At 46.1% G+C, this 53,754-nt stretch overlaps 4 protein-coding genes across 5 annotated transcripts in view; all 4 read left to right on the forward strand.

The window, feature by feature from the left end:
* Positions 1–11,842: 11,842 nt before the first annotated feature.
* SIKE1 (suppressor of IKBKE 1) lies at positions 11,843–16,551 on the forward strand. Of its 2 annotated transcripts, none has more exons than XM_084276045.1 (5): positions 11,843–12,146; positions 12,236–12,344; positions 12,793–12,935; positions 14,889–15,002; positions 15,367–16,551. In XM_084276045.1, exons 1-5 carry the CDS (start codon positions 11,988–11,990, stop codon positions 15,454–15,456), a joined length of 615 nt encoding a protein of 204 aa, XP_084132171.1. In that variant the 5' UTR covers positions 11,843–11,987; the 3' UTR covers positions 15,457–16,551. The 2 variants fall into 2 exon arrangements, with proteins under 2 accessions (XP_084132171.1, XP_084132172.1); XM_084276046.1 differs by having other exon boundaries at positions 12,239–12,344.
* Positions 16,552–17,103: 552 nt separating this feature from the next.
* CSDE1 (cold shock domain containing E1) lies at positions 17,104–35,823 on the forward strand. Its single transcript, XM_084276034.1, has 20 exons — positions 17,104–17,206; positions 20,646–21,082; positions 23,265–23,463; positions 24,154–24,263; positions 24,617–24,709; positions 25,187–25,284; positions 25,441–25,522; positions 25,803–25,931; positions 26,088–26,213; positions 27,014–27,226; positions 28,481–28,621; positions 28,711–28,869; positions 29,355–29,462; positions 30,283–30,458; positions 30,820–30,932; positions 31,404–31,523; positions 31,753–31,931; positions 32,224–32,387; positions 33,640–33,772; positions 34,361–35,823. The coding sequence occupies exons 3-20, from the start codon at positions 23,265–23,267 to the stop codon at positions 34,406–34,408; spliced, it is 2,391 nt and encodes a 796-aa protein (XP_084132160.1). The 5' UTR covers positions 17,104–17,206; positions 20,646–21,082; the 3' UTR covers positions 34,409–35,823.
* Positions 35,824–36,016: 193 nt separating this feature from the next.
* On the forward strand, positions 36,017–39,833 carry NRAS (NRAS proto-oncogene, GTPase). The gene is made up of 5 exons (XM_084276047.1): positions 36,017–36,143; positions 36,689–36,867; positions 37,347–37,506; positions 38,310–38,433; positions 39,077–39,833. The coding sequence occupies exons 1-4, from the start codon at positions 36,033–36,035 to the stop codon at positions 38,427–38,429; spliced, it is 570 nt and encodes a 189-aa protein (XP_084132173.1). The 5' UTR covers positions 36,017–36,032; the 3' UTR covers positions 38,430–38,433; positions 39,077–39,833.
* A 5,250-nt stretch (positions 39,834–45,083) lies between these two features.
* The window catches only part of AMPD1 (adenosine monophosphate deaminase 1), a 9,673-nt gene continuing 1,002 nt past the window's right edge, over positions 45,084–53,754 (forward strand). Inside the window, exons 1-12 of the mRNA XM_084276036.1 lie at positions 45,084–45,204; positions 48,399–48,573; positions 49,085–49,250; positions 50,129–50,291; positions 50,515–50,734; positions 50,994–51,123; positions 51,443–51,637; positions 51,842–51,973; positions 52,058–52,221; positions 52,354–52,480; positions 52,909–53,072; positions 53,441–53,561. Of these exons, the coding sequence (XP_084132162.1) occupies positions 45,183–45,204; positions 48,399–48,573; positions 49,085–49,250; positions 50,129–50,291; positions 50,515–50,734; positions 50,994–51,123; positions 51,443–51,637; positions 51,842–51,973; positions 52,058–52,221; positions 52,354–52,480; positions 52,909–53,072; positions 53,441–53,561 (1,779 nt within the window). The 5' untranslated portion in view covers positions 45,084–45,182. The remainder of the gene's footprint in view (positions 45,205–48,398; positions 48,574–49,084; positions 49,251–50,128; positions 50,292–50,514; positions 50,735–50,993; positions 51,124–51,442; positions 51,638–51,841; positions 51,974–52,057; positions 52,222–52,353; positions 52,481–52,908; positions 53,073–53,440; positions 53,562–53,754) is intronic.

Consider the following 53,754-nt stretch of genomic DNA (forward strand, 5'->3'; position numbering starts at 1 on the left):
CATGTGGGGGAATCAGATAACCACTGGTACATTTTCTAATTCAGGAAGAGATTAAAAGGGGCTTCACTGGATAGAAGAAAACTTTGTATCTGGGCTAATGTGGATATTCTGTTTCTGCACAGAGATGGGTTTTTAGTGAATATGCTTCATTGACGTTTTATGCAAATTTGAAGCAAATAATTACAGGAAAATAGCCTGGAAAGTCCAGCATAGAGTATCTTTGCTTCCCAATGTAAATATTCTTTCATGCAGTAAAATTCAACTTTGCCCCACTTAAGCACTGCCCAAGTTACACTAGGTTCCAAGAGCCTGTATTCCTTTAAGAGTACAAAGCATCATGTGAAGACCCAAAAAACCAGCCTCATACAGGATCTGTAGTGCTCCAAAGAGCTTTTCTGTGCCCTTTGATTACTGAAGGAGCATGGGCTCCTGGTTGCTTTGATGTTCACCATAATGAAGTATACTGCAAGCTCATAGTGACACCCTTGGTGCAGAATAGCTATTGTACTTTGAGATCAAAACTTACCTTGTTTTTCAGTAATTTTACTTCATAGAGAAGTTCTGAAGAAAGCGTGTCCCAAAAATTCTTAAAAGAGTTTGGGTGGGAGGGAAAGAATGTCTGTATGAACACTCACATCAGCTGGGTTTGAGTTTACATGTGTACATAGACAATCTATGGCATTAGCAATCAAGTGGCAATGGCAAGGTCGTTAGAGAAGTAGGAAATATTTTCCTCACAGCCTTGTCCCTCTGCCTGTCTGGAACATATGAGAGCATTCTTGGTTATAAGTTATGTTGTATCTGATGCCCATTGAGTAAGGACTCTACCAGACAGTTTGCCAGTCAATTATTCATAGGCTTTCCCTGAGCAGGCAGCAAAGATGGAAAAGATAAAAAAGGCAAGTAAATATTTGGAAAGGACAGCAAACCAAACTCCTACATGTGCACAGGATTCTCTGTATATGCCTCTTGCAGAATTTAGAGCAAATTGGGTTTAAAGATCTTCCTTCAAAGACTCACAAGTTGGATTTTATGGAATACCTATACCTAGCAACAGATGCAACAATAAGTATGTAATTTCACAGACTCTGAATTCAAGTCATGTCTTGAAAGGCACACACATCCCTTCCCCCAAAACAGGACATACCTTTGGAACTGAAAACTTTCTCTTCGTGTTGTCAGCAGAAGGTGAAAAGATGCAGTGGGGCTGGAATGCTGATTTTTTTGTTATCTCTGCTAGTAAATATTTGTTTGAAAGAGAAATGACTCACTGAATCATGAGGTCCTTATCAGTGAGATCAATTTGGCCTGGACAAAGTCTACATTTTTCAAAAAAAAAATGTGTATTTGCTGCACAAATGTGTTTCTTGATTCCAGTACTTTCTTTAAATAAAAGAATAGAAGCTAAAATACACCGAAGCAGTCAGATAAAAATACTACATTGGGAGTATGAAGTACATACTGCCCAATACAGGGTGGTCAGTTGATTGAACATTCTAAATCTCAGAAGCAGACTTTCATTAGCCAGTTTCCTCACCTTTCGTATTGCATGGGAGTGGATTTGAGGATTTAGCCCTTCTTACTGATTTTTTAATGCTAATCAAATCTATCAGTTGCAACCACAGAACTCCCCGTTTAAGAGCCTTTGTAAATTGAAACTCTCATATCAAGAGAATAACGGTATCCATAGTAAATCCAGTGGTTATCTGAGGAATGCTATCCTGTCTTGAAATGAGACTTAACTTCAGGCACAGACGTGACCATTAACTGTTTCCGACAGTTGAGAATTTAGCGTTAACAAGCTTGTTCTTCTGACATAAAATAGCAATGGGCTTTTAAAAAACCATATGAGGAACAGAATAAGAGATGTAAGGAAGAAACTTAATTCTGTAGGACAGGAAAATTCTATTATTTATGAGATTGACTGTCCTAGCATGTGATACAACCTCTGCGTCCCCCTTCGTAAGAGCCAGTCAGCAGTAAGGAAGCCTCCACCAAATTTTAGGAGTCACTGAAGTTTCATGCTGCATTATATGCTGGTCTCTCAGAAGCCATCCCTAATCTCTCACACACACCTCATGGGAGTGAACCATGAAATAAAGGATAATTCTTCAGCCCCCATATGCATTCATTAACCCTTTGCCACACAGACAAGCACAGAGCTTAGCTACAGGCTGTGAAGCTGAGGAGTCCTTCACAGAATGCAGCATACACGTCCAGCTGTAATTTTCTAAACATAACTTGGACAAATTTGAAGTAAGATTGGAGCAAGAGGTGTGGGTGTTTGAAGCAGTCACAGCCATGCCATTCCCAAACCAAAATATTTTGTGCCCCTTTTTTTCTGTGTACTCAAAATACTTCTGTGTATGTCTGCACATGCTCTTTCCTGCTTTGCCTTCTTCTCCTTTGCTTTTGGGGTGCTATTTCTGCTGGGTATTTTCACATGTGAAATCCTGGTAATTGCAGTGTGTGTGCTTGTTTATTTATCATTGTAAAAGCCTCTCCAAGCAGGAGAATTACTTCTTTTTTCTGTAAGATGATGTGACCCAGGTTCTGGGTTGTTTAAGGACAATTGAAAATGTTGCCTTTTTACAGCCTAGGTTTGACAGTTATCATTTGATTGAACTAATAACGCTCAATATAAAATGAAATGGATGTTCATTCAAGGGGCTGGTTACCCATCTAATACAGAGATTCAGCCACACTCAGTTATGAGTCCTAACGTAAAGGCTTTTCAGTTTAACAAAGATGGAAACTATTAAAGGAAAAACAAAAGCCCCGTTATTTGATAAAAGTAGAATCCCAAAGCAGATTAACAGAACACACACGTTCAGAGCAGAACACACACTGTACATCTATTTATTGTTACTTATGTTGAAAGGTCTTGGGTTTATAGCATTTTTATTGCTATAAAAGACCATATAATCCAATAACAAATAACCAACTTATCGAATTTATTAAGACGCAAAACGTTCTTGTAGAAGAAGCTCCAAGGAGCTCTTTAAGAGGTATGTATTGACAGTACTTTAACTGTAAATATTTTGATAGCTGAGTCATGGGGAAATTCCTTGTTTACAGGGAATTTTAGGAACTCAAGCTGAAGGTCTTCAACATTTATTTAACACACCTTGTGGCATGTTAATGGCCACGCAGTAGAACTAGATAGCACGTTGCATTTTCACTATTACTGGCTTTACTTTTTTTGCTCCTGAAAAGCTCGGGATAATTATTTTTTAATTTGTGAAATTTAAACCAAAAATTAAAACCAAACCAAACAAACCCCCAAAAAACAAAACCTGAGCAAGTTCAATGGCAACTTTGTGCGATACCAACTTTTGTCAGTTTCACTCAAGCAATTCTGTAATCACAGAAAACTAATTAAAGAATTATTTTGCAGGGGGAATTGTAGGATTGCTTGATTGACCCTATATGCAGCTTATATGCATTACTAATGTTTTAGCTGTTTCTTCACGGTTTAATTTGCCGAGAATTGCCCCCTAAAGCTGCAGTTTGAAGAAATTCCTCCTTCTTTTCTCCTCATTAAATGTGTTTTTTCCATGTCATATAACAACCTTAGCAGGAATTGGCTATTTCACTCATGGACAGCGGTGCAATTGTCTTGAAATCTTCCTTTGGAGTTGTTACCCCATGAATAATTATTTTAAAGGTATCAATTTTATACATTGCAAAATAGGTGGTTGTTTGAAACTTAAACTTTTCTAGGAACTTCAGGGGAAGGAAAAAAATTTGAATTTTACTTCATTCCATGTGTCAATTGGCAATAGGATACCAAATAAAAAAGTGCATGTTTTCTATTTTCATTTAGTCAGCTGTTTAAAAAGAAAGAAAGGGGGACGGGGGGTGATAGAAAATCCAATGCCTGACAGATTTTTCACATGGCAAACTGATTTATGGCTACAGCAGGAATTTACAATCCCAGAGCATTCAGAAAAGTAAATGAAATACTCACGGTAGTTCCAGAGAGTTTCTTGCTTCCAGAGCTGAGTCTGCTGGGCTGTAGCACTGATCCTAGCTCTGAGTCCAGCTGGAGCAAACTGGGCCTTTTCCCTATTTATCAGTTTCTGTGCACACACACCAGGCTCCAGACACTCTGCAGAGCAATGCTATGGCTCTGAGACACAAACTTCCCACACAGCCTTTTCTGAGGTCGAAGCAAGGGCAGCTGCAAGTCCACATAAATCAAATAATAACTGGGTCATCAGGGACAGAGGCCATGGGGACCCTCACGTCACTGCTTCCCAGAGTTCTCCCTGTCCGTTTACTAAATATTCTGCTTTTTGGGTAGAATTTGAAATTCTCCCATTCCGATTGCTTCACAGCGACATGTCTGAGCGTTACTAGATAATATTCATTTCCTGTGCAGAGAAAAAAAATGCAATAGTGTTGTTTGGAGATACCTACATGACATAAGAATTGAACTTACAACAGTCTTTAGGGACAATGGGTTTTCACAGGTGTGTGGCACAATGCAGAGCAAAGCGACGTTACCCTTCAAAGGAGAGTTGTGACTGTACTCCAGAGAACAGCCTGCTGCTCACTGCCACATAGTCTGGCTCAGTTATGGAATCTGTTAGTCTTTGGAGGTGGAATGGTTGAGCCTGCCTTTCAAGAACAAAAAAGACTGACTCACAGATGTTATTTGAGCATCTTACACGGTTGGGGCTTTTTGAGCTTTCAAATGCCCTGCATTGACTACGTGTGGTGACAGAGGGTTGGAATGCACAGACTGTGCAGGAGAGACAAAGATAATAAGCCTGTAACTTTAATTATGATCACCATTTGTCTTTCCAGTAAAAGTAGTCTTATAGAACAACTTACTAGGACATCAAAAAAATCTTCAGTGGTAAAAATGTCTGAATTTACAATTGTTAGAACTCAGATTTTTCTTTCATAGCAGCATCTCTCTCACATATACCATTGACTTTTTCAGCCAGCTTTTCAACCTTTCTTACAAAAGTTGGAAGAACAAGCAGAGGTTTGCAGAATACTTCTTGTTGCTTTTAAGTACTCCTTTTTTTTTTTCTATTTTAGTACTTTTTCTGATAGAAGATTCCTTACTGGTAAGCTGTTAGAATGTACCATGGGACATGGGTATTTAAAGCCTATTGACTTTGGGAAACTTAAGTCTGAAGCCCAGTTTTTTAGAAAGCATCTAATTCCCCTTCTGTTTAGTGTTAAAAAACCTCGTGGGTTCAGAGCAAATTCAATTTCTAAAATGAGTGTATAAGAACCTAAAATATAGCTGTAGTACAAATTAACTGCAATGCCACATAGTCATTTATTCCAACCCACATGCTATCTTCACAGCTGTGGTAATAAAGCAGTTTTGCATGGTCACACACTGATCAGAGCAGGTCCATGTTCAGAACACATATTTGCATTATTTTAACAGATAGCTTCTCCTAGTCAGTTAAACATGAAACATAAAAAGGGGAGACCTGAAAGGCCACCTGAGTCACATAAAGAACTGCTGAAAAGAAGAAGGAAATAAACAGTTTTCTTTCCTCTAATGAATCAAGAAGTAAAAAGCTTATTTAGGAGTAAGAAAGATTTTATCTCTAGATACTAGAGAAGACAATTGCAGTAGTAAAATAAGTTGCATGTACAATCTTCGTCACCTGGATGTTCTGAAGATCATATTGGGCTACCTGATAGAACTTCGGCATTTTTCTGAGTTATTTTGATCTGTAAAGGAGGAGGAAGGACTTTTAAGGTTTCTTCCAGCTCTATTTTCTGTTATTTTTCCTTGCAGATGTCAATTTTGTAAAACACTGATAAATTCTCTCTGATCAGTAACATGCTGAGTGCCATTTTAATAGGCAAAGGAAGTAGAAACTTCAAGCACGCTAGAGGGGAGTAAACCAAGTGTTACTCACAGATACAGACAAAAAATAATAGCTGAACAAGTTCATGTCATGATCCAAAATCTACAAGTGCCCCCAAAGTGGAGAAGAAGGGACACACGTGTTTTCTGTAGGAAATAATCAGCTCTGATGCCATCAGCCTGACCTGCACACCTTGCACCGCACCGGCTTTCCCAGCCACCCTGTCCGTAGTCAGTGTAACCTGTGAGCTGCCGTGCGGTCTAATGCCCATGGAATGTCTGCCTTTGGGCAGCTGGGTCTAAGGATTTCATCAGCACTGAAACTGCAGATCAAGAAGGAGCTTCCCTGGATAGATACCTGTTGAGAGGATTCATTCCCAAGCGAAGCAGAATGTTTTGTTCGCCTGAACTTGGTTCCAGATCTCCGTAACTTGGTTGGTGTCGGAACAGTTAAAGGAAATCATATCTACTCCAGCTGGATCTTCTCTGCATAACTGACCCGTTCGGCTTGATCTGGTATTGGATTGTTTATGTAACTTCAGTAATTAACCACTATCAGCCTCATTAATGAAACATAAACCACCTCTTCTGCTCATTTATAAGGGATTTGTCAAACAAAACTTGAACAAAGGGCAGAATCTCAGCAAAGTAACAGTCCTTCAGAAGCTACTGAGACTTTGACTAGGAGTCACTATGGTCACTTTGTTGTTGTTTTTCAGTAGAAATGAAGCAGAAGTGATGGCATTGTCTATTGCTTTTGGCTAACTTTTCATAAAAACATCTGAGATCTGTCACATGAGGCCAATGATGCCTGGACAACTATTTTGGCCATTTCAGTACAAAATACCGACGTTCCAGCTCATTACTGTAAATCATTAAATGATGAAAGCAAGAGTCAAATACTAAACAATTGGGAGCCTTTGGAAAACTATTTGCTAATTACAATAATCATCGTTATATGCAAGTTAAAGGTTATATTGAAATATATATTATTTCATTATAGGATTAATTAAGTCTCTGCCATTAGTAAACTGTTTTGAACAATACTGAAGAAAATTGAGTATTAACAATCCATCTTGGGTATTAAAATGGTCCAACTTAGTCTTTGCATACTTTTCTTTTAGAGAAATGAAATGTTTTAGAGGCATGAAATACATTGGCAGAGGAACACATGCCAAAATGTTGTGTTTCTGAGAGCTGTTTGGAGTTACAATTTGTTAAGGAACTTGGGGAAATAAACACAAGCTTTCTGCTCACCCTCTTTTCTGGATTATTTATCGATCTGCCAAAGGTGTGGTGGTTCTGGGCCTCCTAGAATTTTCTGTATGGCATGGATGAACCTAAGCCCTGGGTGAGAAAAAAGCCTCACAAAGCCTCTTGACCAGCATTTCTGCATGTTGGTGTTATCTTGCGCTCCTGGCTCTCAACAGAGAGAGTGATCTAATTTGAATAGGATGCATGTCCGTGGTATGTGGTGGTTTTGCTTGTTGGGTCACATATTCCAAGACAGTATCAGGTCTGGGAGCCTCAGTAGTGGGAAACTGTCCCTTGTATTCAGCATGTTCACCAACATTTTGGATGTGAAACTTGAGGACAGGCAAAGGAAGCGTGTGTGGGAATGGTACTAAACTGTATACGGGCACCAGGTAAGAGGAGTGTTGCAAAGCACAGAAGGGGAATGGGATTATCTGTCAAAGGTGACTTGGTTTGGTTTATGTTGTTATATGCCTAAAATGTAACTAACCAAGAATTTTGAGAAACATGCTTGTTTTGCTGACGTTATTTGCCTATTTTGCCTACAGCAGAGAGAGAACTTTGGCTGGTTCACTTGAAGCTGTGAGTGCACACATGTATGGCCTCTGTTGGATGGGGCTCCAGCCAGACTGAAGTGTTTCAAGATCCAATGTAATGCTTCTAATGATGAAACAAAACATTTCAGACGCTATTTGGGCTACAAGTTCACCCAGTACTTCCCCTGTTCTGTAGGCTTTAAACACTTTTGTAGCTCCACACAACAAGGTCTGTGTGTCACTTCCTTTCAGTGCTGGTTTGCAAAACTTTACCTTCCTTACATGTAGCTAAACACTTGACTTAGGTTGAGTTTTAATGCAAGAGCCAAACTGCTTTAAATTTACTTGAAAATCTCAAGACAGCCTATAAAATGTTCCTGTTTCTGCTGTGCATTTGCTTAGGCTGGGTGTACAGGGCAGTCCCGTGGTAGGAAGACCAAAGTTAGCCAATAAAATGCTCCAGTGCATCAGTATTCAGCAAGGTATTAAGTGTAAGGAAGTAAAGATACCAACTAGAGCTTGATCACAACCTCCTGCAATGATCTCAGAATTGATAGTTCACAGAGAATACTTGTAACTTTAAGCATTGAGGTTCTTAAATGACTGCACTTCTTTGTAGGTACAGCAAAGAGAAGCCAAGTCTGGACCTGATTTCCATAAAGCTGAACATCTTGACACTCTGGATTAAGCATTGCAAAGTAATTATTGTGGAATCTCTTGGTCAGCATTTTATCAGCAGTGGAGTCTTTCTGCTGAGAGACTGAAATAGCTGGATATATCCATTTATCAATGATAATGTTTTCCTTTTTTTCCAGCCTGGATTCCATCGTAAGGACATTTGTTTTAACAGTAAAAAGAATATGAGACTCATAAAAGTGAGTGCTGTAGTGCAGTGGGGCACTCTTCAAGATTTATCAAAGCAGGATAATTAGGATGAACAATAAGACTGAGTTTCTTGGTGATGACTTTTGTCACAGGATGTTTCTGTTCGATGCAACAGTAATCCACCTTGAAGTATAGTTTAGGAAGTGCAGGAAGAGGATTCACTTGGGCTCCCAGGCTGTGAGTCTCTGTGCCCCACATTTTGTTGAGGGCAGTACCAGTTAGTTTGTGACAGTAGCTGATGACTCTGTTAATACCATCACTTAAATTTAAAAGCAAGCAGTCAGAAAGGGTTGTGGTATGTGGTGTGAGAGGGGAGTCTGATTTGCTTTTTAAACAAGCAATAGCTGCTGAAATATTTGGCTGTTGGATACCAAGTTTTTTTCGAGGAAGGAATTGTAGTGGGAATGAGAAATACCACATTCAGCTTTTGGAAAGCTGGTGTCTGCTGCATTACTATGTGAGATTTGCTCTTTCAGAGACATAACCAACATTTTTCAAACTGTGCTCTCATCACACAATTTTACCTGAGCCCCAAGAATTGTCCTAGAAATTTCCCCTTTATTCTTTTATCTGCTTCCAGCATTGAGATGCCGCTCTGCCTGTCACAGATGTTGCCACTTCCTCTGTGCACTATTATCCACCATCTATTCTGCTTCCAGTTTGGGGGTAAGTTATGTGCACTACTCTGTGCACATTACTTTAACATCCTCAGTACTGGTGCCTGGACTCATCCCAGCTTTACAGCTACTACATTGTGTTCCAGACTCTGTACTGTGTCTGTTACCAATCTCTTCTATTACTTTCTCTGTGCTTTTGGTGTGTCTAGACTTCTTTCCTTTTATATTTTCCTAGTGCAAGCAAGAACCTCCCCAGCTGTACTCAGAAACACTATGTATTTATTCCATCACAGAAATACTATTCATGATTTTTCAAAGATGGCCTGGAAATGGTTTTGGTTCTGCAGCAGCTTTGCTGTTTTGGGGAGCCTCGGTATGCTTCTATCTGGCATATGCTTTTCCTGCTAGAACAAATCCATGTTCTGTTTGACAAAACACAGCCATGTGGTTAAGAGTTATTAAAAGCATTAAAGCATTAACCTCTTGTAACCTCATTTTTCACTTTGTACACACACATAAGTGTTTAATCGAATTAAAGTTAAACACTAAAAAGTTTGAGAGGCCAAATTTATACATTCTCTTCAGTTTACACAGAATTGATGTGATAAGCCAAAGGAATTAGAAGACACCACTACTCAGAAAATGCTCATCCGCTGATTTGTTTAAGCTCTGTTGCTACATACTAGAAGTTTTGGTGACAAGCATTCCCAGCATTTAAATCAAGGAGCTTTGTCCTACTGGGATCCAATCTGTGTCCTGGCGCCACACTAGCTTATTCTACTGTCCTTCAGAAGTTGAACAAATTATTCTGTGTCAAAAGATCTGCTGGGGAGGGAGGGAGACGCATCCCCAAGTGAGAACACAAGACCAAGTGCCGTGCGGTGGTGGGATTGTAGATTCCTGTCTCCTCATTCTGCAATTTCATTTCAAGGAGCCAGAATCCTGCAGAGGGACTGTGCTGATCGTGACATGGAAGCCTGATACAGCAGTGCAGGCCCCTGCTGTCCTTGTTTGCCTCTACCTGGCACGAAAGGCCAGGATGTCCCCTCCAAAGCCAGGGGAAAATGAGTATTAAATCAGAAATATAAACACAAGGAACAGAACAGGCCAGACACACAGACACGTTCAGACACACAACCCAGGCACAGTGTGATGATCCTTTGCGCTGCGTGCACAGGCTGGCTGACTTTCTGGGAGGTGTGAACAGGAACTCCCAGTGCTGGGTGTCTACGTGGCTCACTGAACACCTCCCCGCTGTGAAGTGGAATTCAGTGGAACCTTAGGGATGGTGTGTTTGGTTGCACAGAACTTCCTGGTGTTGAGGAAGGTGAAAAGGGGGAAGTTACTATGGCACGTATTGTTCCGTGTAGCTGTTACCAGGCCTGCCCCTGTGGGGCTGCTCAAGGGCTCCTCAAAAACCAGTGTACAGGCTGAGGCTCTAAAGGCAGCTGCAGAACTGGGACCATCATTGGAGAGAAGCAGCAGCAGGTACTGAAGAGCACAGGTAAGGTCATTTGAGGACATGGCAGTGGGGACAGTCAGCGGGATGGGGAAATGATCATTGAGTGCAGCTTAGGGCAGGGCAGTCTTTTCCCAAGCATAATCAGGCTGGTAAATGCACTAATATTTGTCAGTGGTCCAAATGTTCACAAATTGCCCATTATGGAAAAGGAATTCTGGTAACAAGTTGTCTTGACTTTATTAGCATTCCCTAGTAAGAAGAAAACTAAGGAAGGCCCAATAGGTAAAGCATGCTGTAAAGCATGATTCAGACCTCCAGTTCCACACCAGTTACTATAAGGCAGCTCTACATTCCTCAGATCTGCAAAATGTATCTCCCACTTCGCTGATTAATCTGATTCTGAGGAAACACTCCAGTGTGGCCACCCACTCTGGTCTCTTCCGACTGCAGGAACGTTCTGACGCGGTTGCGTGTGTACCGCTACCTTCCTCAGCACTCCTGCTGCGGGCTGGGCCGTCTCCAGGATCATGAACTTTTATCTGATAAAGCATCCTAGACTTTATTTTTCTGTCAGACCGAACGGGAAATGAAACTTGAAAGATGACTTGAAGCACAGGGACCCTGTGAAAACACTGCTGTGGGGAACACTGTCAGCACAGCTGGTACCAGGGAATCCAGCAAGCTGTGCAGCACCGGGTTAAGCAAAGCGTTGAGGACATGGGGACCACTAACAGTAGCTGTAGTTGGTCAATAAATATCGAAGCGGAGAGTCAGCATGACAGGGCTTGTTATTTTAACTGGAGGGGAGGATGTTTACTGCTGAGAGGGACAACGAGCACGGCAGATAAGATGACAGCTCAACAGACCGCAGCCCGGGATTTATCGCGCGCTATTTAGGGAGCATTTAACCAGATAACCGGGACCCCTCGGGTCAAGGCTGCCCGCCCTCCCGCAAACAGGCGGCGCAGGGCTCTGCGCGGGCTCCCCTGAGGAGCCGCGACGCGAAGCGCCCGCGTCCCGCGCGGCGGGAACGAGCGCCGAGGGCGTGGGGCGCGAGCCGCGGCTGCGGCGCCGCCGCTCGGCCTCCTCCGCGCGCAGGAGCGCGCCACACCGCGGCCCGGAAGCGCTAGAGCCGCGCGCGGGCCGCCTGGAGGCGCGGCTTTCCCGCGGCTCGCGGGTGGCGCGCTCTCTGGCGGCCGCGCAGGCGCCGCGCGTGCCGGGCCGGAAGCGGCGGGACCGCGCGCGGACGGGCGGGCGGGCGGCATCCCCGGCTCCCGCAGGCTCCCGTCTGCCCGCGCCCGGCGGCGGCCGCCGGCACCGGCACCGCACTGGGGCCGGGCATGGGGCCGCCGCGGCGGTGAGCAGCGCTGCTCGCCTCGGCGCCCGCCATGAGCTGCACCATCGAGAAGATCCTCACGGACGCCAGGACGCTGCTGGAGCGGCTGAAGGAGCACGACGCCGCCGCCGAGTCGCTCATCGACCAGTCCGCCGTCCTGCACCAGCGCGTGGCCGCCATGCGGGAGGCGGGCGCGGCCTGGGCCGAGAAGGTGAGCGCGGGCGGGCGGGCGGGCGGGGCGGCGGCGGCGGGGGCCGGGCGGCGGTGTGGGGGGCGGCCGGACCGACAGCCGTGTCTCAGCAGGGCCCGGGCCCCGCGGCGGAGCAGGCGGACCCGTCTCGGCTGCGGCCGCACGCGCTCCTGTCGCAGGAGAACACGCAGATCCGCGACCTGCGGCGGGAGAACCGGGGTGAGCCCGCCCGCCGGGCCGCGCCGCGGGACCGGGATGCGGGGGGCGGTGGGGGTGAGGGCTGGCGGGGCGGGGCGGGGCGTGCAGAGCCGGGGTGACGGGGGGTGAGGGGGGGGGGTGTTGGTGGCGGGCGCGGGGCGGCCCCGGAGGGAAGCCGGTTTGGGGGGCTTTGGGGCGGGAGGGGCGCTCGGCGGCCCGGGCGGGGAGTTGGGGGGGGGGGGGGGGTCGTCGGGGGTGCATCCCTTCGCCTTCCGCCAGCCTCACTGGATGCTTCGGTGTGGAAACGGCTGCAGGTACCGGGTACCGGCGGCTTCTCGGTTAGCCGAAGGGTCCGCACATCCGCCTGCCGCGGTCCCGGGGCTGGAGAGACGGTACCGGGCTGGTACCGAGTGTCGCTGCTGGGAAGAGGTGCTGGCGGTTCGCGGCGCTGACGCGCGGTGTTTTGCAGAGCTGTGGGTCTCGCTGGAGGAGCACCAGGACGCGTTAGAGCTTATCATGAGCAAATACAGGAAGCAGATGTTACAGCTGCTGCAGGGGAGGAAAGGTGAAGATGCAGAACCGGTCTTGAACGTTCACCAGGCCAATTCCTTGGTAAGGTGGGACGGGGACAGGAGGGGGTTCAGTACCCCTGTGCCCTGTCTCGTGCTCGCTGCTGTACAGCCTTTGTTTCCGTTCCTGGAACATCTCTGCTCTGAAATACACTCTCTGAATCTCGTCCCTGCTGGTATTTTTTTCTCTGTTCCTTTTCCAGTGCACAGGTTCTGACAGGGATCACAGAGGACAGTGAAAAGCAGAGCCCTTTCACAGGCATGTTCTTTATGCTCTAGGTGCTGAATTCCCTCCGTAAGCTTCATGCAGGTGATTCTCTCCAGTCACATCCAAGGCATCAGAGTTCTGTTCAGTAATTGTAATGAAAGGAGAAGAACCTCCTACATCTCTGTGAGCTGTGGTGTGTTTCATTCTTAAAGAAATCACTCCCAAATGTTTTTAAATCTGGGTACTCTGTGCAGTGGCCTAAAAGTGCCTCTGCATCCATGTTGTGTGTGGTGACTTCAGAAAGCTAAGGTGTGGATGCTGATAACTGCTGCCTGTTTTGCCTTTAGGTGTCTTAATAACACTACATCTCTCTTAAAGGGTTATGAATTCAGTTAGGCATTTGTTAAAATGCATTTTTATGTGATCAGGGAGCAGCAAGCTGATTCAGCTTAGTGACATATCTTCTGGGTTTTTTTTAGTTGGCATTGGAGCCAGCCTAACCCTTGCACAGAGTATGTGGCAATTTACTCTCTTATTTTGTACTGCATAGGTTCTCTGAAGTTAAGAGTAGTGTACCAATGTCTTGCTTCCAGTGCTTGCTTAGATGCATGAATTTCTCTGTTTATCCAGACTTAACACTTGGAGAAAACTTGTAAAATGATTCTCTGGAACAGCTTTTGTGCCATTTTAATGGCCTGGAAAAAGCTGAAAAGGCTCTGGAAGAACCTTTGATGCACTTGGACTGTCTTCACATCCAGGCTAAGTCTTCTGTGCTACAGACTTAAGCCCATGAGGTTTTTTCCTACCCACCTCTTGGAGAGTAGTAACAGCTTTTCAGTATCTTTTAAAGAGCTATATTGTAACTGTAGTAATTCTTCAGGAAAACAAAAAACCCACTTCATTCTTTGGTCCCAGGTTGTTACCTCAGTCTTTCTCTGTTTCAGATGCTCTGATTTGTTTTATCTATTTTTCTGAATAAGGGAATTCAAAACTGAGCTCTCTGCTCTGGTGATGCCTTTATCTTCCAGGACCAGCAGAATAACTACTGATGCTTGGAGAAAAGAAGCTGTGATAACCTTGTGTTTTTATATTAAATCCTTCCAAATTCCTTTATACTTCTTGCCAGTTACTGACATGTTTGTGTTTATGCCCTGGAATTTCTCTCAGCGCTGCATTTGGGAACAGAATGCTCTTCAAACAGGAGCTGCTGTGGCATTACACGCTGGAATTTCATTGTATGTGTGTTTCTGAGCTTCAGCAAAAGGTGTCTTCCAAAGGATTAGAGCTGTGTCTAGACAGATAACGTAAAATCTGCCTCAGGAGGCTCTGGTCTTACTTTACTTTCCTTACTTGGCTTCCTTCTGAGACGAGGCTCTTTACTTCACACTGTTCCTCAGTCTTGAAATCTCATTTGCTTTTAGATGTGGTGTTCTTGTAAATTCAGCCTTATCTAATAAAGCAACATAAAATTCACTGCATGCTGATTATATTCACGTGAACCTGGATGTGTTGAATGGGTCCTTGTCGCTCTTGAAATGGGTTTTGTCGTAGTGAGGGTGCCTCATCTTGCTGATTGATGTAATCCCACCCACCCTCTTCATGGGATGATAAGGTACATGTTTTCATCTTCCAAGTTTCATACACATTAGAGAGGATTGCAAGGGTTAAAATTCAAAACAGGGAAATAATCCAAACTCAAGAAAACACAAGTAATTTATGTAGAAGGGATTAATTATTACTGCTGCTTTTGCCTGAATGTACTGAATGTGTTACTTTTATGTCTTTCAGGAAATTGAAAGTCAAATAGACAGAATATGTGAGATGGGAGAGGTGATGAGAAAAGCTATTCAAGTCGATGATGATCAGTTCTTTAAAGTTCAGGAGAAACTAGCTCAGTTGGAGGTAAGAACAGACACAATTGCCAAGGATAGATGAAGCTTTGGGAGTCTCTAGACTTAACTCTACACTTTCTATGTCTGTATGTGTCAAAGATTTGTAACAATCAAAAATTTCAGGGTGGGGTCAGGAGGGGCAGAATATGATCTGTTTATTTTCAAGGTCTAGATGTTTGTGTTGTGCATATATGAAGCCAGAAGCAAAAGAGAAGCTTTAAATGATGTGTTTCCCCTTTTGCTAAGGCTGTGTTAATGCATGTCACAAAATCAGTGTTTCATTTAGCTGTGGAGGTATGGGGCTTTTTAAAGATTATCATCTTTTACTTGTGAAGAAGCTCACTTCTGTTTCAGCAAAAATATTGGTTTTGCAGCTTGAAAACAAAGAGCTGCGTGAACTGTTGTCAATCAGCAAAGAATCTTTTGAGGTGGGGAGAGAAGATCTGCCAGACTGTGAAGCTTAGGTCACAGAATAACCTTATCTCCAAATCTTGACTTCAGAGACTATTACAAAACTTACCCTACAAGGATTGGTTTTCGTTTGATCTTTCAGGTGCTTCCTTGTATGTTTGTTTTATCTTTCGAAACATGTGGGGCTGTTTTCTCTGTGTTTTTTCTGAAATTGCATACTGTTGATGGCAAAGGCTTGCAGTACTGTTCTGTAATTGCAGCATACAGATGCTTAACAGTGAAGTATGTGATGTGCACTCCCTTCTGATAGTTTATGTCCTCTCCAGTTTGTAAGTTTTTTATGAGCTTGAGTTAAGAATTCCAACTGTGCAGCTGGCACTCAAATCCACCTTGTCAGTAGAGAGAGAATATATTACAGGTTGTGATTATTTGATAGAAGGAACGAGAGATTCTTCCAAAAAATGCATTGTAAGGGGTAGGCACTCCTGTGGCTCTGCCTGCACAAAGCAGGCAGGCAAAGCTGTTTTGCTTTGGAGAGCTAACACTCATGGCCTTCAGGAAGAGTGAGTTGACATCTGCCTCAAAACTGAACCAAAACCAATGTTGTGGGCAGGTGTTTAACTGTTATGTCGCAGGTAAGTCCAGTATCAGGTGTTACAGAGCTGTTACGACACTGCAGAATCCTGTACTGAAGGAAAATAGAGTTGCAGTGCTGTAGGGAATGTATCATAGACTGGTTTGGGTTGTAAGTTGTTTAAAGACCATCAGGTTCCAACTGCCCTGCTGCAGGGACACTCCACTTGACCAGTATTGTGGTATTTTTAACGACACTTTTATATTAAAGATTTCTCTCTGACCCATTATCAAAGAATAATCCTCCAAGAATAACAATTTAATACTGGAAATTGGATGTTTATTGTTCATTTTGATGCCACTTCTTCCCAAGTGAGTTTTGATGAGACACAAAAGCTGATCTACATTCCTGTGCTTACGCAGAGACATTTTCTCGTGCCTGTTTGGAATATCCAGGGGGATTGTTCAGCTGATGTAAGGGATTTCTGTACAGGAGTATCCTTGTATACAGTCCTTTTCTATTAGGAATTGTGTCAGAGGGAATAAAGGTCCCCCAAGGGGCAGTATCTTCTCAAGCGTGTTGTGTGGTGTCAATACAGGGTCCTTCTGCCTGGTCTGCGCCTCCCCGGCCTGTCACACCCCCGAGGGGAACAGGCCTCGGGGGCGTTTTCTCCCTTGAGCGGCCTCACAGCCCCTGTGTACCGTCACTGCTGCCGTGCAGGCTGCCGTGCCGCTCCACCGGAGCCGAGCGGCAGCGGCGGGGACGGCGAGCCTGGCGTTAGGCGGCTGAGGCGACTCGGCCGGGGCCCGGGGCGGCCGCTGTGGCTGAAGGTGCCCGGCTGCACACGGGCGCCCGGGCCCTCACACCTCGCTCCGGCCACGAGGCGCCCGCCCAGGCGCGGGCCAAGGGCACTCTCCTTGCCGGGCAGGGCCCTGTCTCCCCGCGGCAGCCGCCGGGCCGGGCCGGGCCGCGCCCCGCAGCGAACCCCGAGGGCCGGGCCGGGCCGGGCGCGATCACTCCGCGTCCTCCCTGGCGGGAACGAGCACCGCGCGCGCACAAAGCGCCGTGCGCGGGGGAGCCGGCGCGCATGCGCGCCACATGGCGGCGTGGCCGGGCTGGGCGCAGGCGCGGCTCCGCCCCGCGGATCTCGCGAGAGGCCGGGATTTATTCCTACGTGCTGTGCCGTGCTGCTCATGGCGGCGCTGGAGCGGGGGCGCTGAGCTGTTGGGGTGAGTACGGTCCGCGGCGGCTCCCGGTGCCGCCCAGGCACCGCCCGCGCTAAGCGAGGGGACGTTGGGCCTCCCGAGAGGTGGTGGAGGAGGCAGGGGGCGCCTCTGGGGGCGCCTCCCACTCTTCTCCTGTCCCGGCCCGGTGAAGCTGCCCGGAGCCTCCCCTCGGCGGTGCGGAGCGCGGTGGCCGCGGGAGAGAGGGTAAGGCGGCCGCCTGGCGAGCAGGCCGCCGCTTCTGGGGATGGGGGTACCGGCGGCCGCGGGTTGCTGGGCCGTGGCGGCGTGCGCACTCCGCTTCCCGGCGTCCTGCGGGCAGCCGCCCTGTCGCCGGGGCTCCTGGGGGCTGGAGTCCCCCCCCCGCCCCCGGCCGTGTAGGCGGGGCTATGGCCGTGGCGGAACTCGCTGTCCCGGCGTGCTGCGCGGCCCGGCGGGCTGCGGGGCTCGTCGGGGCCCGCAGGCCGGCTGGCGGCGGGCCGGCCGGGGGCGGTGCCGAGAGGGACTACGGATCCCGGCAGGCTCCGGGCGGGGCCTGGGCGCCGGGCCTCCTGGGGCCGGGCTTGCGCTGCGCCGCGGAGGGGCGGCGGCGGACCGCGGCTCCCGGCGTGCCCCGCGCGCGCCTCAGCCCCACCCGGCGCCCATCCGAAGCCCCCGTCCCTTTGTGTGCGGGGGAGCGGCCGCCATCGCCCCCCTTTGTGTGTGGGGAGTGTGGTGGGCCCGGCCACTCCCTCCCGCCGTGCCCGCCCTTACCGCGGGGCTGGGGAGCGGCGGCCCCTTTGCGCTGTCATAGTGCAGGCCGCGGCCGGCGTGCCGGCCTCCTCCTCCTCCTCCCGCGCGCGGCGGCCCCCGCTCGGCGCGCTGCCGGCTGGGGCCTCTGGCACCGCCCCTCGGCGGGGCCCGCGACTCCGCTCCGCGGCCACCATCTTGCTGCAGCGCAGCGAACAGGGCCGCGCCGGGCGCCCCGAGCTTGCGGCGCCCTGCCGAAGGCTTGCGGGGAGCCTCTCTCGCTCAGGGGGGGCCCCGTTTCCCAGCGCCTGGATTCGTAACAAGCACGGGGCTCTTCCCCGCGCTCCAGACCCCTTAAAAGAGAGCGGATTGTTGGGTTTATGATCGTTCTGTAGGTATACGTGCCTGTACGGGTGTCCTTGGGAGTTCCTTAACTTCCCCCCTCCCCCCCCCACCCTCCCCCGTAGGTTTTGGGCCTTTTTTTGACGTAAAAGCGAGCTCGCTCTTCCAGCGGCCTTGGCAGCCGATCCTCGTAGGTGTCACCCGTTTCTCGGTGTGCCTCAGCTGGCGTCCAGCGCTGCTTTCTGGTGCTAATCCCAAAAGATACCAGAACAGCTTCATCATCCCAGGCGCTGTCTTGTGCATGCATACTGAAAAAACGTCAAGCTTTCCTCTTTATTGGGTTTAATCTTCATCGTGTTAAGAGATGGGTGTTTCTAGAAGTACATGTTCTGCTCCGGTACGATGCCATAATTGTGCTTTTTCTGGTGGAGAAGACAAAACGGTGTCTGTAATGTGGCAGGTTCTGCTCCTGGGCAGCGTGGAGAGTTTCTGGCTGTGAACAGGTTTACGTGTCGTACTGTCTTTTAGCTAAATCTGCACCTGGAAGACTCAAAAGAACAGGACTTGTGCAGTTCTTCCCTGCCTTGGGTTAATCCTTTCAATTCTAAAGATACAAATGCAGAACCCAGTGTGACTTGGGGGCTGGTCAGCTGTTTAAGGTGTTTACCATTTGGAGGAGTATTTATAGTAGCTGAATTAAAAAGTAAAGAATTCAAGGCAGACGTGCATAGTGAGGTTTATTTTTTTTTTTAACTTGAGTTGTGCTTGCTTGAGCACCCCCTTTTTCTTTCTTTTTGGTAGCAAGTGTAGTAAACTGATCGTGTTGTCAAATCAAAGTGGCTTCTTCACTTTATGGAGTGTATGCCAGCTTCCTTTCCCCTGAACCTGGTTGTGGGGATGCTCACTTGAGATTGGAAATGCTGTCCAAAAAATAATAGTATTGAGAGAGAGATTGTGTTAACGGTTGCCTGACTCTAATATGGAGGCATGTGAAAAGTCTACTCATTGTGTTATTCTTGTCTCTTCTGATTTATGGGTTTTTTTATAATTGAATCTTTTCATGCAAACCTTTCATACCCCAGTACTGGCTTGTGCTGCCCTCACCCAGTGTCTCACTCATGTTTGGGTCGTGGTCTCGCAACAAAAGTCGCTTCAGCCGAAAGTTTTTCAGAGTGGTGACTGAAGGCAGATCCTTCATCTGGAGGAGAGGTCATGGAAATGCAGGCTTCTGTGAAAGCTGGGTGATGAGTTGGCAAACAGCGCTGTGTGCTTCGGGGTTCGTTCTTGCAGTAGCTGGATGCAGTCAGCTTTTTCAGTGATGAGAGTGAACTATCTTGTGATCGTGTTTCGGTTGTTTAAGTGACTATTTCAACTTTGCTAAAGGGAATTCAAAAGTCAGTGTAAATTGTGAAATTCACTTTCCCACTGCAGTGCAAAAATAGGCTTTGTATTTTTGCTGGTTTGGTGTGGAATAACTTGGGAAAGACTTGTGCTCTGATGCTTTATACCTGTAGATTGCTATAAAATGTACAAGTTTATAGGTTCATAGCTGCATTGCTTCTTAGCAGCTTTTGTCCACGAAAAAACCTCCTTTTTTTTTTTAATTCTATCTATTGTGGAAGGAACAAACTAAAATTAAAACTTTGTTTTCAAAAAAAGCTTCTGTTTCTACAAGGTATCAGTTTTATCTGGTAGGTGGCAGTTTGCCTAAACTGCATTCTCATGAAAAAACAATGTGGTACTGCAAAACTTCAGGAGCAAATTAATAATTATCTAGTTACTGCTGTGGAGAGTTGTCTTTGCTGTTAGCTACGCAACTTTTATTTTTTTATATATATAGAAAATCAACATTTTCACAAATTCTGTTTTAAGAAGTCCAGAGAATGGCTCTGCAGTTACTTTACATGCTATGCTGAGTAGTCCTTGACTTGCCTTTTGGTAGAAAAATTACCAGGACGTTCTAATTCTTCCTCACATGTATATCCTACTGCTACTCTGTGCAAGCACTTACTAATTAATTTTGAGACAGCACCCATACGAAGTTATTGATAGGACTAAGGCTTGCTTTAAATAATGCTGCTGTTCATAAAAATGAAGTTATTGTTTTAATGTACAAGCTGGGACTTTTCCTGAAATACCTGTTTCTGGAGAGTACAGAATTGGAAATAACATACTGTTGGCTTGGAGGTAGAGTTTCTTGGAAAACAAAACTGAAAATCAGAATGCCAGAGAGGTCTGTGGGACAGTCTTTCCTATCATGTATGAAAGCTGTGGTATTAAGGTAGAGGAAATGCACCTGTTTGTAGGAACACCTAGGACTGATGTGTAATTACTTTTGAAGTGATACTCAGTGTATGTCTTTTTCTCTCTCCAGTATGAAGTGGAACAGAACAGAATTTACCACCTGAAACTGCTGCTTCAAGTTCAGATCAGGAAAAGAATATACCACATTGTAACAACAACTCAAGACCAAAGAAGAGGAAACTTACACTGAAGATACAAGGCTTGATCTGAAACAAGAAGTTTGTGCCTACTCAACAGCTTCAAGAGAGCACGTCCCAACGCTGCTAGTAGTCTTTGTTTTCTCCAGTGCTGTATTGAAACTGCCCAGGGCAGCAGCACTTGTATTCTCTATTAGCTTGATAGATCACATTCTCTTGCTATCTTTTTTTCTTCCTCCCTCTCTCTCTTCCCCCTGTTTTTTTTCTCTTTTTTTTTTCTTAATAATAATCTTCATCCTTAGAAACTTGTGCTGAAACAGAAGAATCGGCTAATACTACTGAAAGTGCAATATTTGAATATCACTGCGAGGTCAGTGCCTGTGTTATACAAGGTTACATCTCTTCCTAAATTTATTAGGAAACAAGCTCTCAACAGAGGAGTATGGGGTTTTTCTAGCAGTTCTTTGATGCTGTGTTGGTTTAGTAGTAGTGTGGTGAGTAAATAGTACTTAGATTATGGTTACTGTTGGCCAGTAAACACCAGTTATATCATAGATGCAGGCAAGGCTTGTTTGTACATGGGTGGGTCGTAGCCTGTCACTAGAAGTTTCTTAACAGTTTTATGCTAGTACTCTTGGTGACAGATGCAAATGGATGCTCTTTGGGTGGGTGGGTGGATGGGTTTTTTTGTGAGGCTCTGTTACAAGGTTTGAACAGGTGTAGGAATATGGCAAATACCTGGAAAGACTGCCAGTATCATCATGTATCTCTCTACTGCAAACTATAGTGGCACCCTGAGGAGTGTATCTCTGAACTCATCAGTCTTCAGATGATTGATGACGAGTTCTTTGTGCTGTACTAAGTCATTTACACCCAGACTGTTCAAATAGTGTAATGCAGTGCTAGTCTTTGAACAAGAGATTAGAGCACTGTGTTTTCTGATCCAAAAATAGGCAATTCTGAACTTGATTTGTAGGTGGGTCTTTGTTGTGTTCTGTGTCTGATGTACCTTTAGTAGTAGTTTGTCACTTAATGCCTGTGGCAGGGGTGCCTGTGTGTTTATGTGCTTTCCTTGTATGAGAGATGTGAAGGGGCCATTTTGTAAATGACTCAAAAAGCATTTGTCACTCTGGTTCAAGCTCTTGGAGTGGGTTAACGTTCTTGCCTGTTATTCTACTGGGAAAAGGTATAACAACATAATTTTCCCTTCTCCCACCCACTCTGCTTACAGGAAAAATGTATTTTTTTAAAAAAGTATTTCAAACTCTGTGATGGCTTAAAATCAAACACTTCAGCTGTTGTCTTCCCACAAGGGAATACAGAATATCCCAGGGGTTGCCTTCCTCCAAAGCTGAGGGCTCACGTATTGGAGTGATGCTCCTTGATCATTACACTGATTACCAAACAGGATGATAAGACATGCTGTAACTATACCTGTTAATATGTTGAATAATTTGATGTGGGTGTTAGAATAAGAAGCCAGGACCATTTTACAAGTTGCTCAGGTATCTTACCTCCACTGAAGATAATACTGACTAATTTTTAATCACTTGCTTGATGCAACAAGAAGGAGAACAGATACAGTCTCAGTCTGTTTCCAAAATACATATTGCATCAAATAAACCCCTCCAGTCCTGTGTTTTAATGTGCATACTGTTTGGAGAGGGTTGCTTCAGTAGTCTTTCTTTGAGTTAAAGTATTTGCTGAGGTGTAATACACTTCAAACCCCAGTGTAATACACTTGGTTTAAATGCTAACTGATAAATAGAAAATGGCTTGCTCTAATTATGGGGCTTGCAGGCTTACTCATCAGAAGGGAATGAGTTAGTGAAGGTACCTGTGTGTGTTTCAAGATTGAGCCTGTGCCTTGAGAGAAAAATAAAACATCCCTGCAACCAAAACAAGAAAAGAAAAAAAACATCTTGGATACAAGTGATTTTATCAGTTCATCAGAGCTTTAACTTTCCTAGTTTAATGCTGTTCTCATGTTTCCTCAGTGTATCTAGCACTTGAGCTCCTACAACACAGAAATGTTAGTGTAATTCTTTGTATTAATTCCATAGCTGTGCAATAATGTTTAGATATGTAAAAGGACTTCTTTGTATGAAAGAATGAATAGACAAAGTAGGGACAGATTTTGCAGGGTTGTGAACCTAATTCTGTTGGTTCATAACTGTTGCATTTTCCTAACTACTTGTTTAATTTGGAAGAGCTGATAATTTAGATATTTTTAGGCTCTGATGTGAAACACTGAATGTGGGAGTACTGAGGTTTGTTTTGGTCCAAGCAAGCCTTATTTTGAGGTTGTATTTCTGGCCTATTATATAAATACATTGCCTAAATTTTGAAGGTTATTGTTTTACAAAATTTTGACTGTTTTGATGTTCTTAAGACTGTTTTTAAAAGTGCTGGAATTTGCTGCTTAGAGTAACTTCCACGAGCGTTTTGTGTCTGTCGTTCTGTTATGTGGCATGGAGAAAGGAAGCTCATTTTAAGTAGAGTTGTGTTTTGTTGGGTTTTTTTCCCCCTCCCCTGTGCTTTATTTTAAACAGATGAGCTTTGATCCAAACCTGCTCCACAACAATGGACACAACGGGTACCCCAACGGTACTTCGGCAGCGCTGCGTGAGACTGGGGTTATAGAAAAACTGCTGACCTCTTATGGATTCATTCAGTGTTCAGAACGGCAAGCTAGACTGTTCTTCCACTGTTCACAGTACAATGGCAACTTACAGGAGCTCAAAGTAGGAGGTAACTAGGCAACTTTGGCAGCTTTTTGACTGAGTAAGATCAGTTTCATTGACTTGCCATAGAAAATCCTTTTATCCTGTGGCTTGAAACAGATGCATGCTGGTGCTTTTGGTGGGCTAAACAGACAATTGAATAATATAATCTAGCACTTCCCATGAGAGACCTTTGCAGCACCTAATCTTTGTGCAGCTTGTGTTAATGTGATTGCAGCCATTCTGGAAAAGGTGTGTTAGGTCCCACTTGCATAACTGAGATGGGAGCAAGTGCTTAGACTGAGGAAGAATATACCTCACACACTCAGTATTTATTTTTTTAGAATTAGTTTCAAGATGGCCAGTTGCTTTTCTGAATGGGGAGGCTGCTACTTCGTGTTTCCAGTTAATATTCCAGTGAAGTTTCTAAACTATTTAGTGTTTATGTTCACTTCAGTGTGAAGTCTGCTGTATAGTGGGCAGGAGAGGGGGTTGTTGAGGGGCAAGCCATTACAGTAGAATAGTTCATCAGCAATAGTTCAGTAAGCCAGATAACCAGAGAAACCCTTGCAAATGCAGTGCCCATCCTTGTTGACAGAAGCACCTGAGTGTTACATTGTGTTTGGCTACAAGCAGGGAATTACCTAATGTAGCCATTTAATGATTAAAACCAAACACAGAACTCTGTGATGCCATTGCCATGTTTGATGTCTTGTAGATGATGTTGAGTTTGAAGTGTCTTCTGATCGCCGAACTGGAAAACCCATTGCTATTAAATTGGTGAAGATAAAACCAGAAATACTACCTGAAGAACGAATAAATGGACAAGTTAGTGCCTGTTTTGTATATCTCTATAATTTCCAACTTCCAGTCCAGTATAGAAGGCTAGATTAATTTAGCATGCATCATAATAGCTACATACATTATTCAGCTACACTGAAATACACTTTTGTTGTTTTGATAAAATTCAAAGGTTCAGTTTCAGCTCTTAGTTCCCTCTGAACACTTCTTAGACTCCACAAGTGTTCTTTAAGATTGAAGCTTTGCAGCATGGCATTCCCTGTTGAGTTAGACCAAAACTGCATCCCTGACTGTATAGTAAAGGATCCTGAGATTCATTTTGTGTTCAGTGCTGCTCCTGAAAATGACTAGCAATGGATTATTTTTTTTTTGACTGGTAGGTTGTGTGTGCTGTTCCTCACAATTTAGAGAGTAAATCTCCAGCTGCCCCGGGTCAGAGTCCAACAGGGAGTGTATGCTACGAACGTAATGGGGTAAAGCTTACATATTTTACTTGAACTCTTTGCTGATCCATCACTGTGGTCTATAAGAGAAAAAAAAATAGACACAACTTAATGTAGACAATTGACACTGCTAAGAACTGTAGTTCTTGGCAAAGAAAAATAAAGCATGCTTTGGTAATTACTATAAAAAGAAATGCTAATTTTACAGCTTGCTTGCTTATATTTGTGGAGAACTTTTATACAGAGCCAAACAGGTGTTTTTCTCTTTTAAAACTAAAGCTTAGAAATTGACATTTAAAGATGGGCATGTACAAAACTTAAATTCAAAGTTGCTTGTTACAGACTCATCAAAACAGCATAATGGAAGAATGTTTTTGCATGCTGAGCTTGACCGTTTTCAATTTTTCTGCTACATTTCTTTAATAGCAGATATGGTTATTAAACAACTGTGTTAATCTTTCACACTCTTCTGCAAATAGACTAATATTAGTCATTGTTAATTTACAGGAAGTATTTTACCTGACTTATACCCCAGAAGATGTTGAAGGAAATGTACAGCTGGAAACAGGAGATAAAATAAACTTTATAATTGATACAAATAAACAGTAAGTCAGTATTTCTGTTCTGCCTTCATACTTTATTTTAGTAGGCAGGCAGCAATTCGTGCCTGTTCTGAGAAAGGGAATGGCATTATGAAATCAATCCTTTTCTGCTCTGGGTTTAAGTTGTTTCAGGTTTGCTCTGTTTCCTTTTTCCTCTAGTACTGGTGCTGTAAGTGCTCGTAACATTATGCTATTAAAAAAGAAACAAGCCCGCTGTCAAGGAGTAGTCTGTGCCATGAAAGTAAGTGATGCTTTAAAGTTTCATTTGAAAATTAAATGCTATTCTAAATAGTGGTGGAGTGTAAGCTGGGTGTTTAAACAGCTAGTCTTGGATAGTCTCAAAGTCATCTTTATTTTCATTGATGTGTTTCTTTTGGTAGCCTGTTGGCTGTGTACACTCATAAGTATGCTGTGCTGATGTGTTGTAGTCTTCCATTGTGTTTGATAGAACTTGGAAAATTTTTTTCTTAGCATTTGAAGATATTAGGAAATTTATAAAACACTGTTTTTTTTTTTCTTAGGAGGCCTTTGGATTTATTGAGAGGGGTGATGTCGTGAAGGAGATATTCTTTCACTATAGTGAATTTAAAGGTGACCTAGAAGCCTTACAGCCTGGTGATGATGTGGAGTTTTCAATCAAAGACAGAAATGTAAGACGAAATCCAGTAAAATCTGAAGACAAGATCCTGGGGCATAACTGGACAACTGGTTTCTCAAATTCACTTTAAAATGAAGGGGGGTGGAGGTTCATTGGTCTGCTACCTTACTGCTTCTCTGTGGGTGTCTGACTGGTTTTGTGCTTTTAGGGTAAAGAAGTTGCAACAGATGTTAGACTGCTGCCTCAAGGAACTGTCATTTTTGAAGATATCAGCATTGAACATTTTGAAGGAACTGTAACCAAAGTAATTCCAAAAGTACCCAGCAAAAACCAGGTGAATATCAGAATTTACTTTAGAGTTTGTGAATTATTGCATTAATTGTATTGAATTCTAGACAAATGTTAAAAATGTTCCCCTTTCCATCTAACAGTCTGTGGCATAAGCATCATGTCAGAGTAAAAGGAGTAGGCTTGCACTTAGCCAGTCACAACCATCAATAGGAGCCACAGTCTGATAATTTTCCTAAAGGTTATAAAGAGCACGAATTAGTGTAGTGGTACATTGGGGAATATGTGTTTTTAATGTTTCAAATACTTCCCATTGAATTTTGTGCATTTAGGCTGTATCTTTTAAGGCAAAAGCGTAGGGAAAAGGGGAGAAAATACTTCCTGGAATAAGCCTGATTGATGGGTTATGGGGAGTGTCAACAAGTAATGAGGCTTTTGACAGCTAACTCAACCTTTAATGTTTGGCTTTGGGGAAAGAGTGAATGCAAGCATGGTTTTAGGCAAGCCTGTGTTGTTTTGGGGAGATTTGATATGGGGTTTTTTGTGTGTTTGGAATGCTTAAGGGCACTGCTTTTCAGAAACGTTCTAAATTTTAATTCTTGAAATAGTGTTCTTTGGCAATATGTGCTTGGTGCTTTAAAAAAAAACCCAAAAGCCCACCACCAACAACAAAAACTGCCTTGCATTTGTCTGTAAATGACAGATGAGGAGTGGTGGAAATGATGAAGCACAGGGGTCTGAGTCCAGCAGCTGTTTGGTGCCATCTGTACTTAGGTTAGCAGCTGTTCTGTCAGCAGTGAATTCTGCGTCTCAGTGCCTACAGCTAACTTCTCTGTTGCCCAACAGAGTGATCCATTACCTGGCCGCATCAAAGTGGACTTTGTGATTCCTAAAGAACTTCCATTTGGAGACAAAGATACAAAATCCAAGGTGACCTTGCTGGAAAGTGACCACGTTCGATTCAATATTTCAACTGACAGACGTGACAAACTGGAACGAGCCACCAATATTGAGGTTCTCCCTAATACTTTCCAGTTTACTAATGAAACTAGGGAAATGGCAAGTATCTTTTATTCATTCTTGAGGGGAAATATGGGGGTTTGTCTTAAATAATAACTGAATGTAAAAACCACTAGTGTTTTCTATTGCCTCTTCTGAAATCCAGTCCTCGGTTTCGTGCTTCAAACAAGGTGCTGAAATGGTATAAAATCAGAATTAGTGACTCTGCATCTTTTTTTTCCAAAGAATAAAATGTGAACTACTGAGTAAATGAAATCATACTAAAAAAATAGACCTTAATTTGCCCTCTTGGATTGCTAGCAAGAAGTCTTTAAGATTCAGAGAAGGTACTGTGTGCAGCTTTTGAATTTCACGGGATTTGACCGCTCCCTCTCGGAGTCCAACAGAGGGATAGTGAAGAGCTGCTTTCTTATCACATACTGAATTTCAGGGACTAAGATGAATGTGCTAATCAGTGTTAAAGAATATCTTTCATTCCTGCAATTTGGAATGTTGGTTCTGTTCCAACAAGAGTGTGTAAGTTTGCCTGCCTTTTCAATCAGAGCCCAATCACAGTGCTGTAACATCAAGATGCTGCCATTTAGGGGACACTTTGCTGTAAGAAAACCACTGAACTTGGACTTCACCTTCTTGGTTCTTGAAATTTGATCCTATAAACTACTTAGATTGCTAATCTGGCTAGATAATACTTGCCCACCTGAACTGACCTGTCATTGAGGCTGCGAATATTGGCTACTTCTAGCACTCCATTTGTAGCGGTTACCACCAGGAAGGCTGCTAAAATATTATGTAACTTGTTGACTGTAATATATATATGAGTCTTCTTTGTAAGAAAGCTTTTTAATGTTTTCTTTTTTGCCTGGAAATCTGATGTGTTTTTCTCCTAAACTTCCCTCTGACTGCTGGTTTTATTTTGTGTTTATATAGGTTCTTGTATGTTTTGTGTGTGTTTGTGTTACATACATCATCTGTACAGGCATGTATTTGTAAAGTAATTCTCTTCAAGACTGTGTAGCAGTTATGCCATGTTCCTTAACTTCTTAATGGCTTAAATTAATCTTTCCAGTTAATGAGAAATTGACAAACTCAATAGGACTGGTTTGTGTTTCAGGTTTACTGTAGTTTTTAGCACTCCAGTTGCAAGGAAGCACATTGCATAAACCAGGAAGTGTTGTCATGGGATTCAGGCCTTGTGTTCAGATTACTGCATACTATGCAGACAGATGTGGAGTACCTGCAGACAGATAATTGAATACTAGTAGTAAAATTGATTGTCCATTTAACTGTTCACAGGGTGTGATTGCAGCAATGAGAGATGGCTTTGGCTTCATTAAATGTGTGGACCGGGATGCTCGCATGTTCTTTCACTTCAGTGAAATTATGGATGGAAATCAACTCCATATTTCTGATGAAGTAGAATTTACTGTCGTTCCTGTAAGTGAGATTAACACTTATATGAAATGTTAATTTTTCAAAGAAACTATGTGCAGTCTGTCTAAAACCTGAGTGGTGGTGTTTTTCAGGATATGTTGTCTGCCCAAAGAAATCATGCTATAAGGATTAAAAAACTTCCTAAGGGCACAGTTTCTTTCCACACCCAATCAGATCACCGTTTTGTGGGCACTATAGACAAAGAAGCTATTCCAGCCAAAGCCACGAGCCCAAATAAAGGCAAAGAGAAGGTAATTCTAATAGTGAAGTACCTGTTCTGTATCACAGATAAATCTGAACCACATTGAATAGCTAACGACAGCAGTTGGCGAACACTGACCTATGTGAAGTGAGGTAATAAAAGCACTGCTGATGTTTAAAAACAGCTTGATGGGAAGTTTCTTTCTACCTCCTCCTCCATAAGATGCTATGTAGAATTGGATAAAACTAGGTTTCTAGGACCAGAGGAGAAAACTTTTACCATTTCATGCTATTTTAAACAAGACCAGAATAATTACACTTACTGGGAATGGTGGTAATACACTCTTTCCTCTAAAAAATACTGTCTACTGTCATTTAAAGGTGCTTACTCAGTGTTGGTTGCATTTTTCCCCATTTACTGAGCAGTTACTCTATACCACTGTGGCTCAAGTGGGCAGTGCTTGCATTGTATGTAGTAAACTCGTTTGCTTACAAATAAGATGCTGACTGAAGAATACTGATGTCTTGTTTTTAGGAAGCTGAGGATGGAGTAATTGTTTATGATGACTGTGGAGTAAAACTGACCATTCCTTACCAGGCCAAGGATGTGGAAGGATCTGTTAATCCCCAAATAGGAGATAAGGCAATATAACTAAGTTTACCATTGGGAAATATTTTTTCATGTGTTGTGAGATGTGAGGTTCTCTTTGCCTTGTTACTGGATTTGTTCATCCTCTCAGAACAAATAAGGGACAAAGTGTCTGTGTGGTGCCACCCATTTATGTTCTGCTGTCCTGGGTCTGAGTGGCATAATCTTCTGTATAACTAAGAAAAATACCCTAAACCCTGGTGATAAATGTGGGGGGGGGGAAGTCTTAATATGTAAATAATGCTTTTTAAAACAAGGAATTCTTAAAACTAAGACAGTGGAGTTTGCTTGTGAATAATGAAGAGGAAATAAGTATCTAGACTGACATGAATATTGAAGTGGGAGAACACGCCCTGAAAGCCAATTAGGAAAGGAAGAAAGCTCAGAGATCTGGAAGAGCAACCTAAAAACTGTCCCACCTTCAGGAGCTGTGCTGGGAAGGCACTGGCTTTAAAAACCTGAAACAAGGTCACAAAGCTCTGTACATGCTCACTGTGAGCCACTGATGATAACTGTACCAAAAGGAGGTGGTTTACATAAACAGAAAAAGTCCCATCTTTAATGGTTAAAAAACACTGAGCACTGGGGACTTACTTGCCTTGCAGGTGTCACTGAAGTGGTGGCTGCTTTTTGGAGTGTAAATGTCAATAAATGACAGATACTTCTGGGAGAGAAGGGTTAGGAAATTAACTTCCTGGGGAGCTTAGATACTGGTTAGAGACACACAGCTTTGAAATCAGTTATTTCAGGGCTTTGGTGGGTGTGGTTTCTCTGGGTGTTTTCTGCCTAGTATTGATACACTCCTCTTAAACAGGTTGAGTTCAGTGTTTGTGAAGTGAAGAGAACTGGTCTGCAAACAGCTGTGTCTGTCAGGATGCTTGGACGCAATTACAGCTCTAAGAGGCTTTTGGGATACGTGGCAGCCCTGAAAGATAACTTTGGATTTATTGAAACAGCCAATCATGACAAGGAGATCTTTTTCCACTACAGGTGAGTGACAGGGGGTTTTTATTTGTACTTGTTTGTGTGTTGTTTTTGAGGGGTGTGCATGGCAGTTTGGTAGGGTTGGCTGTTTAAACCCGTTTGGACTTGACACATACTGTAAATATGCTTAGGTGTCTCAAGTTCCATTCATTCTCTCTGCTGCACTGATTTCAGGCTTTTCTGTCAAGCCAGTAGTCTTGGTGTTCTGTGCATCTGAATCCCTAAGAAACAGTTGTATGTTTGAAATGCTTCATTTTACTGAAAATCTGAGGTGCTGAGCTACTTACTTAACTTAATCAGAAGTTATTTAAATGTTGGGTGAGCATCACTACTGTCATGTAAATGGTACATAATTCTTTTCCTGTAGTGAATACTGTGGTGATATTGATAGCCTGGAACTTGGAGACACTGTTGAATACAGCTTGTCAAAAGGCAAAGGAAACAAAGTTAGTGCAGAAAAGGTGAACAAAACGCACGCAGGTAAGACTGTGCCTGGTATTTCCTGCTTAGAAGACTTTTGTCAGGTGCTGATAGATAAAGTTCATTGGTAATCTTTTTGCAGTTTGAGAGTAACAAAGTAGATGATGCTTAAAATGATGACTGATGGTTTCCTGAAAGCTGTTACCTGTGTTTCTAGAGAAGAAAATGCACATTAACTCATTGGACTTTTACCATACTCTGTCCTCTTCAGCTGGGGGATTGTAAGAAGAGACCTAGTGGCAGAACTTGCCAAATCAGTAATTGCAGTAGTAGTTTTTTCTACTCCTGTGTTTGAAATGTCAGTGTGATTTTGATTAGAAAAGCTCTCACTGCTGTGTAAAAGCTGTTTGTTTTACTGGGTGACAAAGTGCACTGCTTTAGGTGTCTCACAGTACAACCTGAATCACTTGATAATAGTCTTCAAGGTGTGACTAGAGCATCCTGTCCTGACACTGTCTTGTTTCTTTTCAGTGAATGGTATCACTGAAGAAGCTGATCCAACTGTTTACTCTGGTAAAGTAATTCGTCCTTTGAGGAGTGTAGATCCTACACAGACTGAGTACCAGGGCATGATTGAAGTCATGGAGGATGGTAAGACTTACTGCTTTTAAATTCATAGTGTTGTGTGTACACACAAGAAGTGTAGAAGTTCAATAAACTGAAAATAGAGGTGTTGAGGGTGACACTTGCACTACAAACTCTATTTGTACTACCAAGCTGACAATAAAAGTATCGTTTCTGATACTGGAAATAAATTCCAAATGCCTTTAGGTAGGAAAGGACACATCTCAAGTCTGCCTTGTACTTTTTCCTCCTCTAGGTGAGATGAAGGGAGAGGTCTATCCGTTTGGAATTGTTGGAATGGCAAACAAAGGTGACTGTCTGCAAAAGGGAGAGACTGTAAAGTTTCAGCTCTGTGTCCTTGGTCAGAATGGGCAGACAATGGCTGTTAACATCACACCATTCCGCAGAGCCACAGTGGAGTGTGTGAAAGATCAGGTGAGTGACTGCTGCTGTGAGTCGAGAGGACTGCTTGACTTGGCACAGAGCAGGGGAGAATCCTGCAAACAGAGTGCTCTGTACCCTGGTTCTAGGGAAGAACTGAACTTCCAGAAGTATTGTTTCCAAACAGAATGTTCTGTTCAGTGGAGAAATTGCATTCCCACTTCCACTAGGCTCTTCAGAGGGTGGGGGATTTTTCTAGAAGTAGTTAAACTGCAGTAGCGAGTGAGTCTTTGCATCTGTTTGAGCAGGAGGAAAGAAATAACCTTGTGATGTGTTTGGTTTTCAGTTTGGTTTCATTAACTACGAGGTGGGTGACAGCAAAAAGCTCTTCTTCCATGTGAAAGAAGTTCAGGATGGTGTGGAGCTTCAGGCTGGGGATGAAGTGGAGTTCTCAGTGATCCTGAACCAGCGCACAGGAAAATGCAGTGCCTGTAACGTGTGGCGTGTTTGGTGAGATTTAGAACTTACTCTGGCACATTCTCTGTGCATCACAGTAGTGTAACACATGCTGCTTCTGAGATGAGGTCCTAGAATGGCACCTCTGGATTTCAGCTGGCTTTAGGGAGAGCTGCTCACCTGAAAACTGCCTGCCCTTGTAGGCAGGGGGTCCAGTGCAGCACAGCTCTCAGCTTTTCTTAATACAGGTAGCTTGTTCTTATTTTTAATCTATTCTTGAGAAGCTCCCCCATAGTAATAACTTGACTACAGCCTTTGAAATAGAAATTAATGAATGATAGGAGTACCATTGGTGTTCTTGTGTACCTGCTGGCCTCTGACCAGTGCAGTACCTAACCTGTTTCTTGAAAAGCAACTTGGCTTTTTAAGCAGATAAACAATGTTGTTGGGCACTCTCTTCTTTCTGACTTGTCATGATTGTTGGTTTTGTGTGGGTTTTCTTGCTTTTGAGCTACTTAACACATTCTGAAGAAAACAGCAGAATTTGGATTTTGCTTGAGAGAGTTCTTTGGCAGACACAGGAAGCTAACACTCCTGTTCTTCTCTCAAAATTCTGTTCTCTGGAGATGACATGTTAGTGCTGTGCCATTACTCAGTGGTCAGCTGTAAGCCTTGTGTTGTTCCAGTTAAAGGGGAGGAAATACTATTCAGTGCACACAAGAGTAAATTCAACACCTCTGCTTGCTAAAGAATGCTTTTTGGGGAGAGGGGGAGCAATAGTGACACCCCCAAAACCAGCCCACTGACACCCCAAAACCACCCTGCCGCCCCCCTTTTTTGGGTCCTGTAAGGATAATGAAGTGGGGGGGGGATGAGTCAATGGAATGCAATCATGCTGAATAGATTGAGGTAGAGACAATTAATGTAACTTCAATATAAGAATTTTCAAGGTTTTAAGAATAAATTAAGGGGTTTTTTTGATTTTAGGAGAAAATGGCTGTAACTGTGTGAGCTGCTTCGTGAGAGCAGCTACAAAACTGAGCCAGAGCACTGCAACAGCCTTGGAGATTTTTGTGTAGTTTAGAATAGCCAGGATTTGTGTGTGTTTTGAAGAATAGATTAGTTTGGGACTTTAGCAGAATAAAAAGCAATGTCTTTGAGGCAGACATACATGGTGTCACCCAGAGGATCTGCTTTCACTTGAGACAGGTGATGTTAATGGCTTCATGGGGAAAGTGACTATGAATGAGGTGGTGTACCCCATCTCTGGGAAGTCAGCAGTGCTCTCTGTGGTTGACTCTTACAGTGAAGGCGCTAAGGCTGTTGCTGCTCCACGTCCTGATAGACTTGTGAACCGTTTAAAGAGCATTAACCTGGACGATGCCAACGCTCCTCGTCTAACAGTTCTTCGCCAGCCTAGGGGACCGGATAACTCAAAGGTACATGAAGTAAAAGGCTTGCATGACAGAGAAACTGCATTCTAACTTGGATAACAGAACGTTGATACCTCTCTTGGAAGCCTAAACCGTTTGAAACATGGTATCTGCTTTCACTCCATGGTAGATGAGTCACCTGCTGGTGAGATTAGGTGGTTCATGTGCAAAGTCAGGGGCACTAGACCCTGTGTTGTTCACATGATGTGGTTTCAGAACAGCACATAGCATAGAAGCGACCGATGGCTGCTTGTGTTCTAGCCCATAATGGCTGTCTTGGTTTGCTCTTGCTTTGATAAACCTCTTGCTTCCCTTCCTGGAGACAGTAAGTGAAATTCTTTTGATTATAAACCTGGCCTTCACGTAAGGTTCTGCCACCTCTTGGTAAGTAGTGAAGTGTTGGAAACCTGTAAGGTATCTAGGGCTGTAAAGTGCAGCCCACAGAGCCTGTCCTCTTGCTGTCGCTGTTCCTGAAGACAAATGGGGCTAATTAGAAACATACCAATGCCATCTGTGGGTGGAACAGAACAGGTTTGCTGTCAAGCATGACACTGGAGCTCAAAGTTTTGGTGGTTTTTTTTTTTTCCCCTGCAGGGATTTGGTGCAGAGAGAAAGATCCGTCAAGCTGGTGTTATAGACTGATCCACAACACCCATACCTGATGTACGACTGAGCGGTGGGGGCTGGTGAAGGGTACTGAATATCTCCCTGTTCATTCCCTTCCTCCAAATTCTAAGAAGCTATTACACCAGTTTTAACACCTTTTCATGTTATGTTTAAAATAAATTCATGAAACCATTTTAAAATTATGCACAGTTGCATTCTGGAGAACTTAAGGTGGCGCCTTTATAGTATCACATTTTAGAAGCTTGTTTTGAATGGTGCATTTAACGCAACTGGTAACTGCAAATCTACATTGCCTATGTGAGTAAACATTATAGACAGCTCTACTCTGGTAGACCTTATGGAATTCTGCACTACAACTCTCTCTCTCTCTCTCTCTCTCTGCTTTATCTTTGTTGTTTTGGCCAAGTTGTACCTATGCCTTAGTGCTCAACTGCATCGCGGCGTTCCTTCCAGGCAGGAGTGGAAGGCACACTTCAGCTCTGAGGACCACATGAGGGTGGAATTGAGTTCAACTTGATACAAAATCTGTACCAATATTCAGATAAACTTCAGTGGATGGCCAAATGTTACTATGTCTTCTTATTTAACTCGAGTCCTTTAACCAGCAGGCGTGAAGAGCTCAGTGAAAGTCTCTTTCCAGGGTACACTTATTTTTGTAGCATTCTGAACCCCCTGCAGTGCAGAATTTCATAAGGCTGAGGTTGTGCCATCAGTGTGGTAACTTAAATATATTTAAAACAATGCACAAATCCGCTGCTGCTTAGAACACTGCAGCTTCTAAACCCAGTTTCTTTTACTGATTTAAATTTAAAAAGAAGAAAGAAGTTGTGCCTGAAGTGAATACATTTTTTTTTCCTGTTTTTATTTTATTTTTTTTTTTGCAGCCAGCACCCAGTGTACTGTAACAGAATAAATACTTAGGCTTTCCATAGCTGTATTGAGACTTTCATCAAGGTGAAATAGTTGATGTCTGTGTGCTTTTTCCTACCCCCCCTCCCTCCATCCCTCCCTCCTTCCCCTGACACCCCCTCCTCCTCCTCCTCCTCCTCCTCCTCCTCCTCTTCTTCCTCCTCTCTACCCTCCCCACCCCGTTTCCCCAGTCACACTTTATCGAGCAAGAACACGGAAGGGTTGGTCTTGAGCGTTCCTGTAACCAAAAAGGCGGCGCGGCTCCGGGGCGCGGAGGCGGTACCGGTACCGGTAGCGCGGGGCGGGGCTTGTTCTCGGTTCTTTGGGTTTATTTCTCATGTTACCTCTCTTCTCCAGTTAGGGTTTTTCTTCTCCGGGAGACGCGTTATCTTTGTAAAACGAACATTTGCTTTCTCTCTCCAGGGTTTTTTTTGTTTTGTTTTGTTGGTTTTTTTGGTTTTTTTTTTTTCTGTTAATGGCAAAGAATGGAATAGAATAAAGTTTTACTGATTTTGGAAAAAGCCCCGCGACTGGCCCAGTCTCTTCCCTCACTCGCGCCCGGAAGCGGGGCGGGTGCCGCTTTCCGGCGGCGCCTGATGACGACCCCGCCGGGGCAGGAAGCCGGAAGCCGCGGGGAAAGGGTGTTCCGCGTTCGCGGGAGAGGCGGGCGGAGCGGGGTTGGGGGGGGGGGGGAAGCAGCGCCGCGCTCCGCCCGGGGCCGCGCGGGGCCATGACCGAGTACAAGCTGGTGGTGGTGGGAGCCGGCGGCGTCGGCAAGAGCGCGCTGACCATCCAGCTCATCCAGAACCATTTCGTGGACGAGTACGACCCCACCATCGAGGTGAGCCGGGGCGGCCGCGGCCGAGCCCAGGGCAGAGCGGGGCGGGAGGCGGCCCCGGGCGTTGCGGGGCGGGGTGGGGGGGGCCCGTTTGGGTTCCCGCGCTGCGTTTCCCCGCTGCGCGCTCGGCTCTGCCGGGCGGGGCCGCTGCGCGCCCGGGGGGCGAGGCCGCAGAGCGCCGGTGGCCTCTGGCCCGTCCCGCCGCTGCCCCGAAGGCGAGCGCGGGCAGCCGCGGCGGCAGCGGGATCGCCGCCGATACGCCCCGGTCGCGGCGGCGCTTGTAATTTGTCTTCTTTTCCTGTTTCCAGCGCGGAAACCTCCTGCGCAGGACGCGGTTTATCTTTTGTTTTCGCCTGAGAAAGGTCGAGGGCGCCTGAGGCGGCGTTTGCATCGCGCCCAGGCTCGGGCAGGGGGGTTTGTTGGGAGGGACTGAAGCGGCTCTTCGGGGTCGCGCTTCCTTTGTGTGTTTTCCCCCTTAACTAACGCCTGGGGGGGAGTGTGGTGGTAACAACGGCTTTTTCTAACCTGAGGCTCCCCCTGCTCCGTAGGATTCCTACAGAAAGCAGGTTGTCATCGATGGAGAGACGTGCCTGTTAGACATTCTGGACACGGCGGGGCAGGAGGAGTACAGTGCCATGCGTGACCAGTACATGAGGACTGGGGAAGGGTTCCTCTGTGTCTTTGCCATCAACAACAGTAAATCCTTCGCTGACATCAACCTTTACAGGTACGGCCTGTGTCTGTGCCACGGGGGCTGGGGTGGGGGGGAGACTGGAAAAGGCACCAGACCTGTTCACCCTTATAGACTTGGTGCAGACTAAATAACAGACAAATATTGAACACCCACTTCTTTCAGAAGGCTTTTCAGCCTTATCTGTGTGCTGCACCTGTACATTATTAATTGCTTGAGCATGGGACAGTTACTCAGGTTGTTTATTTTAATCAGATTAAATTTAGAGCCTACAGAACATGATTTCCCCCCACACACAAATGGGTAAGAAGGCAAACATGCTTTAGAGTTCCTCAGGGAATAAAGAAGGAGCCTATGAAGTTGTTAGACATACTGTGTAGGCTAGAAACACTGTCCTGTCCACCTTGAATATACATTTTTTACGGCACAAAGTTGCCTGGATACTGAACTAAAACAGTTTTTATATATAGAAAATAGTTCCTAACTTATTCTTTTTAATTTGTTTTTTTTTAAAGAGAACAGATCAAGAGAGTAAAAGACTCAGATGATGTGCCAATGGTGCTAGTTGGGAATAAGTGTGATTTGCCCACGAGAACAGTAGACACAAAACAGGCTCAAGAATTAGCCAAAAGCTATGGAATCCCCTTCATAGAGACATCTGCTAAAACAAGACAGGTAAGGTGCTCCCATTCGTGCTCTTTCTTCCTGCATGCTAAATGCAGAAGGGTCTAAAGTTTTCCTGTGTCCCTTTTTTTTCTTACCTACAGGAGTAAGTATTTTCTTTAATCCATTTTCAAGTTTTTAGCCTTTTATTTCTCCACTCACACTTAGCCTGAAAGAGTTCTGGCTTTATCACTGGGCTGGGCCAGTACACGACTCACTTCAGACTTGCGTTGGCTTTCCTTCAAGTGAGTCACGCTGATAAGAAGGGAGAGCTTCACCTGCACCTGCAGAGAAGGGGTTATTTGTCTCAGATACATTTGATTTTCTTAATGAAGGCCTTAATTACAAGGTTATGTTTACAAAAGAGTTCCCTAGGCTGGATTAATGGACTTGAGAATTGCAGTGAACGTGTGGCTGTGCCTGGTCAGCCTCTGCTCAGCCTGCGTCCTGTGTGGAGTGAAGCAGAGAAGGTGCAATCACTAAGCAGTAGTCAGAAAAGCCTGAGAGTACTAAACCAGAGGTGATTAGTCCAGAATTAGCTTGTTCCCTGCATGGGACCCTTCTACAGTTACAATTGGCCTTGTTTCTTTCGATGGCTGTTGCTGGGACTGCTTTCCTTGGAGGCAGAGTTAGGAGGGTAAGTGGGAAGTTTGGGGCACCAGTTTCTCCCTCTTTTGAACTGATGGATAAGTTGGCTGCTGCTCTTCCTGTAGAAGTATGTCTTTCAAATACGTTGAGGGATCCTGGGATGGAAAGAACAGTGATCTCAAAAGCTTCAGGAAGGCAAATACTTGACTTGGATCATTTGCATTCAGGGTGTGGAAGATGCTTTTTACACACTGGTGAGAGAGATCCGGCAGTACCGGATGAAAAAGCTCAACAGCAATGAAGATGGGAATCAAGGCTGCATGGGACTGTCTTGCATTGTGATGTGATAAGGTGAGCAGTCATTTGAGTGTTTCCTTGGCTCCCTCAGCTGTCAACAGGCATGTCTTAGCAATGCTACTTGCTACGGGTGGGTTTTTCCCACAACCCATTGATACACCTACATTTAGATCTGTAATTACTTCTCCAAATTTCACACACACACACAGAGTAAATAGCAAAGCTCAAGAAATGGGAATCCTCTTCACAGCAGCCTTTTGGCTGTAGCCTGTGGATTTCCACTGAGCTGTTAACAGTGTGGTTTTCTGTACCATTCTTGTCAGTGTCTCCTTCCTTGGAGAAACCACCCTGACTGTTTGCAGAATGTAATTTCTGTCTTAAGCACAAGAAACACCTGAAGTAGGAAGAAGAGGGTGCAAAATCCTGCAGTCACCATTTGCTGCTGATTGATTGGGTTCTGTGCAGCTCATCTTGAGCTGTGCTCCTCTGGAAGATAAGCTGTTTGAAGGTTAACTGGATGAAATAATGCAAGGAAGGGAATTGGCAAGTTCCCCAACTGAGTGGCATCCTTCTCAACAGCTACCTCAAGGTGTTGCCCGTCCCTGTTCAGACAGTTCAGGACTTGTACCACACTGTTGCAGTGCACATCCACCTCAAAGCTGGGCAGCAGCTAATTAGTGATGCCTTTCTGTTGCAGATGCCAAGAATATGTGGTTCAGATGTAGCTGCTGGACGAGTCTCAATGCTACTGTACTGCATCTCCTGCCGATGCCCTGCAGTATTGTGGTGCCACTGACCAGAATCTTGGTACCAGTTAATTAGCACAAGGTCCTTTTCTGTGCTCCATCTGAAGAGAACATCTCTGGCGTCTACCTCCTTGCTCAGCTGACAGAGCAGTCACATCTCCTTATGCACTGGGATTCTTTTCTCACTGTGTTATCCGGGTTTGTTCAAGAAGAAAACCAGTCGCAGGACAAGTGAACTAAAGAGACTAAATGCTGTGAAAAAGATGACACTTTACCTCTAGAGTAAAAGCTAGAAGTGATGTTTGTCCCCTTTCTCTTGGATTCTGATTTGCAGTGCTGTCAGGAGTGGCACTAGTCATTGCTTGGCAGGTAATGTCAGAAATGGTTTTGCCACCACGAATGCTTCTGTCACGTATCAGATTGGTATCTGCTGTCTGTGCAACCACACAGTGTATTTGCAACATCTCCTTTGTGCCAGGAGTGCCACTTACCTGATTATTCATTTTCTGTAATAAAAAGGAGATATCTTTCCTAACTAAAGTGCCTGTTTGCTAAGAAGACTTGAAGTGGTCCCCTGTTCTTGGGTTGAGGAAAACCACAAGGACTGGAATTTCTTGGGAGCTCATTGTCTTAGGCTGGCAGGTTTTGTGTGGGTGATCTCTGCCTGACAGGATACTAAAACAGGAGTTTGTAGGCTGGGAGATCCAGCAGGCACTTGTGAGACTCTTGAACTGGAGGGTGGGGGGGTTGTACTGTATCTGTTTGTTTAATTTTACTTTCCTTGTAGGTGGAACTGTTTATATCCTGTATTGTTTATCTGCAGCATTCAGATCTGAATTCTAACCAAGTTGGACCAAACTAGTCAGCTGTTCAATTTTAACATTAACTGCCAACATTCACAGGCAGCTTCTCAATAGTTAATCCAGTGACTGGAGGTTGGTTAGTTTTGGACTGAGCTGTTGCTCAGCTCTGCCTGTAACTTGCAAGTTATTTTCTTCTGAAGTATTTTCTTACCACCAGACTGTAAACATTGTCTCTTCAAAACATGTTTCTGTAAAAATGTAGTTGGAGACTCCCCCTGGGGAAGGAGTGTGGGAGTTCAGGTTGTCTGAATTTTGTGCAGTGCTTGTCACACACTTGGTGTGTCCAGACAGGGGAGAAGGCAGTGAGCTCCAACAGAAAACTGAGCTGGCTTCTGATTGCAGCATCCTTGCAAAATGAGGAAGGAAGTGTGTTCAGTGATGACTGTGCAGAAGCTGTGTGATACACTGATGGGAGTCCTGGGCTGGTTTTTACAGTCTCAAAGTACAAGGGAATTACTGTGTGAACTGTGCAAGTTCTTCCTAGAACAAACATTGTCACCTCATGTAACTGGGACATACAAGTGTGACCAAAACCCACCAGTGTTCCTTGGAATACTGTCTCCTTCCCTGGTGTTTGTGCTGCTGGTACAGGATGCTGTGTGTGTGGTCAGGGATTCCCACAGCAAAGCCCAGGGGGAAGGATACTGACCCTGCAGCCAACAGAGGGAGCGATCGGTCAGGCTGCCAGTGTGCTGAGCCAAGAAACTGCTGGAGGCTCCTGTCAGTTTGCTGGGGTACACCTGAACTTGGGGTTCTCAGTTTCCAATGGAAATCTGAACTCAGTAAATGCTGAGAGAAGAAATGGTTCCTTTTAGTATTGCTTCCTTCACTACTTACATACTTAGTTCTCTTCTTGGGATGCAGAGGGTCCATCTGTCATTATCTGCAATAGTCCTTATCCTTGCCCTTTATTTTACTTTCCCCTTGATTGATGGGAATGATGGATTGATGAGCAATGGGAATGAAAACCACAACGTTTTTAGGTCAGTCACTGTTTCCCAGAGGTGGGCAGCGTTAGGGGCAGCACTGGCTGTGGCTTCACTTGGCTTCAGCTGAAGATCACCTCATGCCTGCAGGTCCCATCCCTGCTGGCTGTCCTGTCTGTAAGCTCTGAGCAGTGCTGCTCTTCTCTTTGGTGCAAGGAGAGAAGTGATTTGTGGAAGCATTCTTTGGGCACTGTGCCAAGGAGGTGACTGCTTACCTTCTGCTGCTGGCAGTTGATGTTTGCAGGTTGTGTGGGCCAGCAGGGATGGAGGGTCATCATCTAATCATTCTCCACCTTGCACGTCCTGTTCCAGTTGTCATTGAAAACGTGCTGCTTTTAACTCCAAACATTGTGAATTCTCAGAGTTGTGTGGGAACTGGTGAACACATCTACTTTCTCTTGGGGGTTCCCTTTCCCTTGGGCTATATAAAATCTCAGAAGGGAAGAAGACCTGCTCAGGATAGGTCAGGATGTATTTAGAGGAGCGTGTACCCAGGGATGACCTACACAGGTGGCACTGCTGGCTGCAGTATTTTAGAGCAAGTGATGCAGAACAGGGTGTTGTACCAGTCATGAGGATGAAGTCAATGGCTGGAATTGTTTCCAGCTTTTCTATAAGAGAATCCTGATTTTGGTGGCGACTGAGAGACACCTGTGGAAGGACAACAACCCTTTGGGGAAGGTTATCTAGAAGATAAGCATAGAAGTTACTGCACAAGACCCAGTCCCTGGAAAAGGTGGTTTCATAGATTTATGTTGTGGTTGTTCCTTAGAACTAACAGCACCCCACCACACCAGTGCCAAGCTGACACTTCTGACTGGGAAGAACAGGCAGAAACAACTTGGAGGGGGAAAATTTTATTAAAAAGGGTAAAGCTCTTGTTTAAAAATGGCAAGTGCCAATAACTGATAGAAAGGTTCCTGCTCCTGCAGGCTGAGAGCAGCTGTGGAACAAGGAATTGCAGCTCTGTGGCTTGTCCCTCTTGTCAGTGGCCCCACTCAATGGTCTTGCTCAAACTACAGTGCTCAGATTGTGTCCTGACTGTCACCAGCAGGACTCTGGGGAATAATGGGATAACTTTCAGTACAGTTCAGTGACTTAGAACTGGATCTCAAGCAACTTCAGTCTGATCCTCTGTGTGGTCCTTCGTTGCTCCCCAAGCCTTGTGTGAGCTTCTGTGTGTGTATCATTGTCAGGGAACTGTTGGGATCTGGACTTCTCATCCAAGGGCTAGTTTGTTGTTACTTTGTATAGTTACTTGCTTTCAATAATGCATCTTTTGGTTTGAAGTAAATTATTTTGCTTCTGGAAGTAACTTTTTTTAAAGAATAAACTTTGAATTCTTTGGTTGGTTGTTTCTGTGGCAGTGATGTGGGTGTGGGATCTGCAGCTGGGTTCATCACAGGGGCATCCAGAGGTACTGGAATCATGGATCCTGTAATGTGGCACAAACACCTGCATCATGTACATTCACTGCAGCACAAAGAAGCAGTGAGAGTGGCTTTGAGACAGCCACAGGCTTCTGGAGTCCAGATTCAATGGCTTCACCAAACTGTGCCATGTCATGCATCTCCCTTAGAGTCTCTGTAATTGCAGGGGGGTCCCTCAGGATATTTCTGCCCTTCAGAAGGATGCTAAGTCAATAAAGGAGAGACAGAAATGTCTTTACTTGGTATCCCAAGAGTGAAATCAGCTATGAGGTGGTGGTTGTGTCCAAATCATTGTCACTGTTAGGCTTTTGAGTTGCTTAATCCAGTCTTCTAAAACAGTCCCTGTTGGCTTTCCTCCTGCAGTAGGGTGAGTTGTGCTGGGCAGCAAGTAAGTGCCTGCAGTGTGTTCCTCCTGAGGCTTCTGGAGCCCAGGCTAACCTGGTTTCTGTGCAAGGAGCTAAAGTAACAGAAGAGCTGGCAATACACCAGTGCAGCTGCTGTACAGCACTTCTGGGATTCAGATAAATGCAGAACTGCACTTGTAAGCTTGGGATTGCTGGCTCCCTTCCTGAGTGTTGGCTAGTTTTGGCACAATCAAAAGCCTTGGGATGGAGAGAGGCTGTGAGGCAGGGTGGAGATGCCACCTCCTTGCATTGTGGAGTAAGTGTTGTCCCATAGCCTGCCTGCCAGAAATCAGAGTAGTTCCTTTGACTAGACCTAGGTGGAATGAGCACAGCTTAGAGAGAAAAGTCTGGGGGGTTTAGAGCTGCTCTGAAGCCTCTGGGTGTGAATCACTCACGTTCCAGCTGAAAAAAGAATGGGAAGATGGCTTGTTGGTCTCAGCCCCTCAGCTGAAAGAGGCTGTGGATCTAACTTTAGCACAGCATGCCCCAGCTTTACTCATGTTTCTATCGTGAGCCCAACTAAGTTGGCCCTGGGATTTAAAAAGCTAGAGGATCAAGAGACCTCTCAAAGGAGATGACCTCTGTAGCCTAAAGGTTATTTTTGGTTTCAGATGTGAATCCCAAGATCTTGATCTATCCCAAAAGGTTATTGGCAGATACAGTCCCTGTGGCAGAGCAAACAAACAGGAGCCAGTTTTTGCTGAGCTTAAATGAAATAGTTAAACAGTAATGTGGTGTGGGGACTCTCAAAGTGGGGAGTGAGTAAGAGCAAGAGTAGTTCAGAAACTGAAGACTTCTATCAGCATGAGAGGAGACCAGGTACTTAGAGATCAAGGCTGCAGCAGCATCCCAGCCTTGCCCTGTTGGCTGCACCTCTGTAGGGCAGGGGGAAATCAGTTTATGTTCCTGGAGAATAGCAGGGCTAAAGCTCCCTGAATCCTGGAGAACTACTGAATTGTAACCCAGTGTGCTTTGAAGTTGTGTGCATCAAATAGGGATCTTTCAGAGAGAGTTTCTGGATGCTCTGGGAACTCCTGTTACACGTGCTGCACTGACTAGTTGTGCTGTGAGCTTCTGTGCACCCGTGGACAAAATCTGTCACTTGGTATTTCTTGCTCTGTATCGTGCACAAGTAACTCACTCATTCCAGCCTTCTGTAGAGACAAGGACTTCTCATAGCCCTTCCTACAAAATACAGCAAGGTGCCCTTCGTGCAGGTGTGATTCCAAACAGTCTTTTCCAGGGGTGCTGGTTTTTCTGGGGCTTTCAAAGGTAGGACCAAAGTCAACTTTTAAATCATCAGCAGGACTGACTCAGCCTGGATGCTTTACTTGACTTGTCCTGATTTCAGTGCAATTTTTCAACTCCATCAAGTGGAGTATAAACAAACAGAAGACTCTGTTTCAAACCAAGACTATTGTATCCTTCTGACCTGTTCATACTTAGGGCTTCCCACCAGGAAGCTGAGTCAGAAGCTCAGAGTCACCCTGGCCTTTTTCTTCAGGCAGGAGCAGTTTTCCAGCTTCATGTGAGAGATCTGAAGTAGGTTTGAGGAGACCATAAAGAACTAAATGCTGGTATGCTAGAAAGAGTCTACTTAAAACAAGCCAGGAGGTACTTCCAAACTGATACTCTGCCAGATCCAAGCCACCATGCACAGCTCAAGGGAGGAGTTTCTTGGCACACCTCGGATGCTGGTCTCTATCAGGTATGCCTTGGTAATTGAGTATCACTTTGCTATGATGATACAAAGGTTTATAAAGGCAGTTCCTGAAAAACTCAGGACTGAGAACAAAATGTAGCTCCTTGCATCTTCCTCTGATTCAGCTGGGAAGGTGTGAGGACATCTGTTGCTAAAATCCAGCCTTTCAAGTAGATCCCTCTCTTGGGCAACATCTCTGAATAGGACAGTGGATGTCATCTGGACCTATCCACAGCTCCTTTTCTGGTGAAAACATCAGCTCTGTGACTTAAGCATTTACTTCAAACCATTGTTTCTGCACAGCAGATGTCTCTTTAGCCTGTCTTCAAAGTCTGGCTTCCATATTCCACCTTAGAAAGGTGGAACTGTCCTGGTAAGTAGCAGTGTGGCCAGACAGCAGGTGAAACTCCACTACACCTAAAATCAAATACAAACTTTAAAAAAAAAAAAAAAAAGTTAAATTTGAGCCCTGGTTTCACCTGCTTCAGTGCAAGTGCTTGTGGTTGCACTTTAAATAGTTTTATAGTTGACCTCCCTTCTCCTTTTAGAGTGGGCGAGTCTAATTACAGGGAAGGGAAAGGAGTAACATTAGTGTAAGGCTGTTGTGCAGTCAGCTACTTGTGCTCTGTTACAGCAGGGTGCTGCCTGAGGCTCTGCAAACTTGCTGCAAAGATGTCACGGGTGAGAATTCCAGGTAGGTCTGAAAAGAAGTAGTGAGACTGGGAGCCACAGGGCAGGCTGGTTAGCCCATGGCCCTTGAGATCTTGGTGTGGGGTGTTTGCAGTCCAGGGGACCTCACTGGGGACTTTAAGCATTCATCTTCCTGCTTGGAGATGTTTTTGGTTACTGCAGTAAAGAAATAGCATTATTGTTTAAATCTTGCTCTGCTCATCCTGAAGAAAACTCCTGTCCCTCCTGCACTGTGATGGATCCTGTGATGACACCGAAAGGGGTCAGTGGGAGCTCAGGGGTCTCTGGCCAGCCTGGCTAAGCTCAGAGGTGGGGTGCTGCAGTGCCAAGGGGATGGGGAGCCACAAGCTGGGCAGCAGGAATAGGGCCAGCCAGGCTGTGCAGAACAGTACAGTGAGAGGAGTGACTGCCATTACATCAGTTCCCACAAAAGCACGTCTGGATGTGACAGACACTGTCCTAGGAGGTGAAGCTTGTATGAAAGCCTGGCCATGCAGCATCTGGGGGAGTTTACTGACCTTCAGGGCTGTAATTTTCCTCCACTAAGGAGATGAGAGGTCAAACTAGGCATTTCTGGGGTGCTTAGTTTGCAAATGAATAGGTGAATTACAAATGCCAGGAGAACACGTTCTGTTTGCTGGAGTTTGGGAAAGCTGGTGAGAAGGCTGGGAGAGCAGGAGCTCCAGGCTGAATCTTTGGGCTCAGATGAAAAGGGTACAGGTTGCACCCCAGAATGTCGGTGCCACACCGTGTCAGCAGGACTGAAGACCAGGGGACTGCAGTGTCTGTGCTGTCTGATCCTGCCAGTGAATCAGTGGAGACGTGACCATGGGTGTCAGGAGGATGAAACTTGGCATTTTGGAGAGGAGCATCCAGCCTGCCCTTCACAAGGGATGGCAAGTCAGGGACAGAACATGGCAAAGCAGCTCTGAGGCATTTAAATATTTGCCTTCTTGTTCAGGCTGCTCTGCCCTCTTAAGCTGTTCCTGTGCTCTTCTGCATCACTGCACCTGGATGCTGGGGCAGGGAGAGAGCTTCCAAGGCAGCTCAGATGAGATGACTGGTATCTGTTAGCTGTATGCAGCATGGTTCACTTCTGCACACACCAGTAAAGCTGGACAGTGGAACAGTCAGCACTGAACCTGGATCTTTGTATCACACACCACAGATGCTGTCCTTTCTCTAGGAAAGCTGTGCCTAAACTTGTGCTTTACAAATCCCTTTTTTAATCACTGATGTGATGATGATGTGCAGAGGCTTAGAGTTTGAAGGGCTGATCACATCTGTTTTTATTTTGTTTCTGTTCTATCTCAAACAGCAGAAGACAAAGGTGAGTACTGCTAGGCTTTCTACATGTTCTGCAGTGTGACTGCCTAGACATGATCACTGGAAACCAGCAGCAGTTACATGATCATGGTGATCTGTCAGCAGTTCATGAAGATGCTATTTCTCAGCAGTGCCAGCTGTGCCCCTCACTGTTTTGTGGAATGGTTCCAGCTTTTTTGGCCCTTTGATATATGAAGCTGCTGTTGGTTAAATTTTGTCCGAGCACCCCTGAGCTCCTGCTTAGGAGACACTTTTGAGTGGAGTTCTTTCCTCTGTGGTAGGAAGTGAGACACTTTGCAATCTCCCTTACACCTATCCATCCCTTTGTGTTTATTTGAGGTTGGGGTGTTTTGGTTTTGTTGGGGTTTGGTTGGGGTTTTTTTTTGGGGGGTGGTTTGTTTCGTTGTTTGGGATTTTTTGGGTTTGTTTTTGTTTTTCTTAGCAGAGATCAGGCAAAAAGTAACTTCTTTTGAATGCATCCTGCTGCTAGTGGATTTGATCCATGAGGGGACAGATCCAAGGCTTGGTTCCCTTGGTTCAGGTACTCAGTACGGTACCCCAAGGGGCTTCTGACTTCATGTTTGCTGAGGCCCTGAGTGTCAGCAGAAAGCTGAGTCCCTGGCAGAGCAATACCCAGATGGTGCAAAAACCTTGCACTTTTGTCTTCTAAGAAGCAAATTGGGGCCCTGTTAATAATACAGCAGCTTTACAACACCCAGCAACTTTTGTTCCCAAAATCCTGGTTCTGTGACGTTGCACTGCTGAGAAATGGACCCAGTGCTGGAATCTCCCCATGTGTTTGCAGCTCAGCACAAGCCCTTTTGCCATCCCATGTAACAGCAGGGAAGGGAGGCCCCTGTGTTATGCCCCTCGTGCTACCCCATAGCCAGGACCTTGGAACTGCAAAGCCAGAGCTACAGGGATAAACTGCTTTAACTCTGACACCTTGGGGGGGGATAAAAGGGCTGAGTTCACTCCTGAAAGTCTCTTGTAGGTCTGGCACACTTCTGGCACGCCCATCAGTCCTTTCTGCTTTGGTCCTCACCTGCTGACCGTGTCCTCTCTGAGGTGTCTGTGGTGTGGTCCATCTTTCAGCACTGATCCACCCTGTGCTTCGTGCTGAGCTGCTGGCACGGCCGGCTGATACGTGTCCGCACGCCGCTGCGCGACCGCGTGCTTCTGGGAGGTGCTGCCAGGGGAGCCCCCTGGGTTCTTGTTTGATGGGGTTTCCTTGGCAGTGGAAGGGCTGTTCTCAGCAACCACCTTTCTCCCAGCCAACCTTGCGCCAATGGCGACTTCCACAGGGCCCCCTGAGCTGGCACTTCTGCCGCATGCTGCACGTGATGGGCTGTGGGGTCTGGCCCACACGATGGTTCCTTCCTCAGGAGCTCCTCAGCTGCACTGTGATGGTGGGAACTAAGTGCTTGGGCTGCCAGCTCTGTCCGTCTACACGTCTGCCTTCATCCTGACTGGATGCCTTGTGGGGCAAGTGGGTTTGGGGCTTCCTAGAGCCGTAAGGGCACTGCCAGCCTCCCCCTCTTCCCCCCAGTGCATGCTCTCAGAAGTGCCTTTCCCAAGGACTTGGTTCTCTCTGGGTCTTTTTGCGCTGCTCTTGGGCTGTGGGTTGTAGTTACCTCTTCTGGTGTGCTGGGGGTGTCTAGGTGTGTTTCCAGGCCACTGTGGGTGGTCCAGGCTCTGTAAGCTGGCAGCAAATTTTGGAGGTTGCTCAGAGTCTTTCAGGCAGCATGAAGTGTAGGTGGCATAATGAAGTGGCAGGTGAGCATTAAGCTGGCTGCAAGGGGCAGCTGCCTGCCAGCGTGGCTGGGGACCAGATGCCTGCGTGACCCTGCACTCTGCTCCTTCTCCTTGCAGTGATGGATGAGGCGATGCGCTCCTTCGCAGAGAAGGTCTTTGCCTCTGAGGTGAAAGATGAAGAGATCAGGCAAGAGATCTCTCCTTTTGATGTGGAAGAGGTCTGCCCCATCTCACGTCAGGAAATGAGGGCGCACATGATGCTTCAGGAGAATTCCACCACGACAGAAAAGCGGTGAGCAGCAAAGGGGGCATCTGGGGAAAGGAGAGGAGCCCTGTCTGCACAGCCCCAGCTAGAGCTGGAAGAAGGCAGGAGTAATGTAGAACAGGGCACGTGAGAACAGCTCACCACACCCAAAATGGAACAAATCCTTGGTGATCCCAGAGCATCTGTCAGGTACTTCAGGGTGTCCTCTCCTACTGTTCTCACCATTGGACAGAAGATGCCCTTGGCCTGTTCCCTGGGTGTCAGCACTGAGGTGGCCACAGAGCTGTTCAAAAGGGACACTTGGAGACCTTTCTCTGGATAGGTGCAGCTTCCAAAGACCATGCTTGAAAGTCTCTGGCTACTTTGTGTGCTGAGGCCTCTACTCTGGTACTCTACAGTCTAAGGTGCTCAGAAAGCACCAGTGAGATGGTTGATGTTGTGTGTGGTTAGAACATCACTGTGGTAGGTGCTCCTGACCCAGCAGCTGCGGGTGGCTGTGGGGTTGGGGCTGTTGGCCTGATGCTTTCCTCCTTGGCAGGAAGAAGCGCCTGCTCCGCCTCAAGACGATTGCTCTGGCAGTCCCTGTGGCTCAGAAGTCTATAACCAGGCTGTCCACCATTGATGAGGTCATCTCCACCTCCCCCCAGTACCAGACTGTGCCTGACTTCCAGCGGGTGCAGATCACAGGGGATTACGCCTCTGGGGTAGGTGCTGACACGGCTGTCGACACCCCTCCCTGTGCTGACTGCTGCCCCATCTCATCCCTGCCTGTCCCTCAGTAGTGCCCAGTGCCACAGGAGTCTGTACCCGGTGCGGTGGGGATAGTCTTGTCTTCCAGCTCAGTCTGTGTCTCAAGAGCAGGGATGCTCATGCAGGGTCACCTACAGCCAGCTGACCAGGACTGCTATCACATCCTGTGCTAATTCATCCTTCTCCTCCTCCTCTCCTCCACAGCCTCCTGTTACATTTGTGCTGCTTCTGAGATGCTGCTTTCAGGTTGCTCCCTCCTGGGCTGGGGCAGGTTGCTCAGCTGGGAGTGGCATAGCAGAGGAGCAATTAGGGGACGCTGGAAGTACCTCTATGCACAGGCACATTCCTTCTACCATGAGTGTAGTTAGCTGCAACTGCTCCATGGTATTCTCCCATGCTGCTCCAGTCTGACCTCTCTTGACTGCCCCAAACACTTGTCTCTGCAGTAAATCAAAAATTCTTGACACATTGGGTCAGTGGATCTTGTTGGTCCTGCTTCAGTTTCAGCCTGGGCTCCAAAAATAGCTTGCAGTGTTTTGCCCAGGCCTGGCTTCCATTTCAGTGGCAACTACAGTTCGAAGTGAGGAATGTAAGAGGGCATGACAGCTGGAAATCCTTGGTTCTGCTGTGAGGAGCTTCCCTTTGCCATGTCTAGGGCTTTGCCTATCACCTCTTCTTTCCCCTGCTCCAGCAGAGCAGCCTGAGGGAGGGGACGGTAAGGTACGTGTCTTGTTGTGAACAAGTCGTCCTCTTTACGCCTCGGCGCAGGGGGTATCTCTCAGGCAGGTAGGTCCCAGCTGTGTGGCTGTATTCAGCAACAGCACTCTTGCAGGTGACAGTGGAAGATTTTGAGGTTGTCTGCCAAGGTCTGTACCGTGCCCTGTGCATCCGGGAGAAGTACATGCAGCAGTCTGTGCAGAGGTTCCCCCGCACCCCGTCGCAGTACCTGCGTACTATCGAGGGCGAGGTCTGGAGGGCGAGTGACACCGGCCCAGGTAGGTCTAAGCACCTGGTGAGTTTCCCTCTCCTGCTTCCCTGTGGGGTGGGCAGAGGTGGGAAAGGGATTCTCCAAGTGCTCCACGGGGGAGTCGCTTGGCCAGGCCCCCTCTGCAGTGTCACGGTGGCGGGGCTGTCCCTGGCCTCTGCCTGGGGTGCACGGCAGGCTGGTGTGGCTCTGGCTGGCAGCCTGTGTCTCATGGTGTTCTCCCTTTGGTCCAGTGTTCACCCCGCCAGTGAAGGACGGACAGGATCCCTTTGAAACTGGGAATCTGGAGGAGGACCTGGGATACCACGTCCAGATGAAGGACGGGGTAGTTTACATCTATGGAGACAAGGCAGCGGCTGGCAGAAATGAGCCGAAGGACCTGCCCTACCCCAACCTCCAGCACTTTGTAGATGACATGAATTTCCTCTTGGCCCTGATTGCACAGGGGCCTGTGTAAGTGTGTGGCCCAGCACTGCTGGGTGCAGCTGAACAGGCCCTGCCTCGGCGGGCAGAGGGAGGCCAGCGCAGGGACAGGGTTGCCCTCTCCTCTTCCAGGGAGGGGAGAGACACCCACTGATGACGTGCCTGCATCCTGCTGGCTAGCAGAGCATCCTCGGCCCTTGTCAGCTGTCTTGGTTGGGGTCTTTGTCAAAGTCAGTATTCAGGGACTGGGGAAATGCTCAGTCACTGTTCTGCCCTTTGCTTTCCTTAGTAAGACCTACGCTCACCGGCGACTGAAGTTCCTCTCATCCAAGTTCCAAGTGCATGAAATGCTAAACGAGATGGAGGAGATGAAAGAGCTGAAGAACAATCCCCACCGGGACTTCTACAACTGCCGGAAGGTAAAGGGCAAGGCCTACAGCCCTGGTGGCTCTAAAGGGCAAGGCCTACAGCCCTGGTGGCTCTAAAGACAAGCGGCCTTGGTGCCTTCCCCTCCCTGAGAACTGGATATTACAGTCAAGGTCTGTGGCACCCACGTTGTTCCTGCTGATGGGATGAGGCTGACTGGGCTGCTCTTGGCCTAGGCCTATTGCATTCATCTGCTGGGCTGAGCTGTGCTCCCCACACAACTTGTGCTCCCCTGTGGAGTTTGTTGCCTCTGCGTGATGGTACCCGAGCATCCCAACTTGAAGCTAGACAGCTATGCCTCTGATTTCTCAGGTGGACACGCACATCCATGCTGCAGCCTGCATGAACCAGAAGCATCTTCTGCGTTTCATTAAGAAATCCTACCGTGTGGATGCTGACCGTGTAGTTTATGATGCCAAGGGCACACAGCTCACCCTCAAACAGCTTTTCCAGCAGCTTAATCTGCACCCCTATGACCTGACAGTGGATTCCCTGGATGTCCATGCTGTAAGTGGTAGGACATTTACTGTAAGACCACTCTTGGGTCACTCTCATCCACCCCCATAGGCATGGCTCTTCCCTTCTCTCTGTGCATGGTAGTGCTTGTGGCAGGATGTAAGCAGCCCCTGGCCTTCCCTTTCGGGTGCTCAGGTGGTGTGCTTGGGGACAGGCTGTGTGCACAGTGTTTGCCCCTGATCCTTTCTACTCCAGGGGCGACAGACGTTCCAGCGCTTTGACAAGTTCAATGCCAAGTACAACCCTGTGGGTGCCAGCGAGCTGCGTGACCTCTACCTGAAGACAGAGAACGCCATCAATGGCGAGTACTTTGCTACCATCATCAAGGTGAGAATCCAGGGGAGGTCAGAGCAGTTAAGCTGTGCTGCTGCTGTGCCTGGAGGGTGCCGGTGCTACTGTCCTGGTTTGCAGGAGGTTGGCTCGGATCTGGAGGATGCCAAGTACCAGTACGCAGAGCCTCGCCTCTCCATCTACGGGCGGTCAGCAGAAGAGTGGCCCAAGCTAGCCAGCTGGTTCAACAAGCATCGGGTCTATTCCCCCAACATGAAGTGGATGATCCAAGTACCCAGAATTTAGTACGTGCTATGGCTCTGAGAGAGCACTGTGCCTTATAATGCACTGCACCTCACTTGTTATCCTGAAGAAATTGTTGGGACAGTGGGCCATGTTGTCCTCTGCTAGCAGCTAATCCCTGCTTCTGCCCACAGTGATGTGTTCAGGTCTAAGAATTTCCTCCCACATTTTGGGAAGATGCTGGAAAATATCTTTGTTCCCGTGTTTGAGGCAACTGTCAATCCCCAAGCCAACAGAGAGCTGAGTGTCTTCCTACGCCATGTGAGTGTCACCTGGTGGTGTTTTCAAGGGGTGGTGAGCACTTACACACTCCTGTTTGTGCAATAAGAAACAGGGTATTGGCTCCAACAGGGAAAGTGCAAGGCTTGCAGCCCTGCTGCCACGGTCTGGGGAAGTGTGTGTGTCCACAAGTGGGGTCAGACTCCCAGAGCTGGCAGCTGGGAGAAACACTGCCCACTTACACCCTGGAGAAGTGGTTCAGTGTGCACTTTATTTCTAGTGCTTGATAGAGATGAGGGGTTGTGAGGAATGAGGTCAAACATTGCCCCTGGCTCTGCTCTTGAGTGGGGCAGGGTTACAGGCTGCAGCTGGCAATGGCAAGCTGTGCTGGGGCAGATTGCACCCGCCGACTTGGGCATGGCAAGGTGGGGAGCTTTGAGTTGCAGCTTTTTTGTTCCCTTGCCAAGCAGATCACTGGCTTCGACAGCGTGGATGATGAGTCCAAGCATAGTGGACACATGTTCTGCACTAAAAGCCCAAAGCCAGAGCAGTGGACTTCTGAGAAGAACCCATCCTACACCTACTACGTATACTACATGTATGCCAACATCCTGGTGCTTAACAACCTGCGCAGGTGAGACCCCAGACCTGCTAAGGGACCTGTAGTGGGCTGGCAGGAGTGGGGCTGCCTCTTGAGCTGTCTCAGCTCTTTGTTGGTGTGGAAGAAGTGGCTCTGCCACCAGTGTGGTTTGGAGCTTCCTGTCCCAGAGCAGTTTCCAAACGCTCCTCGGTAGGAAGTGTGATGGACCGGGGTGAAAACTTCGGGATTGCAGAGGTGCATCTGTTGCATGCACAGAGGAGAAAAGGACAAGTCCTGTACTCCTAGGTCCAGCTGGGCTCTTGGGGACCCACTGGTAGGGGCAGAGCATTCAGGGAATCTTGGATCGCCTGCCACCTAACCCTGCTGCTTGCCTGCTCCGACTCTCTCTCCCGTGTGCCTAGGCAGCGTGGGATGAACACGTTCCTCTTCCGTCCACACTGTGGGGAAGCCGGGGCCATCACACATCTGCTTGCAGCCTTCATGACAGCAGATAATATCTCCCATGGTCTCAACCTCAAGAAGGTAAGTGGAGCAGCCTGCTGCAGAGCAGCACAGGCATGGGAAAGGAGGAGAATGCGTTTGCAGCTGGCAGTTATTTGTGCCTCTGCTTTAGAGCAGAGCCAGCCTGGCTTCAGGCAGGCATTACATGGTTCTCTGGGTTTCTCCAGGAGTGTTTGGGGGGTGTAGCTGGGAAATGCACTGAGATTTCAGGGGT

Source organism: Gallinula chloropus, assembly GCF_964237585.1.
Source record: "Gallinula chloropus genome assembly, chromosome: 27".
NCBI lineage: Eukaryota > Metazoa > Chordata > Aves > Gruiformes > Rallidae > Gallinula > Gallinula chloropus.

Bases quoted from the DNA above. Each gene is read 5' to 3' on its own strand.
- SIKE1 (XM_084276045.1), top strand. From the start codon at position 11,988: ATGAGCTGCACCATCGAGAAGATCCTCACGGACGCCAGGACGCTGCTG. The intron at 12,345-12,792 runs GTGAGCCCGCCC...GGTGTTTTGCAG, and splicing joins CCTGCGGCGGGAGAACCGGG to AGCTGTGGGTCTCGCTGGAG. The intron at 12,936-14,888 runs GTAAGGTGGGAC...TATGTCTTTCAG, and splicing joins TTCACCAGGCCAATTCCTTG to GAAATTGAAAGTCAAATAGA.
- CSDE1 (XM_084276034.1), top strand. From the start codon at position 23,265: ATGAGCTTTGATCCAAACCTGCTCCACAACAATGGACACAACGGGTAC. The intron at 25,932-26,087 runs GTAAGACGAAAT...TTGTGCTTTTAG, and splicing joins TTTCAATCAAAGACAGAAAT to GGTAAAGAAGTTGCAACAGA. The intron at 30,459-30,819 runs GTGAGTGACAGG...CTTTTCCTGTAG, and splicing joins GAGATCTTTTTCCACTACAG to TGAATACTGTGGTGATATTG.
- NRAS (XM_084276047.1), top strand. From the start codon at position 36,033: ATGACCGAGTACAAGCTGGTGGTGGTGGGAGCCGGCGGCGTCGGCAAG. The intron at 36,144-36,688 runs GTGAGCCGGGGC...CCTGCTCCGTAG, and splicing joins AGTACGACCCCACCATCGAG to GATTCCTACAGAAAGCAGGT. The intron at 36,868-37,346 runs GTACGGCCTGTG...TTTTTTTTAAAG, and splicing joins GCTGACATCAACCTTTACAG to AGAACAGATCAAGAGAGTAA.